This window comes from Hemibagrus wyckioides, linkage group LG23 (genome assembly GCF_019097595.1).
Source record: "Hemibagrus wyckioides isolate EC202008001 linkage group LG23, SWU_Hwy_1.0, whole genome shotgun sequence".
NCBI lineage: Eukaryota > Metazoa > Chordata > Actinopteri > Siluriformes > Bagridae > Hemibagrus > Hemibagrus wyckioides.
This window is the reverse complement of record NC_080732.1, coordinates 2726810-2797682: the sequence shown is the minus strand read 5'-3', so window position 1 is coordinate 2797682 and position 70873 is coordinate 2726810. Positions and strand designations below refer to the sequence as shown.

Below are 70873 nucleotides of genomic sequence, written 5' to 3'. Positions count from 1 at the left end.
CAATCCGGGTAGATGATGTTTCTCCGCATGTCTGGGAAGCAATAAGATGTTAGTATTTGTTATTAAGATGTTATTAATGCTTATTATAAATTAAGAAGTTATTAATAAAAAGATGCTACATTACTGTCGTTATTACATCTTATTACACAAATTACATGTTATTACACCTCTATAAGGTAAGGTAAGATAAAGATAAAGATAAAGATAGAACTTTATTAATCCCAAAGGCAATTCTTTTGCCAGAGACAGATTACTGCTCCAGGTAACAAGAAAAAAAAATCAAAAGCAGACGAAATAATCTATATATACAAATGTATTCAAAAATATAAATATAAGTGAGATATAATATATAAATGAAAAATAAATGAAATGAAATATTCTATATTGGCCAAGGTTTTGGGACACTCCTCCAAATCATTGAGTTCAGGTGTTGTGTTTCAGGGGCTGGGCTCGGCCCCTTAGTTCCAGTGAAAGGAACTCTTAATGCTTCAGCTTCATACCAAGACATTTTGGACAATTTCATGCCCAACTTTGTGGGAACAGTTTGGGGATGACCCCTTCCTGTTCCAACATGACTGCACACCAGTGACCAAAGCAAGGTCCATAAAGACATGGATGAGTGAGTTTGGTGTGGAGGAACTTCACAGAGTCCTGACCTCAACCCCGTAGAACACCTTTGGGATGAATTAGAGCGGAGACTGTGAGCCAGACCTTCTCATCCAACATCAGTGCCTGACCGCACAAATGCGCTTCTAGTGGAATGATCAAAAATTCCCATAAACACACTCCTAACACCTTGTGGAAAGCCTTCCCAAAAGAGTTGAAGCTGTTCTAGCTGCAAAGGGCGGGACAACTCCATATTACATTCATGTGCATGTAAAGGCCAGTTTTGGCCTGGCTCACAGTCTCCACTCTAATTCTTTCCAAAGGTGTTCTATCGGGGTGAGGTCAGGACTCAAGCCCAACCCCTGAACCCCTGAGTTCAATGATTAGGAAGGGTGTCTCAAAACGTTCGGCAATATAGTGTATATACAACATGTATTCAAAGTACAAAGAAGGTGCTCGGGAACTAGAAGATATTGCACATGATGTGATATTAGAGCAGCATGTTAAAATAATGGCCTGAGTTTACCGATTTTGTCCACCAGAGCCGTGACGATAGACAGAGGCGATCTCTCCAGATCTTTATTCCAGGTGTGAGAGTAACAGATGAGCACTGCAGTGGGGAGGAAGAAAAGAAAAAACATGTAATGCTGTCTACAATACTGAAAATAAACTCATTCAATATTTGAAATCTGGCTTTAGTTTGGTTGAAGAAATGGTTTAGGTACCTGCTAAACTGTCAAGATCCTCCAAAATCCGACCAAACCTTTTTGAAGTGGGGGAAAAAAATCACACAAAGTTAATTTATTATTAATAAATTAATTTATTTTTTTTGAGACTAAATAGAAAAGCACCACGGAGCTACAGTGCTATTATAATTACGACAAAGATCTCTTTGCTGAAACCCCAACAGAACTGATCCAGCAGGTTCTGCAGTGGTTCTGGTGTAAATCTGCTACCTGACGCTGTTGTGGAAGTTGAGGTATTTCTCGCGGAGCGACGGCTGCGTCCCCAACGGGAGATGCACCTCGATCTCGCTGTCCTTCATGCTCTTTGTGGGAAGTTCCTCCTGACTGTTAGCGAGGTGTTTACTCAGGGAGATTCTCTCTGCCAGGGCTTGCTGATGATCTCTGCACGGAGAAACCATTAAAGAGAAGCTCGCCATCATCGGAACATACAGTGATACGTGTTCAAAGCTAACTTTTCACTCAGACGTACTTCCAATTGGTCGATGCTCCGACGATCTGCCGAAGCCGATTGCGAACTGGGTGGGGGAAAAAAAACCGTCAGAAGGAAGCAGTGAGTCTACGACAGTAACTAACATCCTCTGCAGACGGCTGCATGCAGAAGCACAGCGTTCGCTCGTATCGTCTCAATCAGTGTATAACGGCTTCAATCGGCTTAATTCTCAATGACTACCAGCTAAAAATTCTGCCAAAAAATGTAACTAAATAAATAATGAATAAAAATAATAATAATAATAATAATAATAATAATAATAATTATTATTATTATTATTATTATAACACAAAGACAATTCATACAATTAATAATAATAATTATTATTATTATCATTACTAATATTTTTATAATAATAATAATGGTAATAAATAATAATAATAATAATAATAATAATAATATAAAAACAATAATATTATTAATAAAATAATAATAATAATAAAATATTACAAAATTCCCAAAATGGTCGTAAATTTCCATTTTGCAAAACACTCTGCATTAAAATATAATAATAAAAAAAGAGACTAAAAATAGAAGTAAAATTGAATTAAACTATAAAGGTGGAAAAGAGAAGTTTTAAAAAATATATTTATTTATAATTTTTTTCCCCTTTTCCTACCTGTATAGTTCAATTTAATTCTATTCTTAGTCTGTTTTTATTTTATTTCTATTTTTTATGACACAGAAAGTCAGACGTCCTGCATGTTGTACTGCTGAATGGTTGTGTGCACGTGGAAAATAAAAATAGTGATTCACACTAAAATTTGATTCACACTAAAAGTCTGCACGAAGTGACTGACAGACTACATTTAGTGTAGAGAAACCTGTGTGCTGCATTAGACTAGGAGATATTCTCACTATTGAGACGATATGAAGACAGGAAAAAGAGAGGAAAAAGACGCAGAGAGAAAACATTCCTTAAATACTGAAATGCAGCAGAGATATTAAAGAAAAAAAAATAATGAGCTCTAGATACAGGTAAAGAAATGGATCTGTGTGGAAGATTAAAGATAAAGAAAATAAAAAAGAATGAAAAGATTAAAAAGAAGAGAAATCAAGATGTTTTAGGAAGCCACCAGAGTAATTTAAGGGCTGATTAAACAAGCCGACAAGTTTAATTTTTACCAACAACACACCATTGGTCACAAGCAAGTGTGCGTTTCCTGTAAGGACACACAAATGCGTCAAAAAAAACCCAAACAAAACAAAACAACTTTGCAATCTGAAAAACCCACAGCAATTTAGACTCATGGGAGTTTTGTCTTTTTTGTGTGTTTTTCACACTTCATAAATTTGTGGAAGGAGTCTCCAGTGTCAGTCAGAGGGAAAGCTTTAAGTTTCCAAGTCTTTGTGACACTTCTTCCCTGTAACATGACAAGTGGTGTGTTTTTATTACGCTGTTTTTGTGTTTATTATAGGATAGACAGAATCAAAAACAAAAACTAACAAATAAAAAAAAATTAATAAATAAAATAACAAATCCTGAAACAAAATAACAAATCCAAATAAAAATAAATAAATAATAAATAAAATAAAACAGCAAATCAGAAAACAATATAACAAATCCAAAAATAAACAAATAAATATATAAAAACAAACCTGGAAACAAAATAACAAATCCAAATAAAAATAAATTAAATTACAAATCCAAGAATAAATGAATGAATGAATGAATGAATGAATGAATGATCCAGAAATAAAATAAATAAAAAAAATATATATTACATACAAAAACAAAATAACAAATCCAGGAAAAAATAAAAATAAATAAATACATAATAATAATAACAAAAATTAGAAAACACAATAACAACTGTGAGGAAGGACGTTCATATGGCATGCTTTTGGATATACTGATAGCGTATCATGGAGTAAAGATTAGTTTGCGAGCTCTAAAAACACACCAGGAATGTTTAGAAGCCGAAACTATTCCAGATTAAAGGATGTAAGGAGCGCTATAAGAGCAGAGCTGTGTTCATACACACACCAATCCACTTTCTATTTCTTTTTCTTGTGTTTTGCACTTTTCAGCCACAGTACAAAATGGATTTTTATAGCTGACATAAGCAGTGACAGGAACTAATTTGCTTCAGGGATTATGCAACTATAAATAGATAAAAATAACTATAACATGTCAACATTGTAATTGTTGCCAAATTGCTGTGGTTGAGAAATAAAGCACTGAGTGTTTATTCTCTGGTAAACACATGCATTTAAACTCATTACATTTTGATTACGTGTGTGTGTCTGTGAGAGAGAGAGAGAGACAGAGAGAGAGAGAGAGAGAGAGAGAGGGAGAGAGGGAGAGAGAGAGAGAGAGAGAGAGAGAGAGGGAGAGAGAGAGAGAGAGAGAGAGAAAGAGACAGACAGACAGAGACAGAAGGAGAGAGAGAGATAGAGAAAGACAGACAGAGAGAGAGACAGAAAGAGACAGAAAGAAAGAAAGAGAGAGAGAGAGAGAGAGAGAGAGAGAGAGAGAGAGAGAGAGAGAGAGAAAGAGACAGACAGACAGAGACAGAAGGAGAGAGAGAGATAGAGAAAGACAGACAGAGAGGGAGGGAGAGAGAGACAGAAAGAGACAGAAAGAAAGAAAGAAAGAGACAGAAAGAAAGAAAGAAAGAAAGAGACAGAAAGAAAGAAAGAAAGAAAGAAAGAAAGAAAGAAAGAAAGAAAGAGAGAGAGAGAGAGAGAGAGAGAGAGAAAGAGTGACAGACAGAGACACGGAGGGAGAGAGGGAGAGAGAGAGAGAAAGAGTGACAGACAGAGACACGGAGGGAGAGAGGGAGAGAGAGAGAGACAGACAGAGACACGGAGGGGGAGAGAGAGAGAGAGAGAGAGAGAGAGAAAAAGAGAGAGAGAGAGAGAGAGAGAGAGAGAGAGAGAGAGATTATTTACCCTCTGCCATATCTGGAGCTTTGCCTTGTTGGGAAAACGCCCTGCATGTCCGAGATGCTACTGACTTCAAAATTCTGAAACAAGCAAAAACATTAAGAATAAAGTGACCTTCAGTATTAGAGTATACAGTGACGCATTCAATAAAATAAACACAATTCTTTATTAAAATAAAAGCGACTCCATTTTAAACTCAGCGCCACATTTACAGCTGATCTGGGAACAGCTAGTAGCTTAGCTAGCTAGCTAACTAACTCTGAGGTTATCCGTGTCCTCAAAGGCTCTGAAGTGTGTTTATTATATCTTAAAAAGCCAAAACATACTTTAGAGGATAAATAAAAACTCCAAGTTGTTTACCTAGGGGAAAACATTTTATTCTATTTTGTTCGTTTACTCTGTAACAGTCGTAGGCTTCTGATCTGAACCTAAATCTGCGCGAGGTGGCGGTATACAAAATGGCTGCGTTCTCAACGGTTCTCTATTAGACCTGTAGGGCACTCCGGCATCCTGTAGACGCCCTTACTCTTGTACACCCTATGTAGGGCACCGTTATAGTGCTGATGCATGCATTTGAGATTCACCCTAAGATCTACGCGATTGGTCAGGCCGGTACATCATAACTTCCTGGTTATATAAATAATAATTTCTACCGTAATGTCTGTGGAAAATGTGCAGCGGTGTAGTTTATCACGGTGTAGTATATCTTTAATATCTTTAAGGACAATTCTTTTGTTTTTCTGTACATCGAAAGCGTTGAGGTTAAAGATTTTCCCCCTTGTGGGCGTGTCCCACAGGTGTAACGTCACATAGAAATGACGTAAGAGCCATAGGTAAGGAAAGAGAAGACAAGAAGACAAGAAGACAAAAACATCCTGGAGAAGAATCCAGTAGTGAGAAATGTGGACAGCAAAGTCTAAATAAATGGATGGATATAAGCAAGTCAGCGTCTCCAACAGTGTGTGTGCTTCAGATGAACGACAGAAAGGTTTTTACTGTCCAGTGTCACTTCTCCCCATCTGAGACACTCTCACAGTTCAGACAAGAGTGGGCGTGTCCCACAGGTGGAACCCTCTCACAGTTCAGACAAGAGCGGGTGTGTCCCACAGGTGGAATGTCCAGGAGTGTCCAGCAAATGTACGTGTTGATCATATTCAGGGACAAAAACACAAGGACACACACGTGAAACATGAGTTTATTTACAGCGGTGAGTTTATTTACAGTAAATTGTTAGAAAATCATTTTCGAGGGTGCTGTAACTCGACTTCAGTCTCCGTTGCTTTTACACCGCCTGAAAGGTTTCAGGTAGACGAGAAGTCACGTCGTGTCACGTTCATGGTTTTGTTGGCTGTCGGTGGAACAGTGATTTTCTTTCCTTGAGGGGGATGTTAGACTCTCGTCCAATCAGATAGCAGTGTTCAGACTCCGCCCTCTGAATGAGGACTATCTGAAGAGGTCTGTTTTACGCCAATAGCTCGAAGAGTTTGTGGGGTTTAGACGGAAGGAAGACACCCCCAGGTTCTGCTTTTCTACCACAGCTAGAAGAACAAGCTGCGTACGATTCTGTAGAGCCGATATATAACGTTTATAACCGTCGCTAAAGTCCTTACAGGACTGGTGTTTTGGTTGAGGTTGATAGCTTCATGTCCCTCATTGATTTGAAGACACACGACTTCATGTCTGATGTAAGTGACCGATCGTGGAGCCATTGTGAGCAGAGTGCTACGGCTGGAGGACATTTCAGGTCAGAATGGGATTTTTCGATTTGTGCGTGCGTATTTATTACTGCCGCATTACGCGGCCGCCTTCGCAACTTCCTCCAAGCTCCGCCCTCTGAATGAGGACTCCCTGCACAGGTACGCTTCACCTCAGTGTCTCAACAAGTGTGTGCTGTTCAGACGTGTGTTTACTCTCTGAGTCGCCACGGCCCTGCAGCAATTTCAGCTAACAACAGGAGGTTTAACTCCAGGTTTTATCGGCCGATTCGGGAATAAAAACCTCGTCTGATTGTTGACGAAACCAAACAGAAATGAACAAAGCGGACATCATGAAGAACCACGGGAAAGATGAGAAGATCCAACACAATACACTTCAGTATCTGGTTTTAATGTAACGCTTTGAAATGATAGATACAGACACTGACATTGACACAGTATGTGGTGAAGCATTTCTGCTAGTGAATATACAACGTCCAGTCGTGAGAAATGTGGATAAATAAAATAAAATAAAATTAAATTAAATTAAATTAAATTAAATTAAATTAAATTAAATTAAATTAAATTAAATTAAATTAAATTAAATTAAATTAATATGCATTTTATGTCTGAGGAAAAAAAACATTCACCATTGTAACATGTTCAATAGAGAAATTGATAGAAAGTGTAGAATATACTTAAAGCACTAGTGAAACTTAAATATGAATGAATGAATAAATAAATAAATAAATAAATAAATAAATAAATTTTATCACTTGGTTTGTCCCAGAGGAAGAGGCGAGTGCTGGCTGTGGCAGAAACACCACACTTCTTCCTAACATCATATCGTAGGACAAACTGACCGCTGCCTCTCAGTACAACTCCACCTTCTTTCTTCTTCCCCATTTTCATTCAGTCTCTTCTCTAAATCAGACTGCTGTCCTCCTGTCCAATCACACACCAGTCTTTAAACCCTGCACTCTGCATCAGGACGCTCTGAGTCAGCGTCTCCAACAGCGTGTGTGCTTCAGATGAACCACAGAAAGGTTTTTACTGTCCAGCGTCACTTCTCCCCATCTGAGACACTCTCACAGTTCAGACAAGAGCAGGCGTGTCCCACAGGTGGAACCCTCTCACAGTTCAGACTAGAGTGGGTGTGTCCCACAGGTGGAACGACACATAGACAAGATGTGAGAGTGATAGGTGAGAAAGGAGAAGACAAAACTAACATCATGAAGGAGAATGAAATCAAGGGAGTGTCCAGCAAATGTACGTGTTGATCATATTCAGGGACAAAAACACAAGGACACACACGTGAAACATGAGTTTATTTACAGCGGTGAGTTTATTTACAGTAAATTGTTAGAAAATCATTTTCGAGGGTGCTGTAACTCGACTTCAGTCTCCGTTGCTTTTACACCGCCTGAAAGGTTTCAGGTAGACGAGAAGACACGTCGTGTCACGTTCATGGTTTTGTTGGCTGTCGGTGGAACAGTGATTTTCTTTCCTTAAGCGGGATGTTAGACTCTCGTCCAATCAGATAGCAGTGTTCAGACTCCGCCCTCTGAAAGAGGACTACCTGCACAGGTCTGTTTTACGCCAATAGCTCGAAGAGTTTGTGAGGTTTAGACGGAAGGAAGACGACGCCAAGTTAACACACCCCCAGGTTCTGCTTTTCTACCACAGCTAGAAGAACAAGCTGCGTACGATTCTGTAGAGCCGATATATAACGTTTATAACCGTCACTAAAGTCCTTACAGGACTGGTGTTTTGGTTGAGGTTGATAGCTTCATGTCCCTCATTGATTTGAAGACACACGACTTCATGTCTGATGTAAGTGACCGATCGTGGAGCCATTGTGAGCAGAGTGCTACGGCTGGAGGACATTTCAGGTCAGAATGGGATTTTTCGATTTGTGCGTGCGTATTTATTACTGCCGCATTACGCGGCCGCCTTCGCACCTTCCTCCAAGCTCCGCCCTCTGAATGAGGACTCCCTGCACAGGTACGCTTCACCTCAGTGTCTCAACAAGTGTGTGCTGTTCAGACGTGTGTTTACTCTCTGAGTCGCCACGGCCCTGCAGCAATTTCAGCTAACAACAGGAGGTTTAACTCCAGGTTTTATCGGCCGATTCGGGAATAAAAACCTCGTCTGATTGTTGACGAAACCAAACAGAAATGAACAAAGCGGACATCATGAAGAACCACGGGAAAGATGAGAAGATCCAACACAATACACTTCAGTATCTGGTTTTAATGTAACGCTTTGAAATGATAGATACAGACACTGACATTGACACAGTATGTGGTGAAGCATTTCTGCTAGTGAATATACAACGTCCAGTCGTGAGAAATGTGGATGAATAAAATAAAATAAAATAAAATAAAATAAAATAAAATAAAATAAAATTAAATTAAATTAAATTAAATTAAATTAAATTAAATTAAATTAAATTAAATTAATATGCATTTTATGTCTGAGGAAAAAAAACATTCACCATTGTAACATGTTCAATAGAGAAATTGATAGAAAGTGTAGAATATACTTAAAGCACTAGTGAAACTTAAATATGAATGAATGAATAAATAAATAAATAAATAAATAAATAAATAAATAAATAAATTTTATCACTTGGTTTGTCCCAGAGGAAGAGGCGAGTGCGGGCTGTGGCAGAAACACCACACTTCTTCCTAACATCATATCGTAGGACAAACTGACCGCTGCCTCTCAGTACAACTCCACCTTCTTTCTTCTTCCCCATTTTCATTCAGTCTCTTCTCTAAATCAGACTGCTGTCCTCCTGTCCAATCACACACCAGTCTTTAAACCCTGCACTCTGCATCAGGACGCTCTGAGTCAGCGTCTCCAACAGCGTGTGTGCTTCAGATGAACCACAGAAAGGTTTTTACTGTCCAGCGTCACTTCTCCCCATCTGAGACACTCTCACAGTTCAGACAAGAGCAGGCGTGTCCCACAGGTGGAACCCTCTCACAGTTCAGACTAGAGTGGGCGTGTCCCACAGGTGGAACCCTCTCACAGTTCAGACTAGAGTGGGCGTGTCCCACAGGTGGAACCCTCTCACAGTTCAGACTAGAGTGGGCGTGTCCCACAGGTGGAACCCTCTCACAGTTCAGACTAGAGTGGGCGTGTCCCACAGGTGGAACCCTCTCACAGTTCAGACTAGAGTGGGCGTGTCCCACAGGTGGAACCCTCTCACAGTTCAGACTAGAGTGGGCGTGTCCCACAGGTGGAACCCTCTCACAGTTCAGACTAGAGTGGGCGTGTCCCACAGGTGGAACCCTCTCACAGTTCAGACTAGAGTGGGCGTGTCCCACAGGTGGAACCCTCTCACAGTTCAGACTAGAGCAGGCGTGTCCCACAGGTGGAACCCTCTCACAGTTCAGACTAGAGTGGGTGTGTCCCACAGGTGGAACGACACATAGACAAGATGTGAGAGTGATAGGTGAGAAAGGAGAAGACAAAACTAACATCATGAAGGAGAATGAAATCAAGGGAGTGTCCAGCAAATGTACGTGTTGATCATATTCAGGGACAAAAACACAAGGACACACACGTGAAACATGAGTTTACTTACAGCAGTGAGTTTATTTACAGTAAATTGTTAGAAAATCATTTTCGAGGGTGCTGTAACTCGACTTCAGTCTCCGTTGCTTTTACACCGCCTGAAAGGTTTCAGGTAGACGAGAAGACACGTCGTGTCACGTTCATGGTTTTGTTGGCTGTCGGTGGAACAGTGATTTTCTTTCCTTAAGCGGGATGTTAGACTCTCGTCCAATCAGATAGCAGTGTTCAGACTCCGCCCTCTGAAAGAGGACTACCTGCACAGGTCTGTTTTACGCCAATAGCTCGAAGAGTTTGTGAGGTTTAGACGGAAGGAAGACGACGCCAAGTTAACACACCCCCAGGTTCTGCTTTTCTACCACAGCTAGAAGAACAAGCTGCGTACGATTCTGTAGAGCCGATATATAACGTTTATAACCGTCGCTAAAGTCCTTACAGGACTGGTGTTTTGGTTGAGGTTGATAGCTTCATGTCCCTCATTGATTTGAAGACACACGACTTCATGTCTGATGTAAGTGACCGATCGTGGAGCCATTGTGAGCAGAGTGCTATGGCTGGAGGACATTTCAGGTCAGAATGGGATTTTTCGATTTGTGCGTGCGTATTTATTACTGCCGCATTACGCGGCCGCCTTCGCACCTTCCTCCAAGCTCCGCCCTCTGAATGAGGACTCCCTGCACAGGTACGCTTCACCTCAGTGTCTCAACAAGTGTGTGCTGTTCAGACGTGTGTTTACTCTCTGAGTCGCCACGGCCCTGCAGCAATTTCAGCTAACAACAGGAGGTTTAACTCCAGGTTTTATCGGCCGATTCGGGAATAAAAACCTCGTCTGATTGTTGACGAAACCAAACAGAAATGAACAAAGCGGACATCATGAAGAACCACGGGAAAGATGAGAAGATCCAACACAATACACTTCAGTATCTGGTTTTAATGTAATGCTTTGAAATGATAGATACAGACACTGACATTGACACAGTATGTGGTGAAGCATTTCTGCTAGTGAATATACAACGTCCAGTCGTGAGAAATGTGGATGAATAAAATAAAATTAAATTAAATTAAATTAAATTAAATTAAATTAAATTAAATTAAATTAAATTAAATTAAATTAAATTAAATTAATATGCATTTTATGTCTGAGGAAAAAAAACATTCACCATTGTAACATGTTCAATAGAGAAATTGATAGAAAGTGTAGAATATACTTAAAGCACTAGTGAAACTTAAATATGAATGAATGAATAAATAAATAAATAAATAAATAAATAAATAAATAAATAAATAAATAAATAAATAAATAAATAAATTTTATCACTTGGTTTGTCCCAGAGGAAGAGGCGAGTGCTGGCTGTGGCAGAAACACCACACTTCTTCCTAACATCATATCGTAGGACAAACTGACCGCTGCCTCTCAGTACAACTCCACCTTCTTTCTTCTTCCCCATTTTCATTCAGTCTCTTCTCTAAATCAGACTGCTGTCCTCCTGTCCAATCACACACCAGTCTTTAAACCCTGCACTCTGCATCAGGACGCTCTGAGTCAGCGTCTCCAACAGCGCGTGTGCTTCAGATGAACCACAGAAAGGTTTTTACTGTCCAGCGTCACTTCTCCCCATCTGAGACACTCTCACAGTTCAGACAAGAGCAGGCGTGTCCCACAGGTGGAACCCTCTCACAGTTCAGACTAGAGTGGGCGTGTCCCACAGGTGGAACCCTCTCACAGTTCAGACTAGAGTGGGCGTGTCCCACAGGTGGAACCCTCTCACAGTTCAGACTAGAGTGGGCGTGTCCCACAGGTGGAACCCTCTCACAGTTCAGACTAGAGTGGGCGTGTCCCACAGGTGGAACCCTCTCACAGTTCAGACTAGAGTGGGCGTGTCCCACAGGTGGAACCCTCTCACAGTTCAGACTAGAGTGGGCGTGTCCCACAGGTGGAACCCTCTCACAGTTCAGACTAGAGTGGGCGTGTCCCACAGGTGGAACCCTCTCACAGTTCAGACTAGAGTGGGCGTGTCCCACAGGTGGAACCCTCTCACAGTTCAGACTAGAGCAGGCGTGTCCCACAGGTGGAACCCTCTCACAGTTCAGACTAGAGTGGGTGTGTCCCACAGGTGGAACGACACATAGACAAGATGTGAGAGTGATAGGTGAGAAAGGAGAAGACAAAACTAACATCATGAAGGAGAATGAAATCAAGGGAGTGTCCAGCAAATGTACGTGTTGATCATATTCAGGGACAAAAACACAAGGACACACACGTGAAACATGAGTTTATTTACAGCAGTGAGTTTATTTACAGTAAATTGTTAGAAAATCATTTTCGAGGGTGCTGTAACTCGACTTCAGTCTCCGTTGCTTTTACACCGCCTGAAAGGTTTCAGGTAGACGAGAAGACACGTCGTGTCACGTTCATGGTTTTGTTGGCTGTCGGTGGAACAGTGATTTTCTTTCCTTAAGCGGGATGTTAGACTCTCGTCCAATCAGATAGCAGTGTTCAGACTCCGCCCTCTGAAAGAGGACTACCTGCACAGGTCTGTTTTACGCCAATAGCTCGAAGAGTTTGTGAGGTTTAGACGGAAGGAAGACGACGCCAAGTTAACACACCCCCAGGTTCTGCTTTTCTACCACAGCTAGAAGAACAAGCTGCGTACGATTCTGTAGAGCCGATATATAACGTTTATAACCGTCGCTAAAGTCCTTACAGGACTGGTGTTTTGGTTGAGGTTGATAGCTTCATGTCCCTCATTGATTTGAAGACACACGACTTCATGTCTGATGTAAGTGACCGATCGTGGAGCCATTGTGAGCAGAGTGCTACGGCTGGAGGACATTTCAGGTCAGAATGGGATTTTTCGATTTGTGCGTGCGTATTTATTACTGCCGCATTACGCGGCCGCCTTCGCACCTTCCTCCAAGCTCCGCCCTCTGAATGAGGACTCCCTGCACAGGTACGCTTCACCTCAGTGTCTCAACAAGTGTGTGCTGTTCAGACGTGTGTTTACTCTCTGAGTCGCCACGGCCCTGCAGCAATTTCAGCTAACAACAGGAGGTTTAACTCCAGGTTTTATCGGCCGATTCGGGAATAAAAACCTCGTCTGATTGTTGACGAAACCAAACAGAAATGAACAAAGCGGACATCATGAAGAACCACGGGAAAGATGAGAAGATCCAACACAATACACTTCAGTATCTGGTTTTAATGTAACGCTTTGAAATGATAGATACAGACACTGACATTGACACAGTATGTGGTGAAGCATTTCTGCTAGTGAATATACAACGTCCAGTCGTGAGAAATGTGGATGAATAAAATAAAATAAAATAAAATTAAATTAAATTAAATTAAATTAAATTAAATTAAATTAAATTAAATTAAATTAAATTAAATTAAATTAAATTAAATTAAATTAATATGCATTTTATGTCTGAGGAAAAAAAACATTCACCATTGTAACATGTTCAATAGAGAAATTGATAGAAAGTGTAGAATATACTTAAAGCACTAGTGAAACTTAAATATGAATGAATGAATAAATAAATAAATAAATAAATAAATAAATAAATAAATAAATAAATTTTATCACTTGGTTTGTCCCAGAGGAAGAGGCGAGTGCTGGCTGTGGCAGAAACACCACACTTCTTCCTAACATCATATCGTAGGACAAACTGACCGCTGCCTCTCAGTACAACTCCACCTTCTTTCTTCTTCCCCATTTTCATTCAGTCTCTTCTCTAAATCAGACTGCTGTCCTCCTGTCCAATCACACACCAGTCTTTAAACCCTGCACTCTGCATCAGGACGCTCTGAGTCAGCGTCTCCAACAGCGTGTGTGCTTCAGATGAACCACAGAAAGGTTTTTACTGTCCAGCGTCACTTCTCCCCATCTGAGACACTCTCACAGTTCAGACAAGAGCAGGCGTGTCCCACAGGTGGAACCCTCTCACAGTTCAGACTAGAGTGGGCGTGTCCCACAGGTGGAACCCTCTCACAGTTCAGACTAGAGTGGGCGTGTCCCACAGGTGGAACCCTCTCACAGTTCAGACTAGAGTGGGCGTGTCCCACAGGTGGAACCCTCTCACAGTTCAGACTAGAGTGGGCGTGTCCCACAGGTGGAACCCTCTCACAGTTCAGACTAGAGTGGGCGTGTCCCACAGGTGGAACCCTCTCACAGTTCAGACTAGAGTGGGCGTGTCCCACAGGTGGAACCCTCTCACAGTTCAGACTAGAGTGGGCGTGTCCCACAGGTGGAACCCTCTCACAGTTCAGACTAGAGTGGGCGTGTCCCACAGGTGGAACCCTCTCACAGTTCAGACTAGAGCAGGCGTGTCCCACAGGTGGAACCCTCTCACAGTTCAGACTAGAGTGGGTGTGTCCCACAGGTGGAACGACACATAGACAAGATGTGAGAGTGATAGGTGAGAAAGGAGAAGACAAAACTAACATCATGAAGGAGAATGAAATCAAGGGAGTGTCCAGCAAATGTACGTGTTGATCATATTCAGGGACAAAAACACAAGGACACACACGTGAAACATGAGTTTATTTACAGCGGTGAGTTTATTTACAGTAAATTGTTAGAAAATCATTTTCGAGGGTGCTGTAACTCGACTTCAGTCTCCGTTGCTTTTACACCGCCTGAAAGGTTTCAGGTAGACGAGAAGACACGTCGTGTCACGTTCATGGTTTTGTTGGCTGTCGGTGGAACAGTGATTTTCTTTCCTTAAGCGGGATGTTAGACTCTCGTCCAATCAGATAGCAGTGTTCAGACTCCGCCCTCTGAAAGAGGACTACCTGCACAGGTCTGTTTTACGCCAATAGCTCGAAGAGTTTGTGAGGTTTAGACGGAAGGAAGACGACGCCAAGTTAACACACCCCCAGGTTCTGCTTTTCTACCACAGCTAGAAGAACAAGCTGCGTACGATTCTGTAGAGCCGATATATAACGTTTATAACCGTCGCTAAAGTCCTTACAGGACTGGTGTTTTGGTTGAGGTTGATAGCTTCATGTCCCTCATTGATTTGAAGACACACGACTTCATGTCTGATGTAAGTGACCGATCGTGGAGCCATTGTGAGCAGAGTGCTACGGCTGGAGGACATTTCAGGTCAGAATGGGATTTTTCGATTTGTGCGTGCGTATTTATTACTGCCGCATTACGCGGCCGCCTTCGCACCTTCCTCCAAGCTCCGCCCTCTGAATGAGGACTCCCTGCACAGGTACGCTTCACCTCAGTGTCTCAACAAGTGTGTGCTGTTCAGACGTGTGTTTACTCTCTGAGTCGCCACGGCCCTGCAGCAATTTCAGCTAACAACAGGAGGTTTAACTCCAGGTTTTATCGGCCGATTCGGGAATAAAAACCTCGTCTGATTGTTGACGAAACCAAACAGAAATGAACAAAGCGGACATCATGAAGAACCACGGGAAAGATGAGAAGATCCAACACAATACACTTCAGTATCTGGTTTTAATGTAACGCTTTGAAATGATAGATACAGACACTGACATTGACACAGTATGTGGTGAAGCATTTCTGCTAGTGAATATACAACGTCCAGTCGTGAGAAATGTGGATGAATAAAATAAAATAAAATTAAATTAAATTAAATTAAATTAAATTAAATTAAATTAAATTAAATTAAATTAAATTAAATTAAATTAAATTAAATTAAATTAATATGCATTTTATGTCTGAGGAAAAAAAACATTCACCATTGTAACATGTTCAATAGAGAAATTGATAGAAAGTGTAGAATATACTTAAAGCACTAGTGAAACTTAAATATGAATGAATGAATAAATAAATAAATAAATAAATAAATAAATAAATAAATAAATAAATAAATAAATAAATTTCATCACTTGGTTTGTCCCAGAGGAAGAGGCGAGTGCTGGCTGTGGCAGAAACACCACACTTCTTCCTAACATCATATCGTAGGACAAACTGACCGCTGCCTCTCAGTACAACTCCACCTTCTTTCTTCTTCCCCATTTTCATTCAGTCTCTTCTCTAAATCAGACTGCTGTCCTCCTGTCCAATCACACACCAGTCTTTAAACCCTGCACTCTGCATCAGGACGCTCTGAGTCAGCGTCTCCAACAGCGTGTGTGCTTCAGATGAACCACAGAAAGGTTTTTACTGTCCAGCGTCACTTCTCCCCATCTGAGACACTCTCACAGTTCAGACAAGAGCAGGCGTGTCCCACAGGTGGAACCCTCTCACAGTTCAGACTAGAGTGGGCGTGTCCCACAGGTGGAACCCTCTCACAGTTCAGACTAGAGTGGGCGTGTCCCACAGGTGGAACCCTCTCACAGTTCAGACTAGAGTGGGCGTGTCCCACAGGTGGAACCCTCTCACAGTTCAGACTAGAGTGGGCGTGTCCCACAGGTGGAACCCTCTCACAGTTCAGACTAGAGTGGGCGTGTCCCACAGGTGGAACCCTCTCACAGTTCAGACTAGAGTGGGCGTGTCCCACAGGTGGAACCCTCTCACAGTTCAGACTAGAGTGGGCGTGTCCCACAGGTGGAACCCTCTCACAGTTCAGACTAGAGTGGGCGTGTCCCACAGGTGGAACCCTCTCACAGTTCAGACTAGAGCAGGCGTGTCCCACAGGTGGAACCCTCTCACAGTTCAGACTAGAGTGGGTGTGTCCCACAGGTGGAACGACACATAGACAAGATGTGAGAGTGATAGGTGAGAAAGGAGAAGACAAAACTAACATCATGAAGGAGAATGAAATCAAGGGAGTGTCCAGCAAATGTACGTGTTGATCATATTCAGGGACAAAAACACAAGGACACACACGTGAAACATGAGTTTATTTACAGCAGTGAGTTTATTTACAGTAAATTGTTAGAAAATCATTTTCGAGGGTGCTGTAACTCGACTTCAGTCTCCGTTGCTTTTACACCGCCTGAAAGGTTTCAGGTAGACGAGAAGACACGTCGTGTCACGTTCATGGTTTTGTTGGCTGTCGGTGGAACAGTGATTTTCTTTCCTTAAGCGGGATGTTAGACTCTCGTCCAATCAGATAGCAGTGTTCAGACTCCGCCCTCTGAAAGAGGACTACCTGCACAGGTCTGTTTTACGCCAATAGCTCGAAGAGTTTGTGAGGTTTAGACGGAAGGAAGACGACGCCAAGTTAACACACCCCCAGGTTCTGCTTTTCTACCACAGCTAGAAGAACAAGCTGCGTACGATTCTGTAGAGCCGATATATAACGTTTATAACCGTCGCTAAAGTCCTTACAGGACTGGTGTTTTGGTTGAGGTTGATAGCTTCATGTCCCTCATTGATTTGAAGACACACGACTTCATGTCTGATGTAAGTGACCGATCGTGGAGCCATTGTGAGCAGAGTGCTACGGCTGGAGGACATTTCAGGTCAGAATGGGATTTTTCGATTTGTGCGTGCGTATTTATTACTGCCGCATTACGCGGCCGCCTTCGCACCTTCCTCCAAGCTCCGCCCTCTGAATGAGGACTCCCTGCACAGGTACGCTTCACCTCAGTGTCTCAACAAGTGTGTGCTGTTCAGACGTGTGTTTACTCTCTGAGTCGCCACGGCCCTGCAGCAATTTCAGCTAACAACAGGAGGTTTAACTCCAGGTTTTATCGGCCGATTCGGGAATAAAAACCTCGTCTGATTGTTGACGAAACCAAACAGAAATGAACAAAGCGGACATCATGAAGAACCACGGGAAAGATGAGAAGATCCAACACAATACACTTCAGTATCTGGTTTTAATGTAACGCTTTGAAATGATAGATACAGACACTGACATTGACACAGTATGTGGTGAAGCATTTCTGCTAGTGAATATACAACGTCCAGTCGTGAGAAATGTGGATGAATAAAATTAAATTAAATTAAATTAAATTAAATTAAATTAAATTAAATTAAATTAAATTAAATTAAATTAAATTAAATTAAATTAAATTAATATGCATTTTATGTCTGAGGAAAAAAAACATTCACCATTGTAACATGTTCAATAGAGAAATTGATAGAAAGTGTAGAATATACTTAAAGCACTAGTGAAACTTAAATATGAATGAATGAATAAATAAATAAATAAATAAATAAATAAATAAATAAATAAATAAATAAATAAATTTTATCACTTGGTTTGTCCCAGAGGAAGAGGCGAGTGCTGGCTGTGGCAGAAACACCACACTTCTTCCTAACATCATATCGTAGGACAAACTGACCGCTGCCTCTCAGTACAACTCCACCTTCTTTCTTCTTCCCCATTTTCATTCAGTCTCTTCTCTAAATCAGACTGCTGTCCTCCTGTCCAATCACACACCAGTCTTTAAACCCTGCACTCTGCATCAGGACGCTCTGAGTCAGCGTCTCCAACAGCGTGTGTGCTTCAGATGAACGACAGAAAGGTTTTTACTGTCCAGCGTCACTTCTCCCCATCTGAGACACTCTCACAGTTCAGACAAGAGCAGGCGTGTCCCACAGGTGGAACCCTCTCACAGTTCAGACTAGAGTGGGCGTGTCCCACAGGTGGAACCCTCTCACAGTTCAGACTAGAGTGGGCGTGTCCCACAGGTGGAACCCTCTCACAGTTCAGACTAGAGTGGGCGTGTCCCACAGGTGGAACCCTCTCACAGTTCAGACTAGAGTGGGCGTGTCCCACAGGTGGAACCCTCTCACAGTTCAGACTAGAGTGGGCGTGTCCCACAGGTGGAACCCTCTCACAGTTCAGACTAGAGTGGGCGTGTCCCACAGGTGGAACCCTCTCACAGTTCAGACTAGAGTGGGCGTGTCCCACAGGTGGAACCCTCTCACAGTTCAGACTAGAGTGGGCGTGTCCCACAGGTGGAACCCTCTCACAGTTCAGACTAGAGCAGGCGTGTCCCACAGGTGGAACCCTCTCACAGTTCAGACTAGAGTGGGTGTGTCCCACAGGTGGAACCCTCTCACAGTTCAGACTAGAGTGGGCGTGTCCCACAGGTGGAACCCTCTCACAGTTCAGACTAGAGTGGGCGTGTCCCACAGGTGGAACCCTCTCACAGTTCAGACTAGAGTGGGTGTGTCCCACAGGTGGAACGACACATAGACAAGATGTGAGAGTGATAGGTGAGAAAGGAGAAGACAAAACTAACATCATGAAGGAGAATGAAATCAAGGGAGTGTCCAGCAAATGTACGTGTTGATCATATTCAGGGACAAAAACACAAGGACACACACGTGAAACATGAGTTTATTTACAGCGGTGAGTTTATTTACAGTAAATTGTTAGAAAATCATTTTCGAGGGTGCTGTAACTCGACTTCAGTCTCCGTTGCTTTTACACCGCCTGAAAGGTTTCAGGTAGACGAGAAGACACGTCGTGTCACGTTCATGGTTTTGTTGGCTGTCGGTGGAACAGTGATTTTCTTTCCTTAAGCGGGATGTTAGACTCTCGTCCAATCAGATAGCAGTGTTCAGACTCCGCCCTCTGAAAGAGGACTACCTGCACAGGTCTGTTTTACGCCAATAGCTCGAAGAGTTTGTGAGGTTTAGACGGAAGGAAGACGACGCCAAGTTAACACACCCCCAGGTTCTGCTTTTCTACCACAGCTAGAAGAACAAGCTGCGTACGATTCTGTAGAGCCGATATATAACGTTTATAACCGTCGCTAAAGTCCTTACAGGACTGGTGTTTTGGTTGAGGTTGATAGCTTCATGTCCCTCATTGATTTGAAGACACACGACTTCATGTCTGATGTAAGTGACCGATCGTGGAGCCATTGTGAGCAGAGTGCTACGGCTGGAGGACATTTCAGGTCAGAATGGGATTTTTCGATTTGTGCGTGCGTATTTATTACTGCCGCATTACGCGGCCGCCTTCGCACCTTCCTCCAAGCTCCGCCCTCTGAATGAGGACTCCCTGCACAGGTACGCTTCACCTCAGTGTCTCAACAAGTGTGTGCTGTTCAGACGTGTGTTTACTCTCTGAGTCGCCACGGCCCTGCAGCAATTTCAGCTAACAACAGGAGGTTTAACTCCAGGTTTTATCGGCCGATTCGGGAATAAAAACCTCGTCTGATTGTTGACGAAACCAAACAGAAATGAACAAAGCGGACATCATGAAGAACCACGGGAAAGATGAGAAGATCCAACACAATACACTTCAGTATCTGGTTTTAATGTAACGCTTTGAAATGATAGATACAGACACTGACATTGACACAGTATGTGGTGAAGCATTTCTGCTAGTGAATATACAACGTCCAGTCGTGAGAAATGTGGATGAATAAAATAAAATAAAATAAAATTAAATTAAATTAAATTAAATTAAATTAAATTAAATTAAATTAAATTAAATTAAATTAAATTAAATTAATATGCATTTTATGTCTGAGGAAAAAAAACATTCACCATTGTAACATGTTCAATAGAGAAATTGATAGAAAGTGTAGAATATACTTAAAGCACTAGTGAAACTTAAATATGAATGAATGAATAAATAAATAAATAAATAAATAAATAAATAAATAAATAAATAAATAAATAAATAAATAAATTTTATCACTTGGTTTGTCCCAGAGGAAGAGGCGAGTGCTGGCTGTGGCAGAAACACCACACTTCTTCCTAACATCATATCGTAGGACAAACTGACCGCTGCCTCTCAGTACAACTCCACCTTCTTTCTTCTTCCCCATTTTCATTCAGTCTCTTCTCTAAATCAGACTGCTGTCCTCCTGTCCAATCACACACCAGTCTTTAAACCCTGCACTCTGCATCAGGACGCTCTGAGTCAGCGTCTCCAACAGCGTGTGTGCTTCAGATGAACCACAGAAAGGTTTTTACTGTCCAGCGTCACTTCTCCCCATCTGAGACACTCTCACAGTTCAGACAAGAGCAGGCGTGTCCCACAGGTGGAACCCTCTCACAGTTCAGACTAGAGTGGGCGTGTCCCACAGGTGGAACCCTCTCACAGTTCAGACTAGAGTGGGCGTGTCCCACAGGTGGAACCCTCTCACAGTTCAGACTAGAGTGGGCGTGTCCCACAGGTGGAACCCTCTCACAGTTCAGACTAGAGTGGGCGTGTCCCACAGGTGGAACCCTCTCACAGTTCAGACTAGAGTGGGCGTGTCCCACAGGTGGAACCCTCTCACAGTTCAGACTAGAGTGGGCGTGTCCCACAGGTGGAACCCTCTCACAGTTCAGACTAGAGTGGGCGTGTCCCACAGGTGGAACCCTCTCACAGTTCAGACTAGAGTGGGCGTGTCCCACAGGTGGAACCCTCTCACAGTTCAGACTAGAGTGGGCGTGTCCCACAGGTGGAACCCTCTCACAGTTCAGACTAGAGCAGGCGTGTCCCACAGGTGGAACCCTCTCACAGTTCAGACTAGAGTGGGTGTGTCCCACAGGTGGAACGACACATAGACAAGATGTGAGAGTGATAGGTGAGAAAGGAGAAGACAAAACTAACATCATGAAGGAGAATGAAATCAAGGGAGTGTCCAGCAAATGTACGTGTTGATCATATTCAGGGACAAAAACACAAGGACACACACGTGAAACATGAGTTTATTTACAGCAGTGAGTTTATTTACAGTAAATTGTTAGAAAATCATTTTCGAGGGTGCTGTAACTCGACTTCAGTCTCCGTTGCTTTTACACCGCCTGAAAGGTTTCAGGTAGACGAGAAGACACGTCGTGTCACGTTCATGGTTTTGTTGGCTGTCGGTGGAACAGTGATTTTCTTTCCTTAAGCGGGATGTTAGACTCTCGTCCAATCAGATAGCAGTGTTCAGACTCCGCCCTCTGAAAGAGGACTACCTGCACAGGTCTGTTTTACGCCAATAGCTCGAAGAGTTTGTGAGGTTTAGACGGAAGGAAGACGACGCCAAGTTAACACACCCCCAGGTTCTGCTTTTCTACCACAGCTAGAAGAACAAGCTGCGTACGATTCTGTAGAGCCGATATATAACGTTTATAACCGTCGCTAAAGTCCTTACAGGACTGGTGTTTTGGTTGAGGTTGATAGCTTCATGTCCCTCATTGATTTGAAGACACACGACTTCATGTCTGATGTAAGTGACCGATCGTGGAGCCATTGTGAGCAGAGTGCTACGGCTGGAGGACATTTCAGGTCAGAATGGGATTTTTCGATTTGTGCGTGCGTATTTATTACTGCCGCATTACGCGGCCGCCTTCGCACCTTCCTCCAAGCTCCGCCCTCTGAATGAGGACTCCCTGCACAGGTACGCTTCACCTCAGTGTCTCAACAAGTGTGTGCTGTTCAGACGTGTGTTTACTCTCTGAGTCGCCACGGCCCTGCAGCAATTTCAGCTAACAACAGGAGGTTTAACTCCAGGTTTTATCGGCCGATTCGGGAATAAAAACCTCGTCTGATTGTTGACGAAACCAAACAGAAATGAACAAAGCGGACATCATGAAGAACCACGGGAAAGATGAGAAGATCCAACACAATACACTTCAGTATCTGGTTTTAATGTAACGCTTTGAAATGATAGATACAGACACTGACATTGACACAGTATGTGGTGAAGCATTTCTGCTAGTGAATATACAACGTCCAGTCGTGAGAAATGTGGATGAATAAAATTAAATTAAATTAAATTAAATTAAATTAAATTAAATTAAATTAAATTAAATTAAATTAAATTAAATTAAATTAAATTAAATTAATATGCATTTTATGTCTGAGGAAAAAAAACATTCACCATTGTAACATGTTCAATAGAGAAATTGATAGAAAGTGTAGAATATACTTAAAGCACTAGTGAAACTTAAATATGAATGAATGAATAAATAAATAAATAAATAAATAAATAAATAAATAAATAAATAAATAAATAAATAAATTTTATCACTTGGTTTGTCCCAGAGGAAGAGGCGAGTGCTGGCTGTGGCAGAAACACCACACTTCTTCCTAACATCATATCGTAGGACAAACTGACCGCTGCCTCTCAGTACAACTCCACCTTCTTTCTTCTTCCCCATTTTCATTCAGTCTCTTCTCTAAATCAGACTGCTGTCCTCCTGTCCAATCACACACCAGTCTTTAAACCCTGCACTCTGCATCAGGACGCTCTGAGTCAGCGTCTCCAACAGCGTGTGTGCTTCAGATGAACCACAGAAAGGTTTTTACTGTCCAGCGTCACTTCTCCCCATCTGAGACACTCTCACAGTTCAGACAAGAGCAGGCGTGTCCCACAGGTGGAACCCTCTCACAGTTCAGACTAGAGTGGGCGTGTCCCACAGGTGGAACCCTCTCACAGTTCAGACTAGAGTGGGCGTGTCCCACAGGTGGAACCCTCTCACAGTTCAGACTAGAGTGGGCGTGTCCCACAGGTGGAACCCTCTCACAGTTCAGACTAGAGTGGGCGTGTCCCACAGGTGGAACCCTCTCACAGTTCAGACTAGAGTGGGCGTGTCCCACAGGTGGAACCCTCTCACAGTTCAGACTAGAGTGGGCGTGTCCCACAGGTGGAACCCTCTCACAGTTCAGACTAGAGTGGGCGTGTCCCACAGGTGGAACCCTCTCACAGTTCCACCTGTGGAACACGCCTAGAGTGGGCGTGTCCCACAGGTGGAACCCTCTCACAGTTCAGACTAGAGTGGGCGTGTCCCACAGGTGGAACCCTCTCACAGTTCAGACTAGAGCAGGCGTGTCCCACAGGTGGAACCCTCTCACAGTTCAGACTAGAGTGGGTGTGTCCCACAGGTGGAACGACACATAGACAAGATGTGAGAGTGATAGGTGAGAAAGGAGAAGACAAAACTAACATCATGAAGGAGAATGAAATCAAGGGAGTGTCCAGCAAATGTACGTGTTGATCATATTCAGGGACAAAAACACAAGGACACACACGTGAAACATGAGTTTATTTACAGCGGTGAGTTTATTTACAGTAAATTGTTAGAAAATCATTTTCGAGGGTGCTGTAACTCGACTTCAGTCTCCGTTGCTTTTACACCGCCTGAAAGGTTTCAGGTAGACGAGAAGACACGTCGTGTCACGTTCATGGTTTTGTTGGCTGTCGGTGGAACAGTGATTTTCTTTCCTTAAGCGGGATGTTAGACTCTCGTCCAATCAGATAGCAGTGTTCAGACTCCGCCCTCTGAAAGAGGACTACCTGCACAGGTCTGTTTTACGCCAATAGCTCGAAGAGTTTGTGAGGTTTAGACGGAAGGAAGACGACGCCAAGTTAACACACCCCCAGGTTCTGCTTTTCTACCACAGCTAGAAGAACAAGCTGCGTACGATTCTGTAGAGCCGATATATAACGTTTATAACCGTCGCTAAAGTCCTTACAGGACTGGTGTTTTGGTTGAGGTTGATAGCTTCATGTCCCTCATTGATTTGAAGACACACGACTTCATGTCTGATGTAAGTGACCGATCGTGGAGCCATTGTGAGCAGAGTGCTACGGCTGGAGGACATTTCAGGTCAGAATGGGATTTTTCGATTTGTGCGTGCGTATTTATTACTGCCGCATTACGCGGCCGCCTTCGCACCTTCCTCCAAGCTCCGCCCTCTGAATGAGGACTCCCTGCACAGGTACGCTTCACCTCAGTGTCTCAACAAGTGTGTGCTGTTCAGACGTGTGTTTACTCTCTGAGTCGCCACGGCCCTGCAGCAATTTCAGCTAACAACAGGAGGTTTAACTCCAGGTTTTATCGGCCGATTCGGGAATAAAAACCTCGTCTGATTGTTGACGAAACCAAACAGAAATGAACAAAGCGGACATCATGAAGAACCACGGGAAAGATGAGAAGATCCAACACAATACACTTCAGTATCTGGTTTTAATGTAACGCTTTGAAATGATAGATACAGACACTGACATTGACACAGTATGTGGTGAAGCATTTCTGCTAGTGAATATACAACGTCCAGTCGTGAGAAATGTGGATAAATAAAATAAAATAAATATGCATTTTATGTCTGAGGAAAAAAACATTCACCATTGTAACATGTTCAATAGAGAAATTGATAGAAAGTGTAGAATATACTTAAAGCACTAGTGAAACTTAAATATGAATGAATGAATAAATAAATGAATAAATGAATAAATAAATAAATAAATAAATAAATAAATAAATTTTATCACTTGGTTTGTCCCAGAGGAAGAGGCGAGTGCTGGCTGTGGCAGAAACACCACACTTCTTCCTAACATCATATCGTAGGACAAACTGACCGCTGCCTCTCAGTACAACTCCACCTTCTTTCTTCTTCCCCATTTTCATTCAGTCTCTTCTCTAAATCAGACTGCTGTCCTCCTGTCCAATCACACACCAGTCTTTAAACCCTGCACTCTGCATCAGGACGCTCTGAGTCAGCGTCTCCAACAGCGTGTGTGCTTCAGATGAACCACAGAAAGGTTTTTACTGTCCAGCGTCACTTCTCCCCATCTGAGACACTCTCACAGTTCAGACAAGAGCAGGCGTGTCCCACAGGTGGAACCCTCTCACAGTTCAGACTAGAGTGGGCGTGTCCCACAGGTGAAACGCTCTCACAGTTCAGACTACAGTGGGCGTGTCCCACAAGTGAAAGGCTTACACATCTCAGACTAGAGTGGGCGTGTCCCACAGGTGGAACGATCTCAAGGTTCAGACTAGAGTGGGCGTGTCCCACAGGTGGAACGATCTCAAGGTTCAGACTAGAGTGGGTGTGTCCCACAGGTGGAACGATCTCAAGGTTCAGACTAGAGTGGGTGTGTCCCACAGGTGGAACGATCTCAAGGTTCAGACTAGAGTGGGTGTGTCCCACAGGTGGAACAACATGTAGAAAAGATAGTAATATGACAGTAATATAATGTAATAAATACAACAATAATATAATATACAGTTTTAAAGCAAATATTTTAATGAGATTAATTTCTGACTTCATTACTTCATTTGGATAAACACGTTATACAAAATTAAAATATTTCCTGAACATAAATATGAACAAAGTTTACATTAAATACAATTTTAATAAGCACACACTTCTAACTAAATTATCTAACAGTTTATCTGTCAAACAATCTGTACAAATCATTACAATCTGCATTTTGGTGATGGAGATGATGATACTGGTGGAGATGATGATGGTGATGGAGATGATGATACTGGTGGAGATGATGATGGAGATGATGATGATGATACTGGTGGAGATGATGATGGAGATGATGATGGTGATGGAGATGATGATACTGGTGGAGATGATGGTGGTGGTGGAGATGATGATGGTGATGGAGATGATGATGGTGGTGGAGATGATGATGATGGAGATGATGATGGTGATGGAGATGATGATACTGGTGGAGATGATGATGGAGATGATGATGGTGATGATGGTGGTGGTGGAGATGATGATGGTGGTGGAGATGATGGTGATGGAGATGATGGTAGTGGTGGTGATGATGGTGGTAATGATGAGGATTGTGGTGGTGGTGGTGATCATAGTGATGGTAATGATGGTGGTAGTAGTGATGGTGGTGGTCATGATGATGGTGATGATCATAGTGTGGTGATGATGGTGATGATGATGATGATGGTGGTGGTGGGGATGATAGTGATGATAATGATGGGGATGGTGATGATGATGACAATGGTGGTGGTGATGATGCTGGTGGTGATGATGATGATGGAGGTGGTATTGTTGTTGATGATGATGATAAAGGTGGTAGTGGTGGTGATGATAATGATGGTGATGATGATTTTAAATCAAATCAATTTCTTGTACCGTCAGATAGAAAATGATGTCCTGGCTGACTGCAAGCATCTGGGCATTAATGAAGAAAAACCCTGCTAAAATACATATATTAAATGGCACGAAATAATGCAGACAAACAGCACTGTTTACACAGCAGGAGAGACGTTCTGTACTGATTCATATACTGAATACACACTGCTGAGTGGTGGAGTTCATACCGGTATAAAACTGATGACAAGGAATGAAGAAGTGTCAAGACTCTTTCAGCTGGAGATGAACTTTCCTTATTAATACTTCATCTGTCCTTTATCTGTTTCAATTCTGGATAGAAAAAGAGGAAAAGAGATTACTCAGAGCTGCACAATTTCATATATAATAATAATAATAATGATGATGATGGATATTTCAAATAAATCAGAAATTATTCCTAGACCTTGATGAAAACACTGCAAACCTTCCTGTTCTCTGCGCTCACCTCCTTGCCGGGTGATTTTCTCTTCCACACGTCCTCCAAAAGCACACGTGTCTGAGAACCCAAAGTGAACATCTGGTTTTTAGCCTCCTGAAAATGTAGAAAACGTGAAAATCATTCAGCCCGGATTCTCTGCATGGTCGATGTTCCAGCTATAAGGATACATCTGAAGATCTGTGCTTTAGGAATCAACTTTAGGGAGGAACGAACTAAAGAACCTTCAAGGTTGCTATATAAAATCTTTTTTTTCCTTTAAAAGTATAATAGTAGATATTTTGGTGTTAAAAAGGAATTGAGTGATGATTTAAAAAAGAATTGTGTGTGTAAAGAACAATATGGCACATGTTTTATCTGTTTATAGCTACATTTAAAGTTCTGGGACATCCATAAATTTAGTTAGTTCCTGTTAAAAAAGGACCCTATAGACTCTATTTATTTTTTCACAGAGAAACCAGAGGTAGTGTACTCTAGAGTACTGTAACTGCTCAGTCCTGAAGGCTTCCTCGTATTCAGACTTGCCTTGACCAGAGAGGCAGCATGCTGTGGGTAAAACATGGAGGCGCTCAGAGTCATCAGTCCAGTCGGGAAGAGAAGTCGTTTTACCCTGCCACCTTAAAAACACAGAGAAAAATACATTTCACTAACAATGGAAATTATAACTACACTATACTGCCAAAAGTTTTGGGACATCATTGAATTCAGGTGTTGTTTTTCAGGGGTTGGGCTCGGCCCCTTAGTTCCAGTGAAAGGAACTCTTAATGATGCAGCTTCATACCAAGACATTTTGGACAATTTCATGCTCTTTGTGGGAACAGTTTGGGGATGACCCCTTCCTGTTCCAACATGACTGCACACCAGTGACCAAAGCAAGGTCCATAAAGACATGGATGAGTGAGTTTGGTGTGGAGGAACTTGACTGGCCTTCACAGAGTCCTGACCTCAACCCCACAGAACACATAGAGCGGAGACTGTGAGCCAGGCCAATACTGGGACGTCTTCCTTTACATGCACATGAATGTAATATGGAGTTGTCCCGCCCTTTACAGCTATAACAACTCTTTTGGGAAGGCTTTCCACAAGGTGTTAGGAGTGTGTTTATGAGAATTTTTGACCGTTCCTCTAGAAGCGCATTTGTGAGGTCAGGCACTGATGTTGGATGAGAAGGTCTGGCTCAGTCTCCGCTCTAATTCATCCCAAAGGTGTTCTGTGGGGTTGAGGTCAGGACTCTGTGTCAAGTTCCTCCACACCAAACTCACTCATCCATGTCTTTATGGACCTTGTTTTGTGCACTGGTGTACAGTCATGTTGGAACAGGAAGGGGTCATCCCCAAACTGTTCCCTACAAAGTTGGGAGCATGAAATTGTCCAAAATGTCTTGGTATGAAGCTGAAGCATTAAGAGTTCCTTTCATTGGAACTAAGGGGCCGAGTCCAACCCCTGAAAAACAACACCTGAATTCAACCATTAGGAGGGGTGTCCCAAAACTTTTTTAAAGTTAATAATAAATACATTTTAAAAACGATCACACAATTTCACACGTGCCTTTAGCGAGGTAAAGTCCGAGGATTGCGGAAAAACCCACGGCACCGACACTTGGGTAGAACTTGGGCGGAGGATTCATCAGAAACTCAGAAGTGTCTGAAAGATTAAAGAGACACACTAAACACGCTGTACTGAGTAAATATCATTATAAAGCATTTCTTTGTGCACTGATTCAACTTTCTCACCTCTCACAGTCTGTACAGATGCTTCAATACCAGGCTCCATGGTCTTATAATACTCCTGAAAGATGTAAACCATGTAAAGGTGCATTTCTGTATGAATTATAAAGAACGTTGTTACATAAAGAACAGCAGTAAAGATAAATACCTCTGCTTTATCCACCGCGTATGATGTCTTTTCCTGGAAAGAGGAAAAAAATAAATAAATACTAAAAACTAAATGTCAAACCAAAACATGCTGCATATTATACTCAGTCAGAAAACCATGGATTAAAATAAGATTTATGATTTATATTTATTTAGAAATTTCACTTCTGTTAGTGCAGTTTAAAATATTTTCAGCAGGTGGCAGCAATGATGATGGTGATGATGATTATAGTGATACTGGTGGTAATGATGACGATGGTGATGATGATTATAGTGATGGTGGTGGTGGTGATGATGATGGTGGTAATAATGGTGGTGATGATGGTGATGATGATAATGACAGTGATGATGATAGTGGTGGTGATGATAGTGATGATGATGATGGTGATGGTGGAGTTGATGATAATAGTGATGGTGGTGATGGTGATGATGATGATGGTGACGCTGTTAATGATGATAGTGATGATTATGATGATGATTAATAGTTCCCTAAATTTCCACAATTCTTTCTGATGACCTGATTATAGCAAAGCAGTCTGAATTATCCTTTTCTTCATCTCTAAATAAAGAGAGCGATGCGGCGGTGCTTTAGTGCTCTACCCTGTCCAGCTCTCTCACCTCTTCAGTCTCTTTTCTCAGGCTCCAAATCTTCAACTTTCATGCTAACATAAACACCATCGAGAGGCACTCGCCATCTCATCGATCACTAACCAACTAATCTAAGTCAGATATCTCACTCTGCTTTGCATTGCATTTCAATCAGCATCTCCATGATGTTCTATTAAGTTTATCATAAACAGTATGACCGTAATCATGTCTGGAAAAACAAAGGGTCTCATGGTGGTGTTTTTCTGTCGTTTAGTGCTCGCTCGTACCTGAAACCATGTTGTATACGGCTCTGCTGATTTCCTCAGAGACGCCACACTCTGCTCCACAGGGCCGACTTCCGGCTTCACGCACTGCACTCGAGTGTGTGGGGTGGTGTACAGAGAGAGCTGATACACACAAACACACACACAGCCTATTATTTCACACTCAAACCTCAAACCCTGAGCCTCAGTGATTTATACTTACACAGAACACACACCTCATCTGTAAGCAGAGTTGGTTCTTCGCTTTCTTCGTTCTCGCTGGCAGCAAAAACCCGTCCTGACATGAGGATCAGAGATCCGGGTAACGTCAGCGGCAACACCGCCTGCAGGCACAGGAAAGGAGAGACACAAATCATCAGTAAATGTCATTATAAGACAAAACCCTTGAAAATGTCACACTTTATACGACTTCAGTCTTTTTACTCATTCTCCTTTTGTGTCATTTCTTTTAGACTTTTCTCTGCAATAAAATAACCAAATTTCAGTTACGAAAAATATTCTCCTTCTCGTAAACACACTGATAGAAAGATTTTAATTACATTATGAATACTGTGATTTTAACTAATAAATATTACCCTCTTATTATTATTTTTATTATTATTATTATTACAAATGACAGATAATTGTGGAGTCATTGTAAAAAATATATATATATAATTATATAAATCATTTTTTTTGTTTTTTGCGTTTAATATATATATATATATATATATATATATATATATATATATATATATATATATATATTTAATTCCTTTATGTTGCATTTAATTTAAAAACCAAATTAAAATGACAAATTTTATTACAATGGCAATTATTTTAAGCTCATAATTTTGATTGATTAATGATCACTAATGATTTAGCAGCATTACTACTCAGCATTAATTAATCAACATTTTCGTAATTTAATAAATTAAAACAAATTATATATATTGAAATAATAACTCTATTATTACATAATACTCGAAGCTCTCCTGCCTGCATAGCGACTCACTGCTAGCATTTAGCTAACAGCATCAGCTTAGCGTTTTTAACTAACTGTCACGAATACACGATAATAATTTGGTCGGAATTTAATAATAATATTTTTTTTCTTGTTGTTTATATGAAAATAAAAAATCCTATGCATGTTTATTTTATTTTTATTTAGTTTTACCTTCACCAATTTTCGGCTAGTCAACATTCCCACATTCAACATTCCCACTTGATTACGGCAACCAGAAAGAGACAAACTTCTTCTGTGGTGTTTTTGGAAGCGCGTTTTAAAAAATACTCTCGTGTGGTCTTATTAATCCATTTCTTTTCTAACCTTTCTACTGTATATTTGCTTTCCAAGCAAATAACATGACTAAAGTGCATTAATCATTCATGTACTAAGCATTGTTTGTGTTTTATTACTATCTAAGAATTAGACATGAAGTAAGCCGTATAAATTCACACAATCCCTGTTTATGATTTTATTTACTGAAGAATGAGACACAGGCCAAGAAAATCTGCTGGACATGAAATAATGAGAGGTGTTATGAAGTCACTAATAGGTGTCGATGGATAGAAAATAATAATCGTCAACAATGCCGATCAGTGATTAGCTATTGGGGACAAAAACAAGTTGCTAATTTTGTTAAAATGGAGTCATTAAATTGGGCGTAAGAGATTTATTATACTGGTGTCCTGGACTGTAAACAGCATATACTGTATTTTACATTTAAACAACAACATATATTAACTGTATAAATGCAGTGAGAACATAACAATGTACTCTCTTGTGGCTAACAGAGTGATACGCTCTCAGATGGCACATCTTGTGTATTCTGATTGATTTGGACTGGACACACTAGCCAGGAGGGTGTCTTCTCTGAGCTCGGAGAACTCCTGAGAGATGTGTGATGAGAGATTATCTACAACCAGAGATGGATATGTCAGGAATCAACCAGCAGAGGCTGCTGAGAGACATCGAAAGAAATCTGCGTGTCACTACCTTTCCGAAGCATTGAACATTTACTCGTACCCACAAGCTTCCATTCGTTTATATACCCCGGGAAATAACAAAACTTATGTATTTATGCTGAAATGAAAGAGGGTTATACAGTTGGGTGCAAAAGTTTGCACACCCTGGTGTTTCTGGGTAAATGCACCTCATTTTATTACAAAACACAATTCCACCTATTCCAACATGACTGGTCACCAGTGCACAAAGCAAGGTCCATAAAGACATGGATGAGCGAGTTTGGTGTGGAGGAACTGCACAGAGTCCTGACTTCAACCTGATGCAGGATGCAGTTCCTTTCACTGGAACTAAGGGGCCGAGCCCAAACCCTGAAAAACAACGCCTGAATTCAATGATTTATGGAGGGGTATCCCAAAACCTTTAGCAATATAGTGTATTAACATTTCTATACCAACAGATTACACAGAGACTTGTAGCGTTAAGCATAATAATAAACATGTTATATAGAGATATTAATTTAGCAGTTTTGTTGGAAGGAGTCTCCAGTATCAGCACTCTACAGTTCCAATGTAACAAGCTACATTTTTTTATTCACTATTTATTGTAAAAATGACAGAAACACTGTTCATACAAAAGAGAGAAAAAGAGTTTCACAATATTACATAGAATGTGTCATTCTTTAACCAATAAAAAAATAGTTTGTATTGCAAACTGCTGTGGTCCAAGAGGAGGTAGGGATTACTGATGTGTGATAGAAATAAACAGCAATGTCTCTATTCCTCATACTTTTGTCCATATAACACTGTATCATTTAATATTCCACTGATGGGGGAACAATGTCAGTATCTTTAGTAATCAGTGGAGACATCAGCACTATTCCAAACTTCTCCCTCAGTATCTGGAGGATTTCTTCATTAGTAAGATCTGTCTTGGTGGTCTTCACTGGTGGTCCATTCTCACCAGTCAGATGGGTGATAATCAGATTGCGGCCCATCAGAGTAACCCTTCCGTCTGGTAGTAGGAGGGTGCAGAGGGACTTGCAGAAGAAGATCGAGCTGCTGGAGGTCTGATGGTACTCACACATGACTGTGAAGTCCTCTCTCTGACATGGCTGAAGGGTGAACTTGTACATCTCCACCCAGGATGCTCCGTCATCACTCTCAGACTTAGTTTCCATAAAAAGCAGATTTCCGTCAGCTCGAACCCGGTACACGCCCTGACCCTGAGTTTGAGTTCTGTCCGTCTCAAGGGAAAGAGGGAGCTGGAAACCGGCTCCGAAACCCACATCACAGAGTCACCTTTCCCCGTCAATGGTCACCATGATGATCAAGTGGTCAAACGGAGGTCCGTAAACTCCGGTGAACCGATTCTTTACCTGAGCAGAAAGAATCTCGACTTTAAACCCGAGCTGCGACAAGAGCCAGGAGAAAAGCCCGTTGTTTTCGAAGCAAAATCCGCCTCGTCTTTTTAACACGATTTTGTCGTAGAGCAGCGGGAGCTCGAGGTGCACGCGCTGTCCGGTGTGGATGGTCAGATTTTCGAAAGGAACCGAGAGCATGTGTTGGAGGTGAAGAAAACGCAAAGTGTCCAGTGTCGGAGAGTGCGGACACACAGAGCAGCCGATGCGCGATAAATACTTCTGAACATCCATGATCGTTTACTAAACAATAAACAGATGCAGTCAGAATAAATCTTATGTGACTTGTGTAGACTTTATCTAACACTTCCTGGTGCAAAGTCCGCTTTCGAGAGAGAGGCTAAAGTGTCACACTGGGAAAGTGCACTACACTCTCTTCCCTACAAAGGGCCAGTGTTACTGACTCCGTTCAGGGGAATGTAGCGAGTGCACTCTCTAATAGTCTCCAGAATAAAAATGACGTCATAAAATCATTTTCATATTAATTGGAAAGTCAGGATTTAAAAAAAGTGTTCGTGTTCAATCAAGTTTAAAAGATTTTCTGTGAAATAAAACGCCATTTTTTCAGAATAGAAAAGAATAGTTTCTTTCTTTTCTTTTTTTAATAGTCAGTGAACAATAGTGAGCAGTGATTGGCTGTCAGTGAATGATAGTGAGCAGTGATTGGCTGTCAGTGAATGATAGTGAGCAGTGATTGGCTGTCAGTGAATGATAGTGAGCAGTGATTGGTTGTAGTGAACGATAGTGAGCAGTGATTGGATGTAGTGAACAATAGTGAGCAGTGATTGGTTGTAGTAAATAAAGGTGAGCAGTGATTGGCTGTCAGTGAACGATAGTGAGCAGTGATTGGTTGTAGTGTTCAATAGTGATCAGTGATTGGTTGTAGTGTTCAATAGTGATCAGTGATTGGTTGTAGTGTTCAATAGTGATCAGTGATTGGTTCTAGTGTTCAATAGTGATCAGTGATTGGTTGTAGTGATCAATAGTGATCAGTAATTGGTTGTAGTGTTCAATAGTGATCAGTGATTGGTTCTAGTGTTCAATAGTGATCAGTGATTGGTTGTAGTGATCAATAGTGATCAGTAATTGGTTGTAGTAAACAATAGTGAGCAGTGATTGGCTGTCAGTGAACAATAGTGATCAGTGATTGGTTGTCAGTTATCAATAGTGGTCATTGATTGGTTGAAGTAAACAATAGTGAGCAGTGATTGGCTGTCAGTGGACCATGGTGCTCAGTGATTGGTTGTAGTGAACAATAGTGAGCAGTGACTGGCTGTCAGTAAACAATAGTGATCACTATATGGCTGTCTTGTGTTTGTGCACATTAACACTGCTGAACACATTAACATCCTGTAGCTTATACAGTGTACTGGACTGTAAAAAGAATATATTTTACGCCTTTATTTGTCACATATACATTACTGCACAATTCTTTCTTTGCATATCCTATCCTTGAAGGGTTGGGGTCAGAGTGCAGGGTCAGCCGGAGCAGGAGGAGGGTTGTGGACCTTGCTTAAGGGCCCACTGGGGGCAGCTTGGTGGTGCTGGGGCTTGAACCCTGAACCTTCTGATCAACAATCCAGAGCCTTAACCACTTGAACTACCACCAAAATACAAAATAAATACATCAACATAAATAAATGCATATAAATTATGTGTAAAAATCTGCAGCAAAAAACAATGTGCTCTCTTGTGGCTCACAGAGTGAAGCTCTCAGACGACACCTCCTGTGTATTCTGATTGATTCAGACTGAAGACATGAGCCAGGAGGGTGTCCTCTCTGAGCTCGGAGAACTCCTGAGAGACGTGTGATGAGAGATTATCTACAACCAGAGACGGATATGTCAGGAATCAACCAGCAGAGGCTGCTGAGAGACATCGAAAGAAATCTGCGTGTCACTACCTTCCCGAAGCATTGAAGATTTACTCGTACCCACAAGCTTCCATTCATTTATATACCTGAGGAAAAATAATAACTTATGTATTTATGCTGAAATGAAAGAGGATTATACAGTTGGGTGCAAAAGTTTGCACACCCCGGTGTTTCTGGGTAGAAGAAGCACCTCATTTTATTACAAAACACAATGCCATGTTTATTTTAATACAGTTAAATCTGTATCCTCAAATATATTACATGTTCTGTAAGCACTTTTACACTATCCCCCTTAGCCAGATTATGAAGCTGAGGTGAATTACTCATCAAAGTTGAGGGCCTGGGTCCACTCGAACAGCTCGTCTACCTCCCGGTCTACGACGGTGCCGGGTTCGAGCTGCTCGACCAACAGCATGCCGGTGTCTCCGTGATCAGTGTGAGCATGCACAGCCCCTTCATCATACCTGCGCACCAGGGAACGTGTATCAACACCATCACGAATGCTCAGATGATTTCATAATAAAGCTTCAGGCTAAGATAAACAAATCAGTAGGCACACAGCGAGCTGCAGCCATCTCATGTCGTGGTGCTCTCACATTTTTTTCATCCACTCAATTTTCCGAATCTTCCTCTTTCTCTCGGCGTCTTGCCGGCGGACTAGTTTGCAGTGGTGGAATTCTGTCCTTTTGCAGCTCGTGTCTTGAGTAATGGGGTCTCCATGAAGGCAAATCTTTCAATAGACACCATGTAGAGACCCAGAATTATTCACAACACACACAAACACAACATAATTTCTAAAAAAAAAAGAAAAAAGAACCCTTTGGTGCCTGTGAAGTGAAATAAAATTAAAACAGTGAAAAAGGTAAAAATTTGCATGCCTAAAAAAAAAATTGCATACTGCTCCTTTAATGCTTCCACATATCCATAGCTCACTAATAAAATGCAATATTTCACTCCTAGGTAAGGTGAGCTGATTCTGGGCCAGAAAAAAATGAAATTAAACGGTTTACTATTTTCTAAAAAAAATCTAAAAAAGAAAAAAAAACTGTTACATACTGCTCCTTTAATGCTTCCACATTTCTATAACTCACTAATTTAATTCGATATTGCACTCTTAAGTGAGGTGATCTGATTTCCGGGCCAGAAAAAAATTAAATGACATGGTTTTCTATTTTGTAAAAAGATCTTTAAAAAAAAATTACATACTGCTCCTTTAAGCTGATTTCCGGGGCAGAAAAAAGATTAAATGACATGGTTTTCTATTTTCTAAAAAAAAAAATCTTTAAAAAAATTACATACTGCTCCTTTAATGCTTCCACATATCCATAGCTCACTAATAAAATGCAATATTTCACTCCTAGGTAAGGTGAGCTGATTCTGGGCCAGAAAAAAATGAAATTAAACGGTTTACTATTTTCTAAAAAAAATCTAAAAAAGAAAAAAAAACTGTTACATACTGCTCCTTTAATGCTTCCACATTTCTATAACTCACTAATTTAATTCGATATTGCACTCTTAAGTGAGGTGATCTGATTTCCGGGCCAGAAAAAAATTAAATGACATGGTTTTCTATTTTGTAAAAAGATCTTTAAAAAAAATTACATACTGCTCCTTTAAGCTGATTTCCGGGGCAGAAAAAAGATTAAATGACATGGTTTTCTATTTTCTAAAAAAAAAAATCTTTAAAAAAATTACATACTGCTCCTTTAATGCTTCCACATTTCCATAACTCACTAATTTAATGTAATATTGCACTCCTAGGGAAAAAAAGGTTTTGCATAGTTAAGATGATGTTGTTTATATACAGAATATTAATATATTAAAGTACAGGTCAACCCTGAATGTGGGGAACTTCATCTTCATGTATTTTTCCTGAATTAACACGCACAACATGAAGTAAGCATGTAATTAGCTGATTTGTTGCAACAGGTGTTTTGGGAGCAGGAAAAAGACTAAAATTTGCACAATAGGCGAACCAGGCCCAGGCTCAGGACCAGGACCAGGATTGAGATCCTGTGCGTTAAAGAAATCCATTTCAATTAACAGCCCTTCAGGGACATTCCTAATTTTATGACCCTGACATATATTATGTAACTAGCAGCATGCTATCAGAGTTCTGATCCACCTTGCCAGAGAGCAGCCTCCAGCCGTTGTTCTCCACCCGCCGGTACCAGCCCGAGCGGTCATCCTGAACCAGCGGGACTCCGTTATGGACCTGCTGTGCGACGGCTCTCTTCTGCCCGGGGTGAGTGTAGTCTTTGGGGCTGTTGGCACACAGGTCCACGATCGGCCGGTGTGTGAAGATTTTATAGTAGATGTTTGGAGGAAAACTGGTCTGGAATGAAAGGGTAAGTCATTAAAAGTTAATCCTGAGGAATGTGGCTTTATCAGAAATATCTGGACACTCACTCCACCGAGTCGGAAGCGAAGGTAGACTCCTGCAGCAGCATCCAAAATATCAGCCTACAACAAAACATCACAATAAATCAGAACAGCAAGTAGAAGATAAACCAAGCCGTTCAGAAGATGATACTTTTGATCAGCAGGTTTTTCTGCTTGCTTCCTTTCACGAGAAAAAAGAAAGAAGACTGAAACGTGATCCTGAAATGTGATCCTCGAACCACAAGCATTTATAGAACAATTCACCTGTGTAGTATGGCATATGACAAATATACAATACATCACTTTGCATCCCTGAACTGGGAATATATAGAGAGGCTCCATTTTATTATATGCTCTCTATCTATTATGTGCAAAAGTTTTGACGCCCCAATATGCACCCTTAGATTTTTGCTTTGCATCTTTTGCATGACTGTGTCAAGGAAAAAAATTTTTTTTCAGCTTTCTGAACATCATTCAGCTACTACCCATTAGTGTATGAATGTGAGTGTGTATCTGCAGCTCTGGCCTAGACTGGTGTCCCATCAGGGGTGTATTCCAGGTCCCCCCACGACCCTGACAAGCCCCTACTGAATAAATGTAATGCAATGAAATGTAATAGAACATTTCTCAGATTCAGAAACAAGACAGACACAAATTTTAAGAGATATGTGACATCAAATATAGATTAGACTTTTATATAGAAATATACAGTAGATTAGACAAACTGTGAAATGTGTCCAGTTCAATGACCTCTCTGGGGTTTATATATTTGAGCAGGAGACGTGGATCACCTTGATTCCTGAAGTTCACCAGATTCTTGAAGTATTTGAAAACAACAATGTTCTAAGAAGGACGGACACACACACACACACACACACACACACGCACACACGCACACACCCTGGTTTGTTGACACTGCAAGCATACAGTACACAGGAAGTACAATGCAGGTGTGTGTAATAAGACACTAACAGCATGTTTCCTCCATGCTCTTTGGATGACTTTGGCTGCCCGGTCACTCAAAGTGTCCTGCACTTTATCTTCCTGTTCTTCAACCTGAACAGGTGGAGAGGGCGTGAAGGCCCTGTGGAGTAAACAAAGGAATTGACTCACTGTTTATCACAGAAGATTATCATTTTCTGTATTTTCTTTATAGATATATGATTATGAAATGAATGTAATGGCGTCTCTCTCTCTCTTACTCTCTCTCTCTCTCTCTCTCTCTGAGATAAACCAGGATTAGCTGAGATTAGTTTTTAATCTGGCAAATATATATATATATTCTTCATAAAACAGTTGATCTAAGAGAGGATAAAATATTCACTCATCATATTCCTTCATTAGTTAATTAATTATTTATATATATATATATATATATTACTATCCATATCTGTCTAACAACCTTTCAGTTACCTCTGCCTTTAAACTCACATTTAAATAGTTAAAATAGGCAATAAAACATGACAGAGCTAGTCATTTTTTAAATTTTTTTTTTTTTTTTAATTTATTTGTAAGTGTTGAAGACAAAAATTCCAAAAATTGATTTTCAAAATTTGTGATGCAACTTGTTCAGATTTTTGTGAAAATTACCAGCACACGATTCTTCTTTTAAACTCCTACCAGTAAAGACACGTGTGTAATGCATAAGACTTCCCAGAGGGATGAAATTCCAGAGGGACCTATTTTTATTGCTTTTATACAACAGCAATATTTTCAAGCATCAATATGACAATTTTTTAATGCACGTATATTTTTTATGAATTTAACACAGCAATTTTTGATGCATTTATATGAATTTTTTATGCAGTTATACAGCAAATTTTAGGCATTTATACAACACTTTTTTGATATATTTATACCGCATTTTTTAATGCATTTATACAACAATCTTTTATGCATGTATATTGCAATTTTTATGCATTTATACAGCAATTTTTCATGCTTTTACATGGCAATTTCTTTAAAATGTATTTATACAGCAATCTTTATGCATTCATGTTAACATTTGTATGCATTTATATGCCAATTTGTTAAATGCATTTATATGGCAAATTGTTATGCATTTATACACCATTTATTAATGCATTTATCTGGCAATTTTTTAATGCATATATACAGCAATTGTTTTATGCATTTATACAACATTTGTCTGCATTTCTACGGCCACATTTTATGCATTTCTACAGCAATATTTAATGCCTTTATACAGCATTTTTCGATGCATTTATATGGCAATTATTTAATGCATTCATACAGCAATTTTTATGCATTTATATGGCAATTGGTTTATGGATTTATACTGCATTTTGTAATGCATTTATGCAGCAATCTGTTATGCTTTTACATGCCAATTTTTTAATGCATGTATACAGCTGTACAAACCCCCAAGAATGTTGTTACAATCAAAATGATAATGCATTAGAAAGTTAATTCCAATCAAGAATTTCTTATAACTGTGGTATAAAAGCCTGTGAAAATATATGCACTTGAATAGCAACGTCACGTTGAATAAAAAACAAGCTTGCAGACTTAATCTGATCATCGAGGTGCCGACTCGAGAAAGGTTAAATCATTCGTCATAGCTTCTACATACCTGCTAAGTAGATATGAACATTTCATACTCTCCTTCTTCATGCTTGCATGAACGTGGCTAGAACATTAAAATACCAATTAAAACCAGAGGGAATGGAAGCGTCATACAAGCATGTTTCAAATTTTATTACATCATAATTCCAAAAACAAAAAAACAAAAAACAAGCACAACAATATAAAAGTACAATCTACACTTCATCTTAAAAAGTCTGAAAAAATAGAAAACATTTCATTTAAGGATATATTAAGTTCTGAGACGTGTAAACAAATTGGAAGGAATTAAAAATGTTATCAAGAATATACTATATTAAAATGTTAAATTAGTACAAATAGAAGGCATGGCTATGTATTGCACAGCACAGCAGCACGCATCCAGAGAAAGGGCACTCTCCAAAAACACCTCACTTTAACGATTAAAAAAAATAATAATCTCACTACCTTTATGTGATAATCAGACACCAAGATTAGCAATTTATACGTCAAGCCGTTCGGTCCGGTCCACACCCTTCTCCATGCAAATAAGCAATACACAATGTCTCACGTAGAATCGCAACTATTTCACTAATAGTTCGGCCAAACCCTGTTTTTCACCCACGTGCGCTGGAGATGAACAAACGGACGTCACCAAAGAAACACAACAACAATAGCTGACTGGTGGTGATAAAGATAGCTTCTGAATGCACATGCAAACAAACACACACACACACACACACACACACACACACAGCCTGTTTTTGATCTCAGGGCTGGCTTCATTAGTGACATTCATGATAACTGAGTTACTGTATAGACCTGCCCTCTACTCCTTTCCCACAGGCTCAGCACAAGGCTGTCTAATGTGGCGGGTGTGTAGCTGGAACTCTACAGCGAGGCCTTCACTTTAAAACAAACATTGTCCAGATCGCGATGACGTTTAATCGTGACGTTAATATGTCCCTGAATTCCTAATACAAAACAAGCCTTTGTTTATGCTCAGCTTCATATGAGACGTATTAGTGTAACGTAATGAAATTATTTATTGCCTCTTCATTATTTAGCCGAATAAACATTTAGTACTAGTTCTAAGGGTCTAGTTTTGGTTCTTAAATCTGATTGGCTGAGCACGGTTGTATTCATGCCCCAGTAAAACGTTACACATTATACAGTAACGTTGCTTAGCAACGGAACAATCATTTGTTGTGAATTATTAATACTTAACCAGAATACTTCTTAAATTAACAATTTTATCATATACACCGATCAGGCATAACATTATAAGCACTGAAGTAAATAACACCGATGATCTCATCATGGCACCTGTTAGTGGGTGGGATATATTAGGCAGCAAGCGAATATTTTGTCCTCAAATTTAATGTGTTAGAAGCAGGAAAAATGGACAAGCGTAAGGATTTGAAACGACTGGAGGCTAGACGACTGGATCACAGCATCTCCCAAACTGCAACTTTTGTGGGGTGTTCCCGGTCTGCAGAGGTCACTATCTATCAAAAGTATCCCAAAGGTCCTGTAAGTATCCTTTAAGACCTGTAAGTATCCATAGAGACACCACCTCGCAATGTACAGCACTTAAAGGATCTGCTGCTAACATCTTGGTGCCACAGCACACCTTCAGGGATCTAGTGGAGTCCATGCCTCGATAGGTCAAGGCTGTTTTAGCAGCAAAAGGAGGACCAACACAATATTAGGCAGGTGGTCATAATGTTATGGTTGATCAGTGTACATATAGTTACCTAAGAACATTGTTATGTCACACACAGTGCTGCTGAAATCTCGAATCTTATTCGTCTATAAACCTGAGATTAGAATAGTTTTGTTTTATATTACTTATTTACTTTTATGATTTTTATACACCACACCTTTAAAAACACACCCCGGGTGTTTTATTCATCGCTTACGGATCGCTGGGTTTCACCGAATAAATCATGTCTCTGCATTCTGAACAAAATCAATTATTATTATTATTTTCTTTTGATTACATCAAGGCCACGATTTATAAAAACACCCACAGGGAGAACGCGTTTTGTTGAAATGCCGTGTTCAGGTTTTCCTATCGCAGGCAGCGTGTTGTGTAAGTCAAACATTTCTACTTGACACACACAGTTTGCATGAAATAAACTCTGTTTATAAATTCTGTTTACTCCAAAATGATTTTCTAGCATTTATTCCCAACCTCCGTTCAAGCTCTATTATTACCAGCGTAAAAAAAAAAATAAAAACCTTTCAGTAGACGTGATTGATACACTATCAATTATCACACTGAATGATATGAAAACATATATATTTTCTATAGGTCGTTTGTCATTAAATAATTTGTGTGTTGAAATTAAAAACCAATCTAGCACTTCATGTCTTGCTCGGTTAGCAAAATCTCTGCGAAAAAAAATACTGCTGTTAAAAATGTCAAGTAAAGTCTTAAGAATTTCTGTTATAGTTAATTTATGCTAATTAAGCAAGTTCTAAATAATATTTGTTCTGTGGTTCCAAAAAAAATAAAAAAATAAATCTTGCTCTGCTGTGGCTAAAATGATTTCATTTAAATGGATGCAGTTTGAAAGAATGACGCAATAAAAAGGGTGTGTAAAATTGTGTAAAACAAATAATAATAATAAAAAATTGCTTCATATACAAATCTTACGAAACACAGAGTGATCCTACAGTGCATCAATGGTCATTATCGACGATCAATAATAATCTCGAACATGAAAATGGGTTGAAACACAACACTGGGATCGAAGCAATTAGCCAAGCCAAGGGCAAGCTCAAACAGGATCAGGTGTAAGAGCTTCTGCTCATTGATTTTGTTTTGATTTTCATGCTATTACATTCACTAGTTCGATCATGACGGAGATTTTGTTATGATTTCTAAGCGACCATGAAAAGCCATGTTATTCCACAGTTATTGTGTTTTGTTCCTGAGGAAGATCAAAGTGCACAAATACTAAAACATTCGAAAACCCGCACACGCACGACTTCATTCACAACAGACGGCATTATCCGCTAAAGTTCCGTTTCTTTCTCATCATCTTCGTCACTATTCAGATAATATTCGTCATCGGTAGTGGTCTCGGAGCCGGACTCCTCAAAAGCAGACAACGTGGACTTGTAGTTCTTGGAAGGCAAAAATCCACGAGGAGACAAGCTATCTGGAGAGTTCCTGTTGCTAGCCGATGACGAGCTGGAGATTTGGGATATACGGCGAGTTTGCGGCGGAGAATGGGGTGGGGTCGGATCGGTTTCCATATCCCATGAGAATGAGACGCTGTCCACGTTATCCGGGCTCCTGAGACGGCCCTCTGATGATAACCACCCCTTGTAAGAAGTATGTCCAACGGAAGCTAAGGCATCGTTCTCAGGTGAACCAGCTGGACTGTTGATACTTGAATGTCGGCTCTTGGACACGAAGCTGTCCAGGCTGCTCAAGTCGCTGGCGCTGCCTTGCCTCGATCCTGTCGAGATGCGCCCAGGACCTGACGGACGCCCCGAAACAACGCTGCAAACCGAGACAGATCGTCCGCGCTGCAGACCGTACTTGAGATCAGCAAAGGGAGAAGATGACACCAATCCGGTCGAGTTCTGCCCCCCAGTTTTGTCTGGCTGAGCAGCATTCTCATGCTCACTGAGAGGCGTGCTATTTATCTTTTCTCTCAGGACACTGCTGTAAAACACGTTATCATTCTGTTCTTCTTCTGAAGGACATTCAAATGGAGAATGGAGTGTCGGAGACTGGCTGAGTCTGGATCTTTTGCTTAGAGGCAGTGTGGCATAGCAGTTGATATATTCAGGTTTAGGCCTGTTAGGACTGAGGGGTCTACCCAGCAGTCGCCTTCTGCTGTCCTCCATTAGTCTTTTGTGCTCGTCCATATTTGGCGAGTTGACTTGTTTTCCAGGTTTGAAACCCAAGTCAGAGCCAGTAAAGCCGCAAGATTCTATCACTGGGGCATTTGGGGAGTTGGGGGATTTTAATTTTTGACTCAGAGAAAGCCTCTGCTCTACGTTTCTATTGGATCCATAAGGCATATCGCCTAGCAGCATCTCATTTTTAGTCTTTCTTCTAACTGTCAGATCCATTTGGTCTATCTTCTGACTTCTTTGTGGACCCTTGATGTCTGAAACATCTTCAGGTTTAGTCCGTGTCCTAACTGTCAGATCATTCACTTTGTCTAGCTTCTGACTTCCCTCTGGACCCTTAATGTCTGAAACCTCTTCAGGTTTAGTCTGTGTCCTGGGTACCAGATCATAAATTAGGTCTAGCGTCTGACCTATTTCTGTACCCTTGATGTCTGAAACCTGTTCAGGTTTAGTCTGTGTCCTGAGTACCAGATCATAAATTTGGTCTGGCTTCTGAATTCTTTCTTGACCCCTGATGTCTGAAACCTCTTTAGGTTTAGTCCTAACTCTCAGATCATCCATTTGGTCTAGGTTCCTAGTACTTTCAGAAGCCTTGTTTTCTAACAGCTCTTCAGGTTTAATCTGTCTCTTAACTGTCAGGTCAGCACTTTCTTTTTCCTTCTTAATGCTTTCATAAGCCTTAACATTTGAAGCCTCCTCCTTTTTAGTCTTTCTCCTACTTGTGTCACTGTCTTCTGAAATCCTGCCAAACGTTACTCTCAAACGGTTCAACACCTGGTCCACTTTATTGGTGGATTTAAGTCCTTTCATTTCTCCCTTCTTCTCAGCCAAACCTTCTTTCTCTGCAGAAAGAGACGATGACGGAACATTATCTTTTTTACTTTTTAATGAGAAGAAGCTCCATTTTGAGGCAGGACTCTGACTTGCCTGGAATGTCCCATTTGGTTTTAAGGTTTCTGTTACTTCTCCTTTTTGTACAATGTCACTAAGAGGGGACGGGCCTAGCGGCAAAGAAAGCTCTTTGGAATTCCATCTGTCAGTTGCATAAGTGTTAACTCTGTCAACCTGAGACACAAATATGCCATTAAGTCCGTCACAAGGGATATTTTTAATGACGGAGTCGGTCTGTTTTGGGTGTGTAATGTCTGGGCTTAAGGTGGTAGTTTGACAGTCTGGGGACTTTGCATCTGTTGAGCTTTCTGAGATGCCATATTGACAGATGGAGTGCGTCTTCTCTGTAAGCTGGATATTGGTAGAACGCATTGGCTCTCTCACTGGTGAGGTCCTCTGACTCAATCGGTCTCTGACGACAGACGTATAAGACCTTTTCTCAACTCTGGGGGACAAAGCATCCACTGGTGAACTATCGTAAGAATAGGATCTACTGTGCTGGTGTGTCACAGGGGGAGATGTTTGATTGTTAGCTGCTGCTCTTGTATAGATGAGGGTGGCGTAAGGGGATTTACTAATACGAGGTACTGATCTTCTGCCAGTGTCAGGAGGCAGAGATTTTGGTGCACTGGTGAAACTGGAGTCAGCTTTCACAAGTGGATCATGTGATTCCAGGGAATTTAAGTCAAAAGTGAAGCGTACATTCTTTGAATTTTTATCCTCTTCCTGTTTTTGCTTTAGAGATGAGGTTCGAGGACTTGGAGAGCTCAGTGCTGGAGATGCCTGTGGTGGACTTGTTTGCCTTAGGTATTTGTAGATACTTGGAGTACAAACTCTTCTGGGCTTAAACTCAGATGGGGATAAAGGGCTTGACTGACCTAAAGGGCTTTGATTCATCTCCTCTAACCGCCCCTTAGTGTTAAGATAGTTTGACCATAAAGGAGATGGGCTTGTTCCTTCTACAGAAGATTCTTTCCGAGGTGAGAAGCTAAGACTCTCTGTAAATGTTCTCATTCTTATAGAGTTCACTGGGCTCGATGGAGGCTTAGTGGAAACGCTTGAGTTCTGAATGTTGTTTTGGTCAGTATGAGCCTGGGATGCAGGAGATAAACTGACAGAGGAACTCTTGACCATTGACTGAGTTGCTCCTGGGCTAGTTCTGCCATTTAAAGTGCTGGTGTTGGTCGAGTTGATCATATTGTTGATACTGTTAGACTGCACAGAAAAGCTCGGCCCAAGATTCATGCTCGTCATTGAAGTCTGGCTGATCTGTCTCTTAAGTATGCTATCAGAACTCGGGTTTGAGGAAACCTCTGGGAAAACAAATCTACTATTTGCATTTTCCTTTGGAGAAATCCAAGCAGATCTTTCTGGGATATTACATTTTGAATTCTGCATATTTTTATTGTCATACATGCTCCGGTCAACTGGTCCATGGTCCTGAGCAGATCTGAGAGTCTCTGATTGTTTGAATCTTGTTGAATAGTTAGAAAAGAGCCTTTCCCTGGTTGTATTATTTGTAGCAGGAGGATTTCTGTTAATCATGTCAAAATCCCCTGTGATTACATAGCGCTGCTTTCTTGATGAGTCAGACTCTCCCCATCTGGGCGAGGATGGGTCGGCTTTGTGTGTGTCTGGTGATGCAAGAAATCTTCTCGTCACAAGTGTCTCTTTGGCTAGATCATTTGGGGAAACCAGACTGGGTGACGTTTGGGAAATCCTCATTATGCTGTTTCTGTGTAAATCTAGAGAGCCGACGGAGGCAGGTGACTGTTTCTCCATTTGAAAGGACTCAGCACTGGGTTTTCTTGAGTTTGACCTCCTTGAAGACAAAAGCAATGTGCTGGTTGTTGGTCTAGACCTGAGTGAAGTAAAGTACTCTCCTCGATCTCCGGTCAGGTCCAGGGAGGACCTAGACAACTTACCGGAGTTTAATAACATATGCCTAGGGTTGCCAAGTTCTGTTGTTTGGTTTGTTGCATGTCTGTTCATTCTCAAAGCACTGGATTTCAAAAACGGTTTATTCGCTTCTGAGAGACGCGAGAAGCTTTCATTCTGCCATTCAACAGAGCCCCTTCTGGTTCCTGCTGATCCCCTGAACCTATTACTGAAGTCACTGAGTGGTTCACCTTGTGCCTGTATCTGCTGGGAGGGAAATCGTTGTTGTTCATTCTGACTCAAAGCAGGCAGGTTTGTATTTTGTGCAATATCTGGTCCAGCATCGCTAAAGACTCTCTTATGTCTCCTAATGCGCCCGCTCCAGTGAGGAGCGAGGACGGAAACTAAGGTAGACGTAAACATCGCTGCCGTGGAAGTGATAAGATCTGATTTCAGATTATTAACACAATGAGAATCAGGGACTGAGGGCAGAGATAAGGTCTGGTTTATTGCTGTAGGAGAACATGCACAGTCTTGGCAGTCAGAGTCAGCCTTTGAACCAGTATCCTCTCTAAAAGGGATTAGATTACTGTGAGAAAGCTTTCCTTCCGCATTCTTTCCTAGAGGGTCATTAACTCCTGATTGCCCCTCTACGCTTTCTTGCCCATTGACTCGTAGCTTTGTCACACTCTCACTTGTAGATTGTCCCTGTGTGCAGTTCTCTGCAGGCTGATCACAGAGGGCTAAGCTACGCTGTATTCCATCCGAGGATCTACGACTGGATATGTCGTGCTCATGGCTTTCCCACGAATAGACCGAATCAGACACATCCTCATCTTTAGTTGCTTTACCAGTTGACTCTCTTAGCGTGTCGACCAGGAAATCCTTTTCATGGAAAAAAACACAACAGAAAATAATTACACTGAAAAATGTGCAGTCTATTCTTTTTAAAAAGTCGCCTTAAGCATAACAACGTTCTGCTGGAATTGTAACTATTACAAAGATGCCAAAGAGCTTATGCATTAAATGCATTACAGGATTTTAAAATGTGTAAATACCTACCTTTGGACGGTGTACATCGGCTACCTTTGTTCTTGAGTCGGATTCCGTGTGCCTGTATAGAACACAACAACTTATTATTTATTATAATGCTTGCCAATTTGGAATATGCAGTCACCTCCAAAATTATTGGCATCCTTCAAGAGAAAAGTCAAAACTTCTTTTCTAAAATTTTCCACACTATTATCTTTACGAAACTGCTTACCTTTGCTCTAACATCACGCTCAAATAATATTTACAAAAATAAAATAATGTGGCTTTTTAATGTTTCTGAGCATGTGAAGGCATGAAATTCCCTAATTAGTGGCATATTTTAAAAATAATAAAAATATAAAGTCTTCCTCTTCCACAATATTAGGACAAGTGTCTCTAACTTTGTTAGACATGTCACATCTCAATAATAATGATCAGTACTAATAACTATGAAATCAGCGTTCTTATTGCACATCTTATTATCTTGCTATCTTGATGGTTTATATAATTCAGTGGTTGACAGTAAAACATTGTAGAACACAAAGACACTTAGAACATTTGCTCTAGTTCTGAAATTTCCTTGAACTTGTGCCCATTTTTTTGCCTGGGGGAAAAAAACACAGGCTATAAAACATAGCACTGCTGCATAGCTGCTCCACTCGGGCCAGAACTCAACCGGGCCAAACGAGATGAGCCACATTCCTCTTTTTCTCACGCCGACTAAGTATTATAGAAATAAACAGTCTGTACACAACCGACAAGCAGGGAGGGGTGAGGGATTAAAAGCTTGTCTGAGCTACCAATCGCTAACACACACATACACAAGTTTACACTCGCACGCAACATTTCATTGTTGCCGTGGTCCTCGGTTGGCATGCCCACCGCTTGGTCTTTGCGACCGCGAGGCCGAGTGACTCTGATTCAGCTAAGTAAACATGCCTGCTTTTCTCATATTTCACATTTTAATGGTGAGTTTTAACATGTCCATGAAATGCTGCCACACCCTCTTACCTCACCGTGCCCTGGTTAATGACTCCATGTGAGCAGAACAGTGCTCCTTTACACTCGGGAATACACACACACACTTACACACCCATTGTGGCATTCCGTGCTTCTATATAAGATCAGATTCGGTGTGCATATAAAACAAGCACCCTAAATAGCACCTCCGACTCGGACCTGGGTTCCCGTGATTGACACGTAATGATAATCCTCGTGACATAATGGGCGCATCAATAGGAAGAAAGCATGAATGGTATTTGATTGTTTTATGGCATTTACTAAGAGGGAGAGGTCCACATGCAGTTAAGAGCTGAATCTGGGTGTGGCGTTAGCACCTGAGTTAATCATTATCAGCACTGCGTGGATATGGAGTGTAGCTCTCGTGATGTAGTGTGTAAAAAGGTTAAAAGGTTGAAAGAGAAAGTCGCTCAGACGCACCGATCATTGCTTTTCAGCTTCGTAGCAACGCGGACATTTGTCCTGGGATCGCTTCTCTTTGTAGACGGGAATCGCAGTGAGAAGGATGACGTGAAGCGGAGCTGACCACGACCCTCGTCACTATTCTCCTCAGTGCTGACCCACTCCCCTTTGCTTTTTAGAAGTGCCCCGGGTTTGAAGTGCAGATCTGATGAGGACAAAAATATAGATTCAGAAATAGGAATCTAGTGCAAAGCAGCAAAAGTTCTAGCTTTTATTGACAGAATCTGCTCTATACATCCAGATATTTTCTCAGTACACAAATACCTCTGAGATAATTAGAATTATTTCGGTTTTTAGGGGTATTTGGATTTGTTTTTCTTTCTCAGATAATTAATGATGTCTTAAAATGACAACCCCATGATTGTGGATTAAGGAACACCCTGTCACTGTAAAATAATCATTATATATGTAAACAAGTATTTTTTCATTACTACAGTGATGTGCAAAAGTTAGCACCCCCCTACCCATGCATTTCTGCGTTTCTAAAGTAGAAATAGAAATAAAATATACTTCTATTTTTAAAGATATTTTGTTCCAAATTTCTGTGTAAAACCTGAAATGTGGTACAACTGAACAAGACGAGAGTTTTACATTTTACAGCTCTCTAACATGACATCTTTACTGTCTTAGTGTCTTCTCTTTACAGTTCACATTAAATCTAATGCTAAAATTGCTTGATGTTACGAAGAGAAATACTCTGTCCTCTCAGTCATATCGTAGGCATTACCTTTGCAGCGTCTGCACTCGATTATAAGTGTGTAGCTGAAATTAAAGCATATATATTAATGATGTCAACGTAAAGCTAACTAAAAAAGGAATAAATGTAGGTTTAAACTTTCTCCGAACGTGCATTTTTAAACATTTAGGTTCAGAATTAAATACTAGAACAACCCCGACCATACGAATCTAAAGATATGATGCTAGTACATGTTCGTCTGAAAATCCGTGTACTTCAGTCTGCAGAAGAAAATGATGATTAATTACAGACGATTGTACAGAAAAGGACATGGTTTTGCGCTGCACGTACATGCAGCAAACTGAACATCACGCCACAAGCTTCAACAGATTACAGGAACATCTACTTCTGACATGACTTGAGAAATTCTACAGACCGCAGCTGGTGTAAATCTCACAGGCGTGTCGGAATGGAAGCAGTTTGCTTACTCTTAGAGGTCTGGATGCACTCGGACGACGCTCTGGTGACACGCTTCTTCCTCCTCGCGTCTCGGAAAGCCCTGCGAATGCAAGAAATCCAAAATGAGCAGTACGCAACACACTGGGTTTCTTCCAAGCAACGCGGCAGCTCCAGATGTAGAAGTGTTTTGGTCGTATGTCATCTCTAGGATCCACTCCCTTGCCTTCACGGCAGTAAACAGAAACACCCAGAGCAACTGGTTCATCAGTGTGACATAACACACATACCTAATCATATAGCCCTGAAATTGTAGAGGTGTGGGAAAAAGTGCACTGTCATGCGCACTAAATCATTCGAGATGCCACTCTAATGTGTTTCTACAATAAATACTGTTACAGAGACATGAAGAGGAGAGATACCGGGCCTGGAAACTGAGCTTCAAACACACACACAGGGAAGAACACGTCGGATTGGGGAAGCTGAAGCGGGACAGAGCTAATTTGTCATACACCATAAATACACACACACAAACACACACTCTGAAACACATAGTGATTTCAACAAGCTACAGTTCTGCTGCACATAAATCTTTCAAAATGTGGCAGCAAAACTGTTGGCACCCTAAATTTCACGTCCACGCAATTTAACTACAAACAGCACCGACGAGTAAACCTGTTCACATTTCCATGAAGCTCGGAGCGTCTGACTTGCATGCGTTTCATCATATTCAAAACTCTATGTTTAGGACAGATTTCCCTTAGAGAGCTTCTTGTTTGGCGTAAAGATAAACAGTGGTTAGTTTTAATCTAACTTTTAAGCAATATTAGGTTTGAGAATGTGACTGAAACGGCCTTATACCACAGCGTTGTTGAGTTCATGAATCTGACTGGTCAGAAAAAAGCAGCTCGGAGAGTGTCTGACGTTTCTATGGTAACAGCTTGTGCACTACATGGCCCTTGTATGGCGTAAGTTCTACACAATCCGAGCTAAGTAGCCTTTATTTGTCACATATACATTACTGCACAGTGACATTCTTCGCATATACCATCCTTGGGGGTATAGCACTGGGTCAGCCATGATACAGCACCTCTGGGGCAGGAAGAGGTTTGAGGGCCTTGCTCAAGGGCCCAGCAGTAGCAGCTAGGCTTAAGCTATCCTTAACCACTTGATCTACCACCGCCCCAAAGCTTCACTGGAGAATGCGGGCATCGATCCCGCTACCTCTTGCATGCGAGCACTCTACCATTTGACCTCATTCCCCTTGTCTTGATGATACGCTAAGAGATGTTTATGGAAGGAGTCTCCAGTGTCAGTGCAGTGTAATGGTAACAGCAGCAGTATTGCTAACAATAACAGTAATGATACTAATTTTATGATAATAATTTTCCTCCTCTGGGAAACCTTCAGGAGCGGAGAAATTTGCGAGAGTTTCCCAGTAACACCACAAGCTGCAGGCTTTCTATGTTGTTTTTTTCATGAGTTTTTTAAATGCCTAAGTGACTGAAAGAAGCATAAATGTCATTGATCATATGCGAGTTATACGTGTTTTATTGCCTGCTACGTATATATTATTATTGATTTACATTCATATTACTTAGCAATGTAAGGTTCTGAAATATCTGGACACCTGACATGCGCTACAGTCTCTGAAAATCCTGGACATCCAGTGGACACAATCGCGCAACACTGGATCTCGAGGTAGGGTCCAGGAAGCATAGCCCGGAGGTCTGTGATAACTTCTTCCTTAAACATAGCTGTATTTGCCTCTTAGCCTATTTTAAAGCTTGCTCTCTGGGTTGGCTTTAATCCAAACTTCATTAAACACGTCAAAAACAAGAAGTGCACGAATGAATGTTTTCTATGATATGTTATGTTTAATAGAAAATGCCATCTCTGAGCAGAAAAAAGGCTCCGATGGTAACCTGAGCCCAATATTTGAATTGCAAGATTGTGTTAAATCTGTTCTTATAGGGTTCGTGGATTAAAATAAACATCCGCTGAGATTATAATTGATATGTGGTTATATTTTTTTTTTTAAAAGAAGCACTTTGGATAGCTGAAATACGGATATTTTAGTACGAGTGCTAAATATATATGAGCTAAGTTGAAAGAAAAGACTGTTTCTTTCTTTTTTTTGTCCTGGTTCATATTCAATGCACACGCTTAAATATACTATTTTAAATCAAGGCACCTGAAAGAAAACTGAAATCTGAGGAGATACAGGAAATCTGTTCATTTATGGTGGGAATTTTGTGAGATGAAATCTTCCAGAGAACAAGAACACGCCATGCATGTGGCAACACACACACACAAACACACACACAAACACACACACCACCCACATGGTCTGAGCTAAATCTGACAAAACCCCGTGCAGGTCTAACTAATCCCACAATTACACCTTGTGCTAAATATTTGCTGAGGATCATGCTTAGATGTCAGTTATTACACATCAGGGAGTTGCCAGTCTGACACAAATCCATCATTTTCAACTATTTACACATGCATTACAGCACTGCATTGTTCAGCGTGGAGTTTAAGGTTCGGACGCATTTACATCACATCATGTGACATTTTCTGAGTGATTTTAAAAAATAACCATGTTTGTGCATTGTCCTAAAACAAGGATCAGATTGACAGTCTCGAGCCTCTTACACGCACTTTGGCATGGTTAATAGTTTTGTAGGCAGAGCAAACGCCTACGCGAGTTGCCAGTTTGAATAGAATTCATCTCTAGTCGCACTCCCATCATGCTGAAAATATTCCTGGGGCTGATTAACAGAGCAGATTATTGGCTATCGATACGATCAAACACACACATAGCATAGGAGCAAGATATAAATATCTCAATATATATATATATATATATATATATATATATGAAAACTAAATCTAATGCAAAAATATAAGGTGGTTAAAAAATAATAAAGTCATGAGATTTACATGAGATAAGGTAGTGTGCAATTGCCTTTAAACCAAGGCAAAAAATATTAAATCTGTATATTTTTTAAAAGATTTTTCTGTTCACAAAATGCCAGAAATACAGTGGTGTTGCTTTTTTATTTTTTTTTATTTTTGTTACTTTAATGGCTTCAAAAACATAAATGTCCATAAAATACAGGATTCATAAATAAAAGCTTAAAAATTCTAAAAAAAAAAAAAAAAATTAATATTCATTATTTTAAAGATTAAATTGAAAATTGTACCACATCAGTTCTATCTTGTCAATTTGTAATTATTATTATTGTTTTTTAAATCCAGAATATTCTAGCAGTGCATTTTCTGACATATCAGGATATCGAAATCACATCGCTGTCTCTCCGGGCCCTTGTTAAAACCTCAAAATCTCAATCAATCAATCAATAAATAAATACACTCATCTCTCTCCGAGCCAAAGATGCCAGACTGCCCTTCTTGTCTTTTAGTACTTTAGTATCTTTAGTACATAAGGACTGAGATGGTGCATGTGATGTATGTTTAAAGCTTGAAGTGAATTATTTGTACATCACTGGTGCAGAAATGAGTTTCAATGCCAAAAAATCTATACAGATGTGCTCTTAGAGATTCATGAAACTTGGATGTGCAAATGACCAGAGTATTAACTGTTTATATCAAATATTTATCTTGTTCCAATGCCAAACCTGTAAACATTTGTAAACATATATTGCATCTGTAAACATTTGTCTTTACGCCTAATTATTTTATTTGGATTTATTTACCTCTACATAAACAGCGTAAACGGGCAAACTAAAAACTTATCATTTTATATTGTCCAAGCCGAGTGAAATCTGGCAACCCACTGCCTTCTGCAACACTTTTTTCCTGTAACAATTCCACAGAAGAAAGAGGTCACGTTTCAGACTACGCAGTTTTTGTGTAAAATCATTAAACTTTGACATACACGCGTACATTTTAACGTTTAAGTGGGTAGTATAGTTAGGTAGCTAGGAAATAAACATCAGTGTTAAATAAAGAGAGAGAGAGAGAGTAAAAAGTACAGAAGGTGTATAGTTGATATAATTTTATTTAAAGCTGTCTAAACGACTAAATCCGCATTCCTGTAACTGCACCAGATCCTCAAGTCGCACCGAGTTTCTGGCTCTCGGCTGTTAAAACCACACAACCTCCATGTCGGTTCAGCTGACCATCAGCTCCACGCTCCTCCAAAGTCCAGGAGCTCGCAGTGCATTTACAAACAACTCACCCCGCTTGCTCTCCCTCCGGTGATGAGTTTCCCACAGACGCACTCCCTCCTCGCTCGAGCTTCACTTCGCTCTGAAAACACTTTGACTTCAAACCTGGAAAAAGTGTTGACATTCTAGCCGAGACTCGCCGTACTCGTTTGGTGTCCTCCCGTTAACGAGACTTGGGAGTCGCGATCATTATGAGTCGGTTCATTTGGTTCGACTCGTTCGAGTGAGTCGATTCGCGCTTTTTTATTGTAATAAATTGATCCTTTTCTTGCGCACGTGTTTATATATTTATATAGAATATCTGATATATTTGATACTAAGTGTAAATATTGACGGAGTAAGTCTATTTTTTTGGAAATTAAAACACAAGCGCTTCGCTTAGAGTGTACAGATAACAAGAAGTCGCCATCGGTATGAGTCGGTTCTTTTGAGTGAGTCGATTCGCGCAGCAGGAAGCAGAGGTGCTTATGATTTTGATTGTAAATAAATTGACCCCTTTCTTGTGCACGTGTTTATATATAATTGACCTAAAGGTTGCTTCTGTAGAATATCTGAGATAGATAGATAGATAGATAGATAGATAGATAGATAGATAGATAGATAGATAGATAGATATTTGATACTAAGTGTAAATAATGACGAAGTCAGTCTAATTTTTTGGAAATTAAAACACATGCGCTTCGCTTAAAGTGTACAGATAATATATAAGTAGCCATCGGTAGGAGTCGGTTCTTTGTATGACTCTTTTGGGTGAGTCGATTCGCGCAGCATGAAGCAGAGGTCCTTATGTTTTTGTTTTCGATTGTAATAAATTGAAGCTCATACCATTGTTGCTGGCTGTACACTTCAAGCGTATATATGATATAATATATCTCGCTTGAAGTGTCATATATATATATATATATATATATATATATATATATATATATATATATATATATATATATATATATATATATATATATATATATTGCTTGAAGTGTCATATATATATATATATATATATATATATATATATATATATATATATATATATATATATATATATATATATATTGAAGTGTACAGCCAGCAACAATGGTATGAGCTTCAATTTATTACTTTAATTTATTAAGCCGCCATCGGTATGAATCGGTTCCTTATATGACTCTTCTGGGTAAGTCGATTCGAGAAGCATTAACAGAGGCGCCTTTTTTTCATTGTATGAATCGATTATTTTCTGTAGCATCGTGTGCACGCCTTTAAGTGGAAAATCAGCATCAAGACTTAATTGTTTTTTTTTTAAAGATTTCCTCTTTAGTAGATCTGAATTATTCCTTTGCACTAGTACATAATAAACTACCTCTCTGTTTCATTGATTCTCAGTATAAATATTGTTGACTATGGACTATCACACTTCTTTAGAGATTAAAACATAAGGTCATATAATATTTCTGGATGGTGAACAGAAAGATTCACTATAAAGAGTTGAATCGAATCAGCAACTGGACATTCATGAGCAACTGGACATTCATGCGCCCACATCTATACATTTATCTTCATCTATATCTATAATCTATATTTATTTATGAGACTAAATATAATGTCTTGCCTGTCTTTCTTATTTAGTCTGTTAATAGCTACTTTTCTATTTTTTTTTTGTGAATGGAAATGTAATTCGGATAAAAATTATATGTGAAAATAAACGAATTGTAAAAATATTGTGGGTAAATAAATTAAAAAATCACATAATGATTTTTTATGGTCAGTAAATCCTAATAAACTACATAGATGAGTTGATTCATTTAAGACCAATAATTCGAATTGCAGTGATATTTATTTGCTATAATTCAGTTTTCCACCCATTAAACCAGAACTAAACTAGATTTTAACATCAATTTCAATTTCAAGCCATTAGCGGACAAATTAGTCAGTGCTGCATGGAGTCCTGAGAACAACGCAGAAAAGTGTTGTGCTGGTTTAAATAAGAGGGTGGACACATGCTGAAACTTTCACTGAGAATCCAAATTCAGTTTCTGTAGTAAAGGAGTGCACCACATACGGAGCTAGAAGTCATTAGGCTAGAAAACACCCAAAGAGCAACGGCTGAAATGATCAGATTAATAGTGAAGGTGGGTTCAAAGCAGAGAGAACATGAAGTCCTCCCCTCATTAGTGCAGTGTGATTCAGGTACAATACATGGGGCTATTACTTTCCTCCTCTTCTGATTTCTGATCCCCGGTCTGATTTACCAGCTTTCACAGATTTCTGACTGAATATCTCCAAATTTTTAATTGTTAAATGTTAATTGTAATTTATTCGGCATGTCTCTGAACCAGTGCTCTCAGTCCCAGTAATGGAATATTCCTACACTGAGCAGCTAAATGTTTACACTGGACTAGCACTCCTGCGTGATCTCATCAGATAATTACCAACACTTATTACTCTGAATCATGATTATGAAATGCTGCATTGCTGCCCAAACCCTAGAAGAAAGGTTCCTGCCCATTAAATGAGTTTCTCTCAATCCAAGACACACTTAAACATTTGTTATGTCTGATTGGGATTAAGTCAGATTAGAAAACAATCTAAATACAGACAACTAAGCTCTGCTGTTAAATCTTCTGAGCCAATAATCGGCTGTTTGCCCGTGTTATTCTGTGGACTGGTCAGGATAGAGCAGGATGAAGAATACATTTTAAATATTAAACACTAAATCTTGTGGCGCTATTTAATAATTATCTAGCAAGTAAAACTCAGAGAGAAAGCAGTTTTGATTAAAATACTTAAATGGAAAGTGCTTGTGTGTCAGGTCTACAGAGCCTAATAGGGGAAAGTCGTTAATTAATGTTGAGCAGAGACACTGGAAGTCATTAATTACCCTTCTTAAGCATACTGTGATGGGCCAAGGGTGCAGGAAGCAAATGAAAATGTCAGTACAGTGCCAGAAGGGAGTGTGTACACACACACACACACACACACACATACACACACACACACACACATACACACATACACACACACATTAATAAAATCTAATAAACTTCCTAACTAAGCATACTCATGGTTATTTATTACTTTCTAACAATTTTTGGTAGATACATGAAGAAAACAAAAAGGCCACACCTTCTTCACTGAGATTGACACACAGAGGCCACACCTCCTTCACAAGGACTGATAGTCAGAGACCACACCTGCTTCACTGGGATTGACACACAAAGGCCACACCTCCTTCACAGAGATTGACACACAGAAGCCACACCTCCTTCCATGGGACTGAATCAGAGGCCACACCTTCTTCTCTGTGGCTGACACAGAGAGGCCAGACCTTCTTCACAGAGATTGACAAACATAGGCCACACCTCCTTCACAAGGACAGACAGTCAAAGGCCACACCTCCTTTACTGAGCTTGACACACAGAGGCCATACCTCCTTCACTGGGATTGACGCAGAGGCCACACCTCCTTCACAAGGACTGAGGCAAAGGCCACACCTTCTTTTCTATGGCTGACACAGAGAGGCCACACCTACTTCATTGGGACTGATATGAATTGGTGAAATGTTACACTCCTAGAAAAATATTTCATAATTTTTTTTTTGTTGAAAAATACATTTTAATTTTGTTCTTGTTTAAAATTCCAGTATAGTGCTCTGATGTGCATCTCCACTGGGCCTGGCTGCAGATTTCACACTTTTAAACATCTGCTGTCTTATACATTTAATACACACTAAGTGTGGCAGCAGGCATGGGAATTAGATCAGACGAGTTCTTCCATATTTCATAAGCTGTTTGTTGTGTTACGTAAATTTGAGCCGATCATTACAAAATGCATTATCTGCAGGGGAGAGTATGGCAAGGCCAATTCATAACTGGGAATGGATTTCCTTAAAGAGCTGGCCACGTTAAGGGCAAAGCATTCAGAGCACGTACTCTAGTGGTTAGCATAATTGAGTTTTTATCCGTCTCGAAAAAAAGTAATCACAAGACATGATCAGCAAATTTGTCAGAGCTCAATTTATCAAACACACAACATAAAAGCTGGTTACTCTGAACAATCAGGCTGAAGGGCTTTTAAGAGAACATTATAACGTCAATCAGTTCAGTACCGGTGTAGTAAATACTGTGGTGCACAGATCAAACCAACGAGAGGAAAATGTTATGAAAAGATAAAGTGGATATCTCGAAGACTTTGAGAGGAAAAAACAGAGGAGAATTAATAAAGGTGTTTACAACGGTGATAAATTCAGCGAGCAGCGAGGCAGAAAGGAGATGCTGGGAGAAGTAACTGATGTCATGTTAAATCACTCATCACGTTGCATCATTACTTGTGGTTGTGGCCTACTTCAGATGTTTACAGGATGAACATCACATTATATTTTCACTACCTTTCAACTACAGGTGAGTCACTTTATTTATAGCCATGTGAGAGCTACCGCAAAAGCTCAGAGCCTTGACTAACACAATGAACTGAATAAAATAAATGCTTAATCTACAGTTAAAGCTAGGTGGACTGCGTGTGACTTCGAGACATGTTCTCGGCTCCATGTATATAAACACACGGAAGGAAACACAACAAACAGTTTCATCATTTAACGAGACAATTATTTAATTACCTGCCCAAAGCCTGTCAATCTGCATAGAGGCTGGACAACGGGGAAGCTTGCAGCCGGTGACTCAGAGGTTAACTGAGGCAGTGAGTTGAGCTGCAGTATTGACTGCTGGGTAATTATGCTTAAGTGGTGACTGGCAGAGGTAAATGGCAGTAACAGATCATCTGTTTTGAAGAGAGGCATTCTTAAAATCAATAAGAGTCCATTTGTGAAAATAGAGCAATTTGGGGAGAAATACGTCTGGTTTTTTGGCTCTGACATTATCGCTAAAGCAGCACAGTCACTGCAGATGTCTCGGTCTGTGTCTTAGGAAATCTGTGGGAATTAAACCGGACCTAATGATCATGGTGGTGTATTTTCCTGATAAACACACACAGACTCATCACATAAGAAAGTAACGCTGTTCATGTTCAATGTTCATTATTTATCTTGCCTTGGGTTTGGTCCTTTTAAAATGAAACGTTCATGCAATCAATACAAAGTTCTTATCTTATGATGAAACATTTCTCTCCAAATGGGTGTGGTCTACACCTCCTTCACAAGGATTGACACAGAGGCCACACCTCCTTTACTGGGATTGACACACAGAGGCCACACCTCCTTCACTAGGATTGATCCACAGAGGCCACGCCCGCTTTACTGGGATTGACACACAGAAGCTACACCTCCTTCACTGGGCGTGACACACAGACGCCACACCTCCTTCGCCGAGACTGACACACAGAGGCCACACCTCCTTCCCTGGGACTGAGACACAGAGGCCACACCTCCTTCACTGGGATTGACACACAGAGGCCACACCTGCTTTACTGGGATTGACACACAGACGCCACACCTCCTTCACTGATATGCCACACCTCCTTCACTGATATGCCACACCTCCTTCATAATATGCTACAGCCTTCATACTCATCATATCTCAACCCTAAGGGAGATTTTGCAGACTTTTTCAGACCTGCTGTATATCCAAATGCACTGACCCCTCCTTTTACACCACAGCGCTGTTGAATTCTCAAATCTGATTGGCCAGAAGGGGCAGATTCATTTTCTATAACAGCCAGGAAGCTACTTTATGGAGAAAATGTGTTGTTTAATTTTAATATATAAGGAATAACCAATTATAAGCTGTCTCCAGTGTTATCAGTACGTTTTCCACCAAGTTTTCAGGACAGAGAAACTGATAGATAGACTATTATATGGAGGACAGAATGGAGCTAGCAGCCTTTATTGTCTTTATTCTAATGATGTGAGACAACAGAGATTACTATTGCTTAATAAACATTAGAGGGAATTGTGAAGAGGAAGGAAAATACATAACTCCGTTCTTAATTTGATCAGTTTGATTGTATTCAGTTTTCATGTGCTGGACTGTCACACTTCAGCAATGCTGAGCTCCTGATCCTCTGGGCAATACTGTAATTACTGATTATTTCATGAAAGCTTGTCATGAGCGGATGTCTGACCAGAACGGAGCAGAGATGTCTGCTGGGGGAGTTACTGACCTCTCAGAGCTACCAGACATGAAGTCTCAAAACAGCCATAATGGGGAAGGTTCTTTCAGTGTGTCCATTTACAATGTACTTTTATTGAACTTTCATTTCAGAAAATTAAGAAAGACCTCTTCAGGGTTCTTCCAAAAAAAAAAAATATATAATATATAATAATTTTTTCTAATCTGTTCTGGACTGAGCTTATACTACACCAGGTCTAATAACATCTGCTCCAATCAGACGTCTACTATTTCTCTTCAAGTCACTAATTAGGTTCCACCGTGGTAAAGATTGGTCTAATATGCAAAAAAAAGACATATTCACACAGTATTATATTCAAGATGTGCGAAGATAACATCATATGACCAGTTCCATTTCTAAGTAATGGAACCGGGAAGGACACTCGGCCCCGACACGGCTCATAGATCCCGCAGGAGACGTCTGTTACCTTCACTTAAGGTTCTCCTAATCTCACATCCCTCTTTAATCCAATCAGAGAAGAGAGAGTGCTCATTTACCCAGAAGGCTTCAGAGGACCCTTATGCATCCTCATTGCAGTCAGCTCGCCTTTCTCTCAGTATGTCCCGCAGTGACATTTTTCACAGCTTGATCTTGGTCTTCCAACCTCATGAATAAAAATTCTCAAATCTTGTGAATCTTTCTAACATGGTTATGTGGTCTGTCAAATGTCAAAGGTCAATGTCCCCGGAAGGCGCTATACGGCACTCCCTTCATTCATTTTAGACACTGCAGATGGGTCCCAGCTTTCTAACAGGATATGAATATCGGTCAGTGTCAGGGTCTGAGCTGTCACAGCAGGATTTCAGTGGCTTTTTCAATCAATCATTTAGACAGTCCCTCAGCACAAAACACATCAGCACATGACTCATGACCATTTAATCAACACCAAACCACGCTGCAGACACAGTTCTGATCATTATTATCTCAAACATATACAGACCTTCTTTAATCTACAGTGCTTTCTTTGGATGTTTTTCCAAAACAATTTTTTTTTTCAAAAATTTTCATTAAGGAAATAGACTATATTGCCAAAAGTTTTGGGACACCCCTCCAGATCATTGAGTTCAGGTGTTGTTTTTCAGGGGTCGGGCTCGGCCCCTTAGTTCCAGTGAAAGGAACTCTTAATGCTTCAGCTTCATACCAAGACATTTTGGACAATTTCATGCTTTGTTGGAAAAGTTTGGGGATGACCCCTTCCTGTTCCAACATGACTGCACACCAGTGACCAAAGCAAGGTCCATTCTCATCCATGACCTTCTCATCCAACATCAGTGCCTGACCTCACAAATACGTCTCTAGAGGAATGGTCAAAAATTCCCATAAACACACTCCTAAACCTTGTGGAAAGCCTTCCCAGAAGAGTTGAAGCTGTTATCGCTGCAAAGGGCGGGACAACTCCATATTACATTCATGTGCATGTAAAGGCAGACGTCCCAGTTTTGACCTGGCTCACAGTCTCCGCTCTAATTCATCCCAAAGGTGTTCTGTGGGGTTGAGGTCAGGACTCTGTGCAGGCCAGTCAAGTTCCTCCACACCAAACTCACTCATCCATGTCTTTATGGACCTTGCTTTGTGCACTGGTGTGCAGTCATGTTGGAACAGGAAGGGGTCATCCCCAAACTGTTCTCACAAAGTTGGGAGCATTAAGAGTGCTGAAGCATTAACAGTTCCTTTTACTGGAACTAAGGGGCCAAGTCCAAACCCCTAAATTCAATGATTTGCAGAGCTGTCCCAAAACTTTTGGCAGTACAGTGTATGTGTAGGTCCACAGACACAGCATAGTGCTGTCACTTAGCGTCCATGGTCTTGTTTCAGCAAGCTGGCCCTTTTCTGACCCAGCAGCCCCATTCGCAGCTGCCACTTTTTTATGATGACCCAACATTTCCGCTTTCTGCTGCCAGCGCTCTCTGCCAGATCTCTTTAATATCCTTCTTAATGAGTGCTCCTGCAATAACGCAAGTGTCTCACAATCTCTTCTGGTCATTATTGAACTGCACAGAAGCAGAATGGCATTTACCAGGGAGAAATAAGAGATCGATAGCCAACAGCAAATTAAGTAATAACAATTTTTGTGTCTGTGCATACTACAGCTCGGTTTAACAGCGGCGAGATCGGCGCGGCTTCATGTCGATGGATGGACGTTCGGATCGATCCGAGCTCAAAGCCGGCATGTGTCCGTGACAACATAATCAGTCCTGAAATCGGTTCATCATTCAGAAAGCGTGAGTCAACAATATGAATCATGTCTGTAGATATTCAGCTCAGAGCCACTATATGACCACCATTATGTGAGGTCAGGCCACTGATGGAGGTCTGGAGCTCAGTAGCCACTCCAGTTCATTCCAGAGGTGTTGGGATGGGGTTGAGGTCAGGGCTATGTGCAGGACACTCGACACACAGGACACACTTGCTTTGTGCACAGGGGCATTGTCACTGAGTCTCTTAGTTCCACTGAAGAAGGGAAAATCTAAACCTTCAACAGTTTGAGAAAGAACAGATATCAGATATCAGCTGTCCACAAACTTTTGCCTTTATAGTGTATAATTACTGCTTCATACTGCAGATGGAGTCAGAGGTTAGAGGTTAGAGGTTAGAGGTGAAGCTGAAACTTTAAGAAGGACACAGAATCTCTGAGTCCCATAGCTGATTATTTATATTGTTATAACAACATGACACAGAATATTTATTCCTTATCTAACATTTAGCTAACAACCAGACAGCTAAACCCTCCATCTTCCTCTCTCTCTCTCTCTCTCTCTTTTACACGCTCTCTCTCTCTTTTACACGCTCTCTCTCTCTCTCTCTCTCTCTCTCTCTCTCACTCCCTCTCTCTCTTGCTCGCTGTCTTTCTCTCCCTCTCTCTCACATACTCTCTCTCTCTCTCACATACTCTCTCTCTCTCTCTCTCTCTCTCTCTCTCTCTCTCTCACATACTCTCTCTCTGTCTCTCTCTCTCTCTCTCACACATACTCTCTCTCTGTCTCTCTCTCTCTCTCTCTCTCTGTCTCTCTCTCACATACGCTCTCTCTCTCTCTCTCTCTCTCTCTCTCTCTCTCTCACATACTCTCTCTCTCTCTCTCTCTCACATACGCTCTCTCTCTCTCTCTCTCTCTCTCACATACGCTCTCTCTCTCTCTCTCTCTCTCTCTCTCTCACATACTCTCTCTCTCTCTCTCTCTCTCTCTCCCACCCCCAGAATGCAGCACTGCGTAGTTTCTAGAGGGTTGATGAGAGATCTAAAGTGACAGCTGTGAGCGCACTGAAGGCTCGGAGTGAGGATCACAGCGCACTTCCGCGTCGGCGCTCTTTTCTTTGAAGCAGACCGTTAAACGGAGAGGATGCGCGCGGACTGCACGGCGCTCGGGGTCTTTTACGGTGTGACGGTTTGGCTCGCGAGCTGCCGCGGTGCGCGAGTGGTGAGCGGTGAGTTTATGGAAACTGGACATGTTCTAGATAAAGTGCTGCATTACCTTCATTCAGACATTTACCTGCTGTTTGTTTCTGTGTAAAGTTTCTGAGGACAACCTGTTAGAGATAACCATGCTCTTAATAACACATTAATAATCAATCTATTATTATTATTATTATTATTATTATTATTATTATTATTATTACTTGCATTAGGAATATTATTATTAATATTTTTATTTTTAAAAAAGTATGATATATTTTTGTTATGTCAGTCTTTTAGTTTGTTTTTGTTTTTGTTTAATTATTTTGTTTTTTATTAATTTAGTTTTCTGAGCTGATTTTTTTTTACCTCTACGTCACGCAGCAGATCCGATCTGTGTTTACTCTGATATTAAAGAAAAAATTAATAATAAAAATAAAAATAAAGAGTGAAAATATTAATTGCATATTTTTGATGTCTTAATGTTATACATTTTGAAATAATTATGTATTTTAAAATATATATATATATATATATACATATTTTATTTTAGAGATTAACCATTTTAATTCATGGACAAATTCTATTAATAATAGAATAATTCTATTATAATGTTTGATATTTAAAATAGAATCTAAAATAGAATCTAAACTTTTACATCTATCTATCTATCTATCTATCTATCTATCTATCTATCTATCTATCTATCTATCTATCTATCTATCTATCTATCTATCTATCTATCTGGCCCAATAGCCCACATGGGGTATAGAGTCAGGGTAAGAGGTATCTATATTTCTCTCACTCTCTCTTTCTGACATGCTGTCTTTCTCTGTCTCTCTCTCTATCTCTCTATCCATCCATCCATCCATCCATCTATATATGTCTATCTATACATGTCTGTCCTTATCTCTATCTATCTATCTATCTATCTATCTATCTATCTATCTATCTATCTATCTATCTATCTATCTATCTATCTATCTATCTTCCTGGCCCAATAGCCCACATGGGGTATAGAGTCAGGGTAAGAGGTCATTAAATATGAATTAATGTACTCTGTGTAAATGGTCCATGATAAATGCGATGTGTTTGCAATAAGCTGAATTATTCATTGTTTGTTGTTCACTGAAACCTTTTCATTTTTAATTTTGTTTACTAACCTCACTGATCTGAGTCACGCTGTGTATAGTGCATTTAATTTTGTGGTTAAAACAAAACAAAAAAAACCTCTCCCCAAATTGTCCAAATGAATGGAAAGGAGTCGTGGGCGTGTGAATTATCTCATCGCTTCAAACCTGCGATGAATCCATTAAGCGGAGTTTTTCTGGACTGGACCTGTGGGTGTTCGAGAGGACAGGAGCAAAAGCGTATCGTTAATATGAGACCAGAACAATGCAGGAAGACATGATCCTGTACCAGGGGGATGTTTAAAGGACCTGAGATCGGGTACAGCTTCGCTTTCAGACATGGGTTTGGATCGAGATCGAAGAATGAAGGAAAAAACGAGATATTTATTAGGGAGAAGAAAACATTTTTTTTCTGCTGAGGCTAAATTTTGTGCGTGTAGCTCCAGCTCACTTCTGCTTTAAAAGTGATGATGGTGCAGATCAGGACCAGGCAATTATTTAAAGTACCTCTCAGGCAGTGAGCTAATGTTGCTTTAAGAGTGTATGGATTAATCACTGTTATCTTTCTCTTCGTGAGCAGACCACCATGCTCAGCAGTTTACACCATGGTTTATGATTTCTCCCAAATATCACTGCACTGCTATTCTGTTAGGTTTGGAAATTAAACCTGAGGAAATTCTTGCATCCCAATGCGAGGTTATCAGTGCACTTCCTGTCTGCTTTTAATGTACGCCAATCAGGCATAACATTATGACCAGTGCCAGGTGAAGTGAATAATACTGATCTCCTCATCATGGCACCTAACATCTTGGTGCCAGATCCCACAGCACACCTTCAGGGATCTAGTGGAGTCCATGCCTCGACGGGTCAGGGCTGTTTTGCCCAACACAATATTAGTCAGGCGGTCATAATGTTATGGCTGATCAGTGTATTTCACTGGCTCTTATCTTTAAAGAGGCTAAAATTAGCATATTAGAATATAAAAATATGTATTGTTATTATTTGTAATGCGGTCATGTATCAGAAGAAAATGATGTAAAGAAACATTGATAAATTGGCGGGAATTTTTTCAGATTAGCTACACTTTATTATTCTTACAATCCTGGCCAGACCCAGTTAGCTGATGTTTTGTATTTTTATTTTGTTTAGTATATATGTAGCTTAGTGGTTAAGGTGTTAGACTACTGATCAGAAGGTTGTGAGTTTGATTCCCAGGTCCATCAAGATGCCACTACTAGGCCCCTGAGCAAGGCCCTTAACTCTCAATTAATCAGCTGTATAAAAAGGGACAGTGGTAGCTCAAGTGGTTAAGGCTTTAGGTCATTGACCAGAAGATCAGGGTTCAAGCCCCAGCACTGCCACCGTTGGGCCCTTGAGCAAGGCCCCCAACCCCCTTCCCTGCTCCAGGGGTGCTGCATCATGGCTGACCCTGCGCTCTGGCCCCAACCCCCAAGGATCAGAAATGCAATTTCACTCTGCAGTAATGTATATGTTATAAAAGGATAAAATAAAAGGATCACTCTGGATAAGGGTGTCTCCCAAATGCCGTAAATGTAAACCTATGTGCTGATGTTCTCCTGATGTGGGTTTCCTCCAGGATCTCCCAGGATCTCCAGGTTTCCTCCCACAAACACATCTGCTTATTATTTAGTCATATGTTTTTAATAAGCTAATAATTCAGTAACTACATTAGCCTAGCTATTTGGATATGAGAAGTCATTTAATCCTTCATGTTAAAGTATTAGCTGCTTCGCACCTTCTCCAGGTCAGACAGTGTGTCATGGTGGCCTCGAAAAGCCGTGCTATAAAATCGCCTACTTCAGTGATGTGTCCAGCCGCGTGGCCTTCTGGGAAGCTCAGCAAGTGTGTGAAGTGGACAGAGGATCTCTCCTGAGCGTGGAGAACGTTACCGAACAACAGCACATCGAACAACTCCTGCAGAATCTCAGCAGGACCAGTTCAGGCTCGGGGACTGTCGATGGAGATTTCTGGATCGGTCTGACCCGTGTGGACCGCGGGAGTCCGGGGGAACACGCCGGCTACACTTCCTGTCCAGATCTGTACAGATGGACGGATGGGAGCGTGTCTCATTTCAGGTGTGTGGATTAGATCTTCTGCGTCTCCTGTATGTCTATGGTGTGTTTGATTATTTATCACGCTGATGCTCTGATAGGAACTGGTACTTCGACGAGCCGTCCTGCGGAGGGGAGGCGTGTGTAGTGATGTACCATCAGCCCACGGCTCAGGCGGGTTTAGGAGGACCGTACCTTTATCAGTGGAACGATGACCGGTGTAACATGAAGCACAATTTCATCTGCAAGTACGAGCCAGGTAGAGCACATGACCAGACAGGCTGGAGAACATGCATAGAAACAACACATATCGAGAGAGGCATTCTGGGTGACAAGCAGATGTTATTGTTAGTGTTTCCATAGTAACAGTGAAGGAATGACTTTATGTTTATAGCTGCTCTAGCTAAGTGATAACAGGAAAGCTGCTGCTCTTCTTGAAACTGTATCAACATCTTCTGACCAATCAGATTGGAGAATTCACCAGAACGTTGTCATTACAGAGAGCCACCTGGTGAAGGAGCATGGAGACAGACCCGTGAGCCGCAACACAGGTATGCCGAGCTCCGGTCTTTGATCTTTATTTGTAAAATTCTTTTTGAATTTACATTAATTTACACCTGATTCCTTTTGCCAGATCTTTCACCAGACCATGAAGAAGTGAGGAAAACGTCTGATGTTTCTGACGATAAAAGCCTCGATGTCACCGTAGCAGGGCACTCAAGTAATATCGCACCTCATAGTTGAATGTATATATGACCTATATGATTCATTTGTCAACACATTTGATTCTTTATGATTCTTCATTTGATTCTTAATGATTCTTCATTTGATTCTATATGATTCCTTTTTTTTTTACATGATTCATTTATTTACACATGTGATTTCTACATGATTCATTTATTTTTACATGTGATTTCTACATGATTCATTTATTTACACATGTGATTTCTACATGATTCATTTATTTTTACATTTCTACGTGTGTACGTTAGCATGAAAAATGAGCCTGATTTTTTTAGGTATGCTGCTGATTTACGTGATCATCCCAACCATTCCTCTGCTCCTGCTCATCCTCGTGGCATCAGGGACCTGCTGCTTCCAGATGCTAAGCAGGTGATTACAGATAACCTCCTCACATTACATACAGCACAGCCTCACAGTAATTACACTCGCAAAGTGTTCTGAATACCGTCGCACATCTGGTGATTAGTGAGGCAGAAACACGATGCTAAGCAGACATGATGGGGACACTTCCTGATTAATCAGCCTTACAGAATGGAGAAAGTGCAGCGTGGCTTTTAACGTGAGACAATTTACATGTTGTGCTTTACACTTTTTCACGTGTAGTGCATGAGCTTTTATTTTTTATAAGTGACTGTATCACAAGTAGCTCCTGTTGTGGTTTCACTTATGGATGTGATTCTAGACATGATTCATCTATTAACATATGTGATTCCTATATGATTCATTTATTTACACATGTGCTTGCTACATGATTCATTCATTTTTGCTCGTGATTTCTATATGATTCATTTATGTACACATTAATTCTACGTGATTCATTTAATAACACAGGTGATTTCTATATGATTCACTTATTTACACGTTATTTCTACATGATTCATTTATTAACACGTGATTCCTATGAGTCATTTATTTATACTTGTGATTTTTATATGATTCATTTATTTCCACATGTGATTTCTATATGATTCACTTATTTACACGTTATTTCGACATAATTCATTTATTTACAAATGTTAATTCAAAATGATCAATTTATATACATGTGATTTCTATGTGATTCATTTATTTTACATGTGATTTCTATAATTAATTTATTTACACATGTGGTTTCTATATAATTCATTTGTTAACACAAAGTGACTCTCATATGATTCTTTTATGTACTCATTTTTTTCTACATGATTCATTTATTTACATGTCATGTTTATATGATTCATTTATTAACACGTGAATTCCCATATGATTCATTTATTTATTCTTGTGATTTCTATATGATTCATTTATTTACAAATGTTAATTCTGCATGATTAATTTATTTACACATGATTTCTATATGATTCACTTATTTTACACATTATTTCTATATGATTCATTTATTTGCATGTGATTTTTATATGATTCTAGTATTTATGCTTGTGATTTCTACATGATTCATTTATTTACACGTTATTTCTATATGATTCATGCACTTACACATGTCAATTCTACAGGATTCATCTATTTACACATGTGATCTCTATATGATTCATTTATTTGCACGTGATTTTTATATGATTCTAGTATTTATGCTTGTGATTTCTACATGATTCATTTATTTACACGTTATTTCTATATGATTCATGCACTTACACATGTCAATTCTACAGGATTCATCTATTTACACATGTGATCTCTAAATGATTCATTTATTTACATATCTATTTTCTATATCATTCCTTTTTTAACACACATGATTCCTATATGATTCATTTATTTACATATCTGAATTTTATATGGTTCACTATTTATTCATTTTTTCTACATGATTCATTTATTTACATATCTTATATTTATATGATTCATTTATTTTTATATGTGATTTCTGTATGATTCATTATTTACAGAAGATTTTTATATGATTCATTTGTTAACACGTGATTTCTCTATGATTCATTTATTTATACTTGTGATTTCTATATGATTCATGAATCAGAGACGACTAAAACAAATAGTAATTTCTGGAATAAAACACCCGAATCATCTTCTCTCCCTCTTAACAGTGTATAAAGTATAAAGCACAAAGCCTCGTGCTTGGCAGGACTTCAGCGTTTAATTCATGTAATCCATTATATTTATTAACCAGCAGCTCCCACCTAGCACTGCGTTTAGAACAGATTTCCTCTCACTCAGTGCGCCAGACTCCTGCAGTAAAAGGCTTTCTGGAGTGTGTTCAACACCTCGGGGTAAAACGCCTTCGGCTCCCCAGCAGATGTGAGGCTTCTGTTTTACAATCCCTGTCACTCTGAGGCTTTTCATTTGACAACTGGATTTATTTCTTCAAATTAATTTCCTACAGAGTCAAATATTATTTCTTGGAACTGGAGCGAACATATGTTTACTATCACTTACAGAAAAATCAAACATTTTACACCTGATCGAGTAAATCCTTCCAAATCTCCTCATCACTACACACATGATGGGGTATTTAGATAGATAGATAGATAGATAGATAGATAGATAGATAGATAGATAGATAGATAGATAGATAGATAGATAGATAGATAGATAGATAGATAGATAGACAGACATTAGATAGATAGATAGATAGATAGATAGATAGATAGATAGATAGATAGACAGACAGACAGACAGACAGATAGATAGATAGATAGATAGATAGATAGATAGATAGATAGATAGATAGATAGATAGATAGATAGATAGATAGACAGACAGACAGACCACCAAATCACCAAGATCTTGAAAATTCTTCACTCATGATGGGGCATTTGGGGTAATGAAGCCCCAAAATAAAAATGACTTTTCTCTTTTATCCACTTTGGACAGGAAACCACGGACGAAAACGAGCGTGAACCAGTCAACACTCTGGATC

The 70873-nt window shown here is 40.3% G+C and overlaps 6 protein-coding genes across 14 annotated transcripts in view; 1 reads left to right on the top strand and 5 right to left on the bottom strand.

The window, feature by feature from the left end:
* LOC131344590 (acyl-coenzyme A thioesterase 9, mitochondrial-like) overlaps positions 1-5245 on the bottom strand; it is a 9320-nt gene extending 4075 nt beyond the window's left edge. Inside the window, exons 1-8 of one of the 2 annotated variants that reach the window (XM_058376999.1) lie at positions 5092-5245; positions 4738-4811; positions 2979-3005; positions 1822-1867; positions 1563-1733; positions 1332-1369; positions 1133-1216; positions 1-31 (exon numbers count right to left, since the gene is read on the bottom strand). The exon at positions 1-31 is cut by the window's left edge and continues 73 nt beyond it. In XM_058376999.1, the coding sequence (XP_058232982.1) occupies positions 1-31; positions 1133-1216; positions 1332-1369; positions 1563-1733; positions 1822-1867; positions 2979-3005; positions 4738-4811; positions 5092-5105 (485 nt within the window). In that variant the 5' untranslated portion in view covers positions 5106-5245. The remainder of the gene's footprint in view (positions 32-1132; positions 1217-1331; positions 1370-1562; positions 1734-1821; positions 1868-2978; positions 3006-4737; positions 4812-5091) is intronic. The other variant, XM_058377000.1, reaches the window with a different exon arrangement.
* Positions 5246-24768: 19523 nt separating this feature from the next.
* Positions 24769-31117, bottom strand: apoob (apolipoprotein O, b). 7 transcript variants are annotated; one of them, XR_009203263.1, is made up of 10 exons: positions 31047-31117; positions 30106-30213; positions 29894-30013; positions 29020-29052; positions 28878-28932; positions 28693-28788; positions 27670-27761; positions 27133-27240; positions 26897-26999; positions 24769-26773 (listed from the first exon to the last, which is right to left on the bottom strand). XR_009203263.1 is itself a non-coding variant. In XM_058375888.1 (9 exons), exons 1-9 carry the CDS (start codon positions 31086-31088, stop codon positions 26994-26996), a joined length of 660 nt encoding a protein of 219 aa, XP_058231871.1. In that variant the 5' UTR covers positions 31089-31117; the 3' UTR covers positions 24769-26993. The 7 variants fall into 7 exon arrangements, 3 of the variants coding, with proteins under 3 accessions (XP_058231871.1, XP_058231872.1, XP_058231873.1); XR_009203264.1 differs by having other exon boundaries at positions 24769-26747; XR_009203266.1 differs by having other exon boundaries at positions 27154-27240.
* A 1061-nt stretch (positions 31118-32178) lies between these two features.
* LOC131344412 (arylamine N-acetyltransferase, pineal gland isozyme NAT-3-like) lies at positions 32179-33731 on the bottom strand. The gene has a single exon (XM_058376706.1). It carries the CDS (start codon positions 33487-33489, stop codon positions 33133-33135), a length of 357 nt encoding a protein of 118 aa, XP_058232689.1. The 5' UTR covers positions 33490-33731; the 3' UTR covers positions 32179-33132.
* A 516-nt stretch (positions 33732-34247) lies between these two features.
* On the bottom strand, positions 34248-40144 carry lg23h11orf65 (linkage group 23 C11orf65 homolog). The gene is made up of 9 exons (XM_058375802.1): positions 40104-40144; positions 38483-38594; positions 38261-38353; positions 37538-37591; positions 37254-37463; positions 35725-35858; positions 35452-35592; positions 35159-35214; positions 34248-35078 (listed from the first exon to the last, which is right to left on the bottom strand). Exons 1-9 carry the CDS (start codon positions 40142-40144, stop codon positions 34969-34971), a joined length of 951 nt encoding a protein of 316 aa, XP_058231785.1. The 3' UTR covers positions 34248-34968.
* zmp:0000000991 (serine/arginine repetitive matrix protein 2) lies at positions 39170-54738 on the bottom strand. The gene is made up of 5 exons (XM_058376441.1): positions 54571-54738; positions 50396-50466; positions 49190-49376; positions 47780-47831; positions 39170-47602 (listed from the first exon to the last, which is right to left on the bottom strand). Exons 1-5 carry the CDS (start codon positions 54681-54683, stop codon positions 43097-43099), a joined length of 4929 nt encoding a protein of 1642 aa, XP_058232424.1. The 5' UTR covers positions 54684-54738; the 3' UTR covers positions 39170-43096.
* A 9119-nt stretch (positions 54739-63857) lies between these two features.
* The window catches only part of chodl (chondrolectin), an 8986-nt gene continuing 1970 nt past the window's right edge, over positions 63858-70873 (top strand). The window contains exons 1-7 of one of the 2 annotated variants that reach the window (XM_058375897.1): positions 63858-64084; positions 66948-67278; positions 67356-67513; positions 67722-67805; positions 67889-67975; positions 68274-68367; positions 70828-70873. The exon at positions 70828-70873 is cut by the window's right edge and continues 1970 nt beyond it. In XM_058375897.1, the coding sequence (XP_058231880.1) occupies positions 64000-64084; positions 66948-67278; positions 67356-67513; positions 67722-67805; positions 67889-67975; positions 68274-68367; positions 70828-70873 (885 nt within the window). In that variant the 5' untranslated portion in view covers positions 63858-63999. The remainder of the gene's footprint in view (positions 64085-66947; positions 67279-67355; positions 67514-67721; positions 67806-67888; positions 67976-68273; positions 68368-70827) is intronic. The other variant, XM_058375898.1, reaches the window with a different exon arrangement.

Bases quoted from the DNA above. Each gene is read 5' to 3' on its own strand.
- apoob (XM_058375888.1), bottom strand. From the start codon at position 31,088: ATGTTGAATGTGGGAATGTTGACTAGCCGAAAATTGGTGAAG. The intron at 30,014-30,105 runs GTGTGTGTTCTG...TGTGTGTATCAG, and splicing joins CAACTCTGCTTACAGATGAG to CTCTCTCTGTACACCACCCC. The intron at 29,053-29,893 runs GTACGAGCGAGC...TCCTCTTTCCAG, and splicing joins CGTATACAACATGGTTTCAG to GAAAAGACATCATACGCGGT.
- LOC131344412 (XM_058376706.1), bottom strand. From the start codon at position 33,489: ATGGATGTTCAGAAGTATTTATCGCGCATCGGCTGCTCTGTGTGTCCG.
- lg23h11orf65 (XM_058375802.1), bottom strand. From the start codon at position 40,144: ATGAAGAAGGAGAGTATGAAATGTTCATATCTACTTAGCAG. The intron at 38,354-38,482 runs GTTAGTGTCTTA...CGTCCTTCTTAG, and splicing joins GAGCATGGAGGAAACATGCT to AACATTGTTGTTTTCAAATA. The intron at 35,593-35,724 runs GTGAGAGCACCA...CCTGGTGCGCAG, and splicing joins ATTGAGTGGATGAAAAAAAT to GTATGATGAAGGGGCTGTGC.
- zmp:0000000991 (XM_058376441.1), bottom strand. From the start codon at position 54,683: ATGTCAACACTTTTTCCAGGTTTGAAGTCAAAGTGTTTTCAGAGCGAA. The intron at 50,467-54,570 runs GTGAGTTGTTTG...TTGCATTCGCAG, and splicing joins CCGGAGGGAGAGCAAGCGGG to GGCTTTCCGAGACGCGAGGA. The intron at 47,603-47,779 runs GTAGGTATTTAC...TTCCATGAAAAG, and splicing joins CCGATGTACACCGTCCAAAG to GATTTCCTGGTCGACACGCT.